General features: G+C 38.2%; 2 protein-coding genes across 2 annotated transcripts; both read right to left on the reverse strand.

The window, feature by feature from the left end:
- Positions 1-32,468: 32,468 nt before the first annotated feature.
- On the reverse strand, positions 32,469-39,413 carry LOC140862708 (uncharacterized). The gene is made up of 7 exons (XM_073265744.1): positions 38,540-39,413; positions 37,093-37,103; positions 34,599-35,801; positions 34,172-34,481; positions 33,847-34,037; positions 33,628-33,784; positions 32,469-33,124 (listed from the first exon to the last, which is right to left on the reverse strand). Exons 1-7 carry the CDS (start codon positions 39,411-39,413, stop codon positions 32,469-32,471), a joined length of 3,402 nt encoding a protein of 1,133 aa, XP_073121845.1.
- A 49-nt stretch (positions 39,414-39,462) lies between these two features.
- LOC140862709 (uncharacterized) lies at positions 39,463-60,708 on the reverse strand. The gene is made up of 6 exons (XM_073265745.1): positions 60,595-60,708; positions 44,024-44,095; positions 42,538-42,795; positions 41,594-42,448; positions 41,167-41,476; positions 39,463-40,118 (listed from the first exon to the last, which is right to left on the reverse strand). Exons 1-6 carry the CDS (start codon positions 60,706-60,708, stop codon positions 39,463-39,465), a joined length of 2,265 nt encoding a protein of 754 aa, XP_073121846.1.
- Positions 60,709-63,859: the final 3,151 nt, after the last annotated feature.

Below are 63,859 nucleotides of genomic sequence, written 5' to 3' on the forward strand. Positions count from 1 at the left end.
CCCTTCCAGGGCTGCTGCCGCCTTGCTCCGGCCATGGCCGGCCGGAGCGCCACCGGCAGGACCTTCCCAGGGTCCTGCCGGTCCTAACCCAGCAACTGGTCGGCTGGTTCATGGCCATGCATGGGCCAGCCAACCCTTCTTCCTAACAACCCTAAACTGTGCTCTCATAGGCCATCTCTTGAACCAGCTCGCCCCTAGCCAAAAATCCCATATCAAGTCACAACCCAAACCGAGCCTAGGACCCTAAGGAACCCCTTGAACCGTAGACCAGAGGCTAGTACCTTCCCATGCCATGAAAAAACGTGTGTGGCATTCAAACAAACCAAGAACATGTAATATTTAGGAATAAAATTCAAGATCTTGTATGAACTTGTAAAAATCTGTACACATCACAATGAATCTGACAAAAACTTGTATATAGCTTATATGGTGTTCAAGAAAAATAATTAAACATGTCTTTGATTTTTAAAACGAAGCTAGACCGCGTGAACGACTCCGGGACGGTGGACCTACGAAGAACTCAAATTTTTCCTTGAATAAATCGGCTATGGAGGCTTGAGTTGCTGCTGTGGGAACGTGAGGAAGGGATAGAGGAAGAGGATGGAGGCGGCTTAGAAGACAGACGTGAGTTTAGAGTTTAGGGTGTGGTTTAGGATAATTTTAGTATAATAAATATTAACTAATTAATATAGATAATATACCATAGAAAAAATATAATTAAAACTCTCTAATAATAATAATAATCTGATAAGATATCTCCAAATCTCGAAATTATTAAATAGGCTAATTTTAAAAATTAATAAAAGTCAATAAAGAAACTAATTTTGGCTAAAAATAAACCCTTAAATAAATATATAATTAAATACTAAAATTTTCTTGACAAAATACCTTAAAATATTATTTTAAGGCTCATAAAACTCATAAAATATTTTTGGCTAAATATTTTGGTATCTCGTCCGTCCACGGTCCCGTCTACGCGATCAAAACCAATAATTCCTTAAAAATCTAAAAATACCATAATTGCGGGTTAAATGCTAAAACAAATTTAAATCATGCATATAATTCACATAATAACACATAAATGTCATTTAACCCAGATATAAATTTTTTTATAATTATTTTCCTAATTATGCATGCAAATTTACGTATTAAAATTTTTCGGGTGTTACAATTCTTCCCCCCTTAAATTGAATTTCGTCCTCGAAATTAAAGTACTTACCCGAATAGCTCAGGGTAGCGAGTTCTCAAGTCGGCCTCGGTCTCCCAAGTGGCTTCCTCCTCGGAGTGATTCAACAACTGGACTCGGACCATCGGTATGACTCGTGTCCTCAATCTCCGCTCCTCTCTGGCTAAGATCCGAACAGGCCTCTCCTCAAATACTAGATCGGGTGGCAATTGCAAAGGCTCGTAATCCAACATGTGCGTCGGATTAGAGATGTATTTCCGAAGCATGGAAACATGAAAAATGTTGTGCACTGCTGCAAGCCCTGGTGGTAGTGCTAAACGGTATGCCAAAGTGCCAACTCTCTCCAAAATCTCAAATGGCCCAATATATCTCGGATTCAACTTGCCTCTGCGACCAAATCTCATCACCCCTTTCATAGGTGATACTTTCAAAAACACATGATCACCTACTACAAACCCAAGATCTCGTCGTCGAGTATCAGCATAACTCTTCTGACGACTCTGAGCTGTCCTCATACGATTCCGTATCTGTGTCACAATATCGGCAGTCTGCTGTACAATCTCTGGACCAAGTAAAATCCTCTCGCCAACCTCATCCCAATGCACTGGCGATCTACATCTCCTCCCGTAGAGAGCTGCATAAGGAGCCATATCTATAGACGACTGAAAACTGTTGTTATAGGTAAACTCCACTAATGGCAGTCTAGTCTCCCACGAGTCCTGAAAGTCGATGACACAAGCTCTCAGTAGATCCTCGAGAACCTGGATCACACTCTCAGACTGACCATCTGTCTGGGGATGGAACGCTGTACTGAACAAAAGTTTAGTCCCCAATGCTGCATGCAAACTCTTCCAAAACGCAGACGTAAATCTCGGATCCCTATCGGATACAATAGACACAGGTATGCCATGCAGTCTAACAATCTCCTTGATGTAAAGCTCTGCATACTGTGTCAAGGAGTAGGTAGTCCTCAATGGCAAGAAATGAGCTGACTTGGTGAGTCTATCCACGATCACCCAAATAGCTGTACATCCTCTAGTACTCCTCGGAAGGCCAACTACAAAGTCCATCGTGATGTTCTCCCACTTCCACTCCGGAATGGGTAGAGGCTTAAGTAACCCTGCAGGACGCTGATGCTCTGCCTTGACCTGCTGGCAAGTCAAGCACTCTGATACATATCGGCCAATATCTCTCTTCATGCCGGGCCACCAATACAATGACTGCAAATCTTTATACATCTTCGTACTTCCGGGGTGAATGGAATACGGATATGTATGAGCCTCTGTCAAGATCTCCATCCTCAACTGATCAATGTTCGGTACCCACATACGACCACGGTACTGAACGATACCATCAACAACTGAATAGAGAAGCCCGCCCTTGGCTTTATCTCTCTGTCTCAAACGTTGCAACTCCTCATCTGCAGGCTGTCCAACTCTGATACGATTTCGAAGATTCGGCTGTACCACTAACACTGCCAAACTCGGTGCCTGACCGCTCGAGTACAACTCCAGCTCGAATCTCTGAATCTCCTCCTGAAGTGGCAACTGAACTGTCACACAAGATACCACTGAAGTCTTTCGACTCAACGCATCAGCCAATACATTAGCCTTACCCGGATGGTAGCTAATGTCACAGTCATAATCCTTAACTAATTCCAACCATCGGCGCTGTCTCATGTTCAAATCCTTATGTGTGAAGAAGTACTTAAGACTCTTGTGGTCTGTGAAAATCTTGCATTTCTCACCATACAGATAGTGCCTCCAGATTTTCAAAGCAAAAACCACTGCTGCTAGCTCCAAGTCATGCGTCGGATAGTTCTGCTCGTGAATCTTCAACTGTCTAGACGCATATGCAATGAATCGGTCACTCTGCATCAATACGGCGCCCAACCCTAGCTTAGACGCGTCCGTGTAAACCACTAACTCCTCATGTGGAACAGGCATCGCCAACACTGGCGCAGAAGTGAGTGCTTCCTTAAGTCAATCAAAGCTCCTCTGACAGTCTGAACTCCATATGTACTTCGCATTCTTCTTGGTCAAAGCTGTCAAGGGTACTGCAATAGAAGAAAAACCCTTGATGAACTTTCGGTAATAGCCTGCTAAACCCAAGAAACTGCGAATCTCTGAAGCATTCTTAGGAACTCCCAAATTTTGCACTGCCTGTACCTTCGTCTGATCCACTGCTATCCCATCTTTCGAAACTATATGGCCAAGAAACGCCACCTGCTCTAGCCAAAACTCGCACTTACTGAATTTCGCAAACAGTCGATGCTCCCTCAAAGTCTGCAATGCTGTCTGCAAGTGCTGTCTGTGCTCCTCGATGCTCCTCGAGTAGATCAAGATATCATCAATAAAGACTATGATAAACTGATCTAAGTACGGCTGAAATACGCGGTTCATGAGATCCATGAAGACCGCTGGAGCATTGGTCAATCCAAACGGCATTACTAGGAACTCGTAATGCCCATAGCGTGTCCGAAAAGCAGTCTTGGACACATCTGCATCTCTGATCCTCAACTGATGATAGCCAGATCGCAGATCGATCTTAGAGAAAACCGAAGCTCCCTGCAACTGATCGAACAAATCTTCAATCCTCGGCAATGGATACTTATTCTTCACAGTGACCCTGTTGAGCTCTCGGTAATCAATACAAAGCCTCATGCTACCATCCTTTTTCTTCACAAACAACACTGGAGCTCCCCAAGGAGAAAAGCTAGGACGAATAAAGCCCTTCTCCAACAACTCTTGGATCTGCTCCCTCAAATCTTTCATCTCGGTAGGAGCAAGTCGATATGGTGCCTTAGAGATATGCATAGTGTCCGGCATCAACTCAATGCTGAACTCCACTTCCCTCGCTGGTGGAATTCCTGCAACGTCATCGGGAAAAACATCTGGAAAGTCACACACCACCTCTATCTCTGCTAGGGAACTGGTAGGTGGCACTGCTGATGTGACTACACTGGCGAGAAACCCCTGGCAACCACGTCTCAATAACTTTCTCGCACGTGTATAAGAAATCACAGGCGAGATCTCACTGCTCGGAGATGCATAGAAAACAAACTGGTCACCCTCCTCTGGTTTCACTGCCACTGTTCTCTGCCTAAAATCAATCACTGCTCCGTTGACTGACAACCAATCCATACCCAAAATAAGATCGAATCCAGTCAATGGTAAGACCACTAAATCTGCCCTGATAGTGCGCCCCTGTAAATCCATCTCCAAGCCTCTGCAGACACTAATGGTAGAAAGAACCTGTCCAGATGGCATGGTTACATCATACCCGGTAACAACAACCTCGGGCTTAATGCCTATCCGTCTGATAAACTCCGGGGAGATAAACGAATGCGTAGCCCCTGAATCTAGCAACGCATAAGTGGAGTTTCCTCTTACTTGAATTCTCCCTGCACGCAGAAAATCCCAACAATCGCATACTAACTTACTTTCTCCCAATAAAAGTTATAAAATATTTTCTCTTAATTAAACACGATTAAATAATGAACATCCTACTCTAACCCAACAAACAGATAACCCATGCAAAATAAAATCATGAAGTAAATTCCAAAAAAGAAAAATTTCTTAAAAGATGAAGTTTAGGAAATACCGGTGATTAAGGAGGTATCTGGGTCTGCCTCCTCAGCCTGCATAACAAACACCCATCCAGTGGTGTTCTTCCTCTTCGGGCAGTTATAAGAAACATGCCCTGGCTCCTTGCACACATAGCATACATTGGACCCCACTAAACACTTCCCGATATGTAGCTTCTAACACTGCGGGCACATCGGAACTCCTCCAATATTAGGGGCCCCGCCCCTCTGCTGCTACTGTGGCTGACGCCCCTGAGGCCTCTGCTGCTGTCCCTGCTGATTTGGGCCCTTAGACGGCCCAGTATATTGTTTCTTCGCAGGAGGCTGCGAAGTCGCCCTCTGATACCCTGGCTGAAACTGCCTCTTACTCTGCTGCTCTCGCTGCATCTCTCGCCTCCCTTCCTCAGAACGTAATGCTCGGCTAACTGTCGCCTCATAAGTAGCGACATCCAACATGCGAACGTCATGCTTGATATCAGCCCTCAAACCATCCACAAATTGTCTCAACTTATCCGGCGCACTGTCAGCAATAAGAGGCACGAAACGACACCCTCTCTCGAATTGGGTGATGTAATCCACCACAGACTTGTCTCCCTGTCGGAGACTCATAAACTCCCGGATCATGCGACTGCGCACATCCTCAGTGAAATACTTGGCATAGAACATGCGTCTGAACTCTATCCAAGTCAATGTAGGTAGATTCACACCTCGAACCGCACCTTCCCACCAAGAGGCTGCATCACCTCTCATCATATACACTGCACACTTCACTCTGTCAGCATCAGTGATCCCCATGTAGTCAAATATGGACTCCAATGATCGAATCCACCCCTCAGCAATGAGTGGATCAGTGGTGCCGACAAACTCCTTAGGTCCCTTCTTTTGGAACCGCTCGGCAACATCCTCATCATGTGTGAGCCTAGGACGTGCCGCCTGCTGATCCAACAGAGCGGTAATCCCAGCCATCATATTAGCATTGGCCTGCTCCAATGCTGAAAGAGGGTTCTGCGGAGGTGGAGGTGGAGGTGGAGGTCCCCCGCGTCTATTCATCTGTCTGGGAGGCCTTCTGCACCACCACATATTTCTTTACGTAAATCGCAATGCATAACTTAAAGGTTCTAAAACTTTTCTAACATGAAAATCTTAAATCATTACATATGCTCCTTATAATTCATAAGAAAACATTTAAAACTTACAGACCGGTAGTAGGATTTCTGAGCTTCACGTGGCAGTAGGACACCCTCCAAGGACCGTGCTTTGATACCAATTGAAACATCTACTACTAATAAATGCGGAATTTTTTTTTAAAAATAATACTAAGTATAAAAATAATATACATACATGCCCATACATATATGTATAACATTAAATAGATTTAAAAAGAATTAGCTTAAATAAAACTATGCAACATTTAATAAATTAAATGTTTGAGTCATGCATTAAAATAATACTGTCTAAGCAATTTAATAAAAGTTTGCATACAACGAAAATAAATATAATGTAACATGTTTAAAACTCATCATAAATAAAATAGTTGCTCAAAAATCAGATTCAAGTATTAAGCACAGAGTATATAGGAAATTGTTCATCCAATTGGTTCCATTTTTTTCAAAAAATATTTGTCAGATAGGCAAACAATCATGGATTTCAGTTATAGCACAAAAAACTTTTTTTTTTTTTTTCATCAGCAGCCATGCATCCAATTCTTTTTCGACTTCTTTTAAATTCAACTCAACTCAACAACAACAACTAAACTCAACAAAAATTTTATCTATGAAATTCAAAACTCAACTTTCAAACAAACAACCAAACAACTAAATCAAACATTGATTCACCCCCCAAACTTAATGTAATCATTGTCCCTAATGATTAAAAACAATAAAAAGAACAAGGGACTCATACCTTCGACACCGAGCATCAGGACTCGGCGTCATCATCTCCATGGAAAGAAGGTGCAGCAGCAGCAGTATCATCAGAAGACCACTGCGGAGGAGCTGGATAAGGCACAACAGTGGGCGGATAATTCTGGGCGAGAGCAGCAGTGAAGTCATGCATATATGTCATATGTGCTCGCATCATCTTCCACTGCTTCTTCATCTGAGTAAGCACGGCCGTAGAATCATCACAAGTAGAATACTCAGTGGCCGGATGCGTCGGTAGTGACATAGGTCCTTCCAAATGGGAAGGTGCTGGCTCAAAGTGTGGTAGTGTCTCAGAGGGCTGAGGTGGTTCAACTGCCTGTTCAGAAGTACTGGCTGCTTTCTTCTTCTTGTCCCGTCTCAATGCACCAGTAATTCTTATAGGACCTCGAATTGGAAGAATCTGCTCCGTATCATCCCACACAACACCAGCTAACCGGCAAAGTTAAGTAATCAAAGACGAGTGGGGTAAACTGATAGTCGAGGAACCCCTAACTGCAGCAATAATAGACTCCTGAATCACCCTCCCAGCATCAACAGATTTTCCGATGATAATGCAGTACACAAGACCAGATCTAACCTTAGTCACATCAGATGTATGCCCAGATGGCAAAATTCTGGCAGCCACAAACTCATGCCAGTTATTCGCTTCTCTTCTAAGAAAGATGGATGGAAATGTAACAGCTTCATCCTTTGCATTCCTCTTCCATTCCGCCCCATCATGACACAAAGTCTGAATGACAATATTCTCTGGATATGACTTATTCTTAAATACCTCATACTCATCATCAGAAATGTCCAAATCCGGCATTTCATAGAGACTGTTAATTGTACTCTTATCAAAAGGCACCAATTTTCCTCGAACTCGAACTTTTAGATTCACGTCTTTGACCATCAAATTTGCATAAAACTCATGAATCAAAGATATAACAGCATCTGGTGGACTCCTAACAAATGTCTCCCAACCTCTTCTCTTAGCTTCAATTAACGCTGGCGTACTATGCTCTCTCAAACTCATTCCTCTTTCTTTGTGCATCCCTCTCTCCATTACATCAAAGCAATACTCCTCTGCCGTGGCATTCCAAAATCTGTGTCTATCATATGAACCAGCAGAGGACGAAGAAATTGCACCCTTTCCTTTGGTTTTCGGTGGCATTGTAACTCAATAATTCATCTCAAATCAAATGCCTCAAACAATGCACTAAACTCCAAACAATTCCAGCAACGTTCAAATACAACCCAAGCAATTCAACAAACACTTGGTAGGCACGAAGAAAATGATATAGAAATTCACTGCATCAAACGTACTCTACACCACAGCTCAGACAACCCAATAGCCTCAAATCACAACATTTATCACGGATCAAATGTAATAGATAAAATTTCAGCTTTTGTACCGTTCAAGAAGAAAATTTTCCAAATCCTCTAAATTCCCCTTTCTCGACAAGCGTGAATGGAGCAAGACGAATTCTGAGAATCTCTGCCTTGTAATGAAGATCAAAATCCTTGAGATGATGATATTTTGTTGAGTGGAAGATTTACGATGATCGTGCCAGTATGTGAGATTTAAAGATGGACTCAAACGAGAGATAGTGATTGCTGAAGTCTGGAAGGAGCAGACTCTGGAGTGGGCTTTTAAATTTCTGAAGCATAAATTGCGCGATAGCGCCTAAGCATGCGCTATTCACTCGCGCGATAGCGCTTAGATTGGCGCTGTAAAGGAGCGCGATAGCGCTTGTGTGGCGTGGTTGAGGATGCGCGTTAGCGCTGTCTTAGGCGCAATTGAGAGAGCGCGTTAGCACTGATGGGTGCACTGTTGGGGTAGGCGATAGTGCAAGGGATGGCGCTCTTTGTTGGCGCGTTAACGCATGGATGGCACAGCTCGGAAGCGCGATAGTGCTTGGTATTGCGCACTTGACGATTGCTTTTGGCGTAGAGAGAGCACGGACGCTCGAGAGGAGTGGCGCGGGCGCGCCTCTAGTTCGCAAATCAATACCATTTTTGTCCAGGAGATGCGCGGGCGCTCAATTTAATGGGGCGGACGCGCATCTAGCTCGATTTTGAGGTTTCTCAAGCCTGCAAATTTTTGAAAATTAATAAAAATTAAGCTCAAAAATTTAAAATAAAAAAACTTAAAACAATTAAATAACAAAAATTAAATAAACTGAAAAAAAAACAAATAAAGTATAATAAAAGAAAATTCTTGGGTTGCCTCCCAAGTAGCGCTTGGTTTAAAGTCGTCAGCCCGACTTTCACGGGATTAATTCTTCCCCTTCTCTTTCACTCGCCAAATAAATTCCACGAACCGCCTTTTAAATTTTGCTTTTTTCGTGGCCTTCTTTGGTGGTTTTGGCGCTCTCTCGTTCGATGAATCAACCGCAATGTCGGCTTTTGAATGACCCTCCAACTTCATAACCGGCTCTATCAAGCATAATTTTTCAATAGGGGTGTTAGATGACTTCATGAATATATTAAAAATTACACTCTCACCATCCACACCCATCGACAATGCACCTCTCTTCACCTCCAACTTCATAACCGGCTCTATCAAGCATAATTTTTCAATAGGGGTGTTAGATGACTTCATGAATATATTAAAAATTACACTCTTACCATCCACACCCATCGACAATGCACCTCTCTTCACCTCTATCTTGCCATCGGCAGTGGCCAAGAAAGGTCTCCCCAATATCAGGGGCATGTTTGCATCCTCCTCCATATCTAACACAACAAAATCTGCTGGAAAAATAAATTTATCTACTTTTACCAAAACATCTTCAATGATTCCAAGCGGATATGTGATAGATCGATCAGCCAACTGCAACGCGATCATGGTGGGCTTCACCTCACCAAGTCCTAAGCTCCTGAAAACAGACAAAGGCATGAGATTAATGCTAGCTCCTAAATCGCAAATTGCATTATTAAAATAAGAAGAGCCAATAGTGCAAGGAATAGTAAAACTCCCTGGATCCTTAAGCTTTTGTGGCATCTTCTTTTGGAGCACTGCACTGCACTCTTCCGTTAAATTCACTACCTCGTTCTCTTGAAGTCTCCTTTTCTTGGACATCGCCTCTTTGATGAATTTTGCGTAGTTCGGCATTTGCTCCAAAGCTTCAGCAAAGGGGATGTTGATGTGAATTTTCTTGAAAATCTCCAAGAACTTGGAGAACTGCTCGTCCAATGCTTTCTTCTTGAATCTTTGCGGGTATGGAAGTGAAGGCTTGTACATCGGTTCTGGCTCAGATTCAAGCTCCTTCTCTTTCTCCTCAACTTTTTCCTCAAGTTTCTTATCCGTAACAGTAGGAATTTGGACTCCAACGTCTTTGGCACTCCGCACTTCGATGGCATTGCACTGCTCCTTGGGATTCACCTCAGTATTGCTAGGGAACTGGCCGCAATTTTTGTCCTTCAGTGCGTTCGCCAACTGCCCTATGCTGGTTTCCATGGATTGCAACACAGCACCCATGTTGGCCATGTGCGTCTCCAAGCTGTCAAGGCGAGACTCAGTTCTTGCCATCCTCTTACCTGATTCCTGCACAAAGGTACTAACCACATCCTCCAAAGACAACTTACCATCACCCTTATTAGTATTGTTAGCATGAGAAAAATCTTCATGATTTCGAAAGCTAGGATGGTAAGTATTAGGGACAGGATTACCTCTGAAAGCTCCATAACCTCTTTGATTGATGTACTGGGCTTGTTCATGATAGTGAGATTCATCCATAGCACTCCGCACACCTGCTGGTTCTGCAACACTCACTTTATTCAATGCAGCTACCTGTGTAGTCAGTGCTGATAATTGAGCAGTGATGGACGTGAGAGGATCCACTGCATACACTCCAGCTAGCTTTTTGACTCCCATACGCTCAGATGGCCATTGAAAGCTATTGACCTTCATCTGCTCTAACATATCATAATCCTAAACATGATCCTTCGCAAATATAGTACCTCCAGCAGCAGAATCGACATTCATCCTTGTAGGAGCATTCAGTCCGTTGTAAAACCACTCGATCTGTTCCCAATCTACAAAATTGTGGTTAGGACAACATATTAATAATTTTTTATACCTTTCCCATGCCTCGTATAACTGTTCAGTGTCCATCTGCCGGAAGGTGCTGATCTCGATCTTCAGTTGGGTGGTTTTGGCAGGAGGAAAATATTTTGCAAGAAATTTTTCTGCCATCCCCTCCCAAGTAGTGATGCTTTCAAGCGGCAGTGATTGCAACCAACTTCTGGCTTGATCCCTGAGAGAAAACGGAAACAAGCGTAAACAAATAATATCCTTAGGAACACCGTTAAAGTTTACCGTATCAGTAATTTCTAAAAAAGTCCTGAGATGCAAGTGAGGATCAGCTGTGGCACTCCCATTAAATTGGTTCGATTGAACCATGTTGATCAAGGCTGGCTTTAGCTCAAAATTGTTTGCATTGATAGTTCCACGAGCGATTCCAGAATAGTGAGCCTGGATCGTCGGCCGAAAGTGATCTCTAATTGGCACCAAGGGAGCTTGATTCACATTCTCTTCAGCCATGTTATTAATTTCTTCTCTTCTCTCTCTTCTCAAAGCACGTGCAGTGCGCTCGATCTCCGGATCAAACAGTAGAGAATTAGCACTTTGAGATCGTCGCATAAACTGTAATTAAAAGATAAGAAGAAATTAATTAATTAGTAACTTAAAAAAAATAAAATAAAAAACTCTAAATTAAAATCTAGACTAATTGGTAACAAGACTAAAAAATAATCAAAATTTACTCTCCGGCAACGGCGCCAAAAACTTGTTATGAAAATTCCTCGCAAGCGTATGAGTGTCAAGTTTTAATATAGTGATTAATTCAGATATCGATCCCACAGGGAGTAAAATGAAAATATTTAGTACTTGTAATTAGAATAGTCCAAACTTTATCTAGAAAATCAAACTTTGAGAATTTTGCAATAAAAATAAAATAATTAAGAGATTTAAAAGCACGCACACAACTTTCAGATTAAAAATCAATCAGAGAAATATGGTCTAGAGGTATAGATTTCACCTGGTTTCAACAACAATCAATCCTAATTAATTAATCTTCATGAATTCCAATCAATTAATAACCAAGAACACTTACGTTTATTATTTCCCTCTCCCGAGCAACAAATAATGTTTATCAACTAAAATTAAATTCCAATATCCCTATTAAGAATTTATCGCATTGATCTATCACAAACCAATGTTCTTTTTAAAAGCTCTGTTAAAATTATACACTCTCCCGAGCTGTATAAAAAATTAACAGTGTATTTTCTAATGTCCTATTCAAAATCCCCTCTCCCGAGCAATGATTTCAAATAAATATAACAAATCAATTATTGATCAGATAATTGAAAAGATAATCAATTCTAGAAAAAACAATTAATCTAGAAGAAACCCAATTCAATAAAATCAAAAATTCATGAAAGCGTCTACACCAGGTTCCATCCGACCTCTAGACTCTAAAAAATTAGTTCATAATAAAATTCTGAAAACAATAAATAATAAATCCAAACATGTTCAGAATTAAATAAAAGATAAGAAACAAATCCGTCGTCGACGCCGTGTCCGGTCGATCAAACTCCATCTTCGTTCTTCAAGTTAAACTCCAGAAAAATCCTCAGCAAATCACGATCAATTCTCTGATATCCTAATGTGTGTATGGCGGCTCTCCCTTTTCTCCTCTGATAAGAATTCCTTTTTATATTGCGTACAAAAGCCCACAAAATCAAGCCCAAGAATTAATTGCCCGAAATAATTAAAATTTCCAAATCTCGATCGGGCGGGCGCTCTATGAACGGCGCGAGCGCCCTTTAATCTCGACTCCAATTCTCCCAGAGAAATAGAAACAGCGCGATAGCTCTTGAAAAAGCGCTAACAAGGAGCGCTGATAAGAGGCCCATTAAGAAAGCCCATTAACATCTCTTTACTGTACGTTTCTTTTCTTTTCTCCTTCTTTTCTTTCTTCTTTTATTTCTTTTATCCTTTAATTCCTTTTCTCCATTTTCTCTTTAAATCATTTTTCTTCTCTTTTTCACAATAATTCAATAATTCTCTGCAAGCCCAAAAACAACACGACACAGCATAAATCTGCTCGAAACAAGCAATTAACAATTAAAATCATATATAAATTAAGTGTATAAAATACACTTATCAATAATTTAATGTCGATCAGTGATTGATTTTGGATATAATAAATCAGGATGTACTTGAGATGGAACTATAAGCTGATGCGCTTAGTATTTTATCCTTGGTAATGTTTAGTAGCAGCGATTCGAGTGCATTCAAGATTCTCTAGTCATTGGGCATCTCCAGGAATGCAGGGAACAAATTTTTTTGGGTTTTCTGCGAATCACGGGAAGTGGTGGTAGTTTGACTCTTGTGGTCATAATTAGATTGTTAGCGTTTCTGAGGTTATCAGTGACGTATTTGATCTAAGCATTGTTTTGTATTAGCAATGGGTGACCAATTGCGGAAATGGAGTTAGGTATTTATTCCATGTTGACAGTAACGCAAATTTTTGGAAACTGTTAGTTGAATGATTTGCTTAGGCGTTCCAGTAGTATTCTCAGAGGATTTTCCCTTGAGTTGTGATCCGACGAGTGTTGTCAACTTCAATGAACATTAGCAGGAGTAAGATCAGTGGTTCATGAGATGTGAAACAATATCTGAGAATTGGTTTTCATAGTGTAGCAGGATTGTTGCCACTAATCTTTCCATATGTTTTTTATGTGCTATGCCATTGAAATATTAGAATAGATCGAGGGAGATTGCCATAATCTAGTGCAAAAGTCAATGCATCTTGTCTAAAGATAGGTCACATCACTGTGGACTGATTGTCAAGTTTATTGCATTTCAGCAATGGACAATAGTCGAGTATATGATGTGCAACAAGTTACTTCAAGCATGGAGTATTCCTAAGAGTAACTTGCTGAATAATGACTTTTGGTAGTGCCAGAAGTGACGTGTTCGTCATTAATCTTAGTCTTTTCCAATTCATGTCAGGGCTGATGAATTTCAGCAGGAAAACGAGTTAGTGAAAATATTGAATCCGTTGGGATTAGTTTCCTTAAGATCAGTTGGTCAAATCTTGCAAAGATAGAACTAATGATGATGGTGTTATCGGGAACTCCGAGATGAGTTATACCAGGTGGAAATGATTGTCGAGTTTCAAGACGGGATAGGAAGCGTTTCCATATGCTAGTGTACTGTGGAATGTCCCAGTCGAGCATTTTGGTGGAAGCTTGTCTTAGTCTCGATGTGTGTACAGTAATCTCAAGTATGTATAATTATTAGGAGGATGTCCAAAGATAGCTGAATCTTGTAGAGAGATTTGACAAGCCCATCGATTGAAATTCATAGGTGAGTAACCTGTGGTCGAGACAATGTAGTCATCAGAGATGCGATTATTATCATTGCGGTGTGTGCGTAGGGCTTCACATATCAATGGTTAAAGGAGGACTTTGTGGCATGATTGTCACGTGATGAGAGTTTCATCATGACACAGTGTTGAGTTATACTAAGAAATGTGGACTGTGATTTGTATTAAGGCATGTGGTTTGAGTTCCCAGTATTGCTTGAGAAGCTTGTTTTGCTTCAGGGGAGCATAGGAAAGATAACCAGTCTGGGAATCATGTTAAGCCGGTACGTTGAAGTATAGCCTTGTGTCAACTGGATTCTCTTGAAGAGAGATTCACGAATTGCTTTTTTTTGTATAAGATTTTCCTAGGGACGGTGATCTCGATCAAGTGTGTGTTTATATCCTTCGTGATCAATGAGATCGTGGTTAGGACAAAATACGTATCGGTGTTGCGATACATTAGCGCCAAGGAATTTTAACTTATGTCAAGTACCGCAGTAGTTTTCATTTTCTGCGAGAGCCATCTGAGAAGTTTGGAGAGTGCTGAAAGTGGTTTGGCATTATTGATGCTCGCAAGAATTGTGACAAGAAGTCTGAGATTGTCAAAGGCTATTCTACCAGACATGTAAATAAGGGTCTATAGTACGTTATCGGGATTTACCCTATATTTCAAGGATGAAATATTTTAGGGGGGGGGGGGGGGGAGAATGTAGTAACCCGTATCCAGAATTAATGATTAATGGATAATTAATAAAGTGATCATGTTTTGATTAAGTAAAACATGATTAAGGGATTTATTAAAGGATATAGGGAGTTCAAAAATGGATTCAGAACACTCAAAAACAGCGGAGATTTCCTAACGGAACACATATCTAAAGGTCCGAACTGCCGATCGGATGGTCCGATCTGCAGGGACAGGTGGCTATGATGTCAGCATGTGACATCATTGGGGTGACGTCGGCAAGGACGAGATCGGACGCTCTGATCTTATATCGGATGCTCCGATCTTAGATCGGACGTTCCAATCATAGGCTGGGACAGGTGTGCGTTTTTCATGTAACTCGATTGACACGTGGCGGGACAGGTGTGATCGGACGTTCCGATCCCTGAACGGACGTTCCGATCTCCTGCTTATAAATATAGGGTCGAGGGGTGCCATTCCTTGATCATTCTGTCTTCTTTCCTTTGCCCATATGGCTCTATTTTAGGGTCTTGTTGGATACTCTTATTTTAGAGTTGGAGTAGGAAGTATATTATAGTATAGTCAGACAGTGTGTGACATAGTAGTGGAGCTGTGCTCGTAGATGCGGAGCTACAACAGGAGTGTGCCCAAGTGGTTGGGTAGTCGCCATCAGCGGGCGGAAAACGGACGCAGGTATCGCTTTGGATTCCTAAAAATATTTAAGAGTATGCAATAACTTAGTTAAGGCTTTTAGAGCTTAAATATTGATGCATGGGTATTTGCATTGTAGAGCTGATGATAGGCTTGGAACCTAGAGTGAGACTTCTAAGACTGCCTTTAGTGAGGTACGTAAGTACTTACTGAGATGTACAGGATGATATATGATATATGTGTTGCATGTGTATGTGCTATGTATTTTCCATGTTTTACTTCTTTAGCACATGCATGATCTTACATGAGACTCATCTAGTATGATGTAAGTCATGACAGTTTCCATCGGTGATGAGTTACTCCTTATGGATTCGTGTCTAGGGAGGCTCAGCCCCTGGTTTTGCTATCACTATGAGCGACCACGATGGTGGAGTAGATGCTATAGTTGATATGGGAATATACGAGCGACCCCATGGACTAGCTATCCGACACGGCGCTGTATATTCATGGCGCCCCGATCATACTGTTTTACCCATGTTTTAAAGTCATTTATGTGTTGCATATATTTTATATACCATTTTTTCCGTATTGAGCGTAGTCGTTCACGTCCAGTATTTTCTGTATTTCTGAACATCACATTCGACGGGGCAGGTGCAGGTGCAGGTAGTACGCCCAATATCTTGGAGAGACCAGCGACCAGTGAAGACAGCAGGTTTAGCTATAGTTTTTATTTGCCCTTAGGATTAATTATTCGATTGGGTTGTAAAATCGAATTTGTTTAACCGGTTGTATTCTGCCGATCAGCGTTTATTTAAGTTTTCCATAGCAAATAATTTGATTTATTTTAATTGCATTCTTAATTATGCTCTAAACTCTGATTAGTAGTGGATCCGTGTTGGGTCACTACAGCTAACACCAAGTGTAGACCCTTACAGTTTCAGACAAGGGAAAAGGTATTTCTGAAAGTTTCCCCGTTTTGTCGGGTTTTGAGATTTGGTCTCAAAGGAATGTTATCTCCTAGATTCATTGGCCCATTTGAGATTCTGGAAAGCTTTGGAGAGTTGGCTTATAGACTGGCGTTGCCTCCATATTTCTCTTGCATGCATGATGTGTTTCATGTGTTCTTGTTGAGATGGTATGTGGCTGATGAGTTTCATGTCTTGCACCAGTCTGAAGTTCTGCTCAGTTAGGATCTGACTTATGTGGAGAAACCGATCCGCATTCTAGACTGAAAATCCAAGATTTTGTGCCACAAGACAATTCCTCTTGTTCTAGTCCATTGGCAGCGCCGAGGCACCGAGAAAGCCACGTGCGAGCTAGAAAGTCGCATGGGAACTGAACACCCTGAACTATTTTGAGTTTTAAAAGCATGATAAGTATTTTCAGTTTCAGTTGTAATTTGTACTATTGCAATAAAGATGTTTCTTATTCCGTTACCCTGATTTCTAGGACGAAATCTCTTAAGGTGGGGAGAATGTAGTAACCCGATTTTGGTTTAATCTAATCAACTTAATAAACATGTTTACAAAGTTAAGACATGATTAAATAATCCTCATTTGAGTTTAAGTATTTGGAAATCGGATTCAGAACGATCAAAAATGGTTCCAAGGGTTCTTGAGCTGGGACAATTCGAAAGCTCCGAAGAGTAGTTTGGAAGCACTGAACTTGTTCGGAAGCCAGAGTTGATGATCGGACATACCGAGCAGTTCAGAAGCTCCGAACTGTAGATCGGAAGCTCCGAATCTACTTGCAGTCATGAAGGGCATGAGTTTTGATTGGTGATTAGACTTGACTAAGTTTGGAAACGCTGAACTAGGGAACATAAGATCTGAACTGTTTCGGCAATTGTCCAATCAGAGACACGTGTTTGGCAGAGGGAGTTCGGAAGGACGATTGGAAGTTCCGAAGTGGGTTTAGAAGCTCCGAACGAGAGATCGGACGTTCCGATTGTGGTCTATAAATAGGGGCTCGAGGCAGCCATTTACTCACACCTTCGTCACATTTCTCTATTGATTCTAGCATGATTCTAGCAATTTTAGGCATCGGTTCGAAGGCCAAACAATAGCAAGGTGCTACCTGGATCGTAGAAAAGTTGTGACTAGGTTTTGAGGCCATTTGCATCAAAGGTCTAACGATGGATACAAGTATAATTCTAGACTCTGATTAAATTTTTTGAGTAGTTATTAGTCTAGTTAAGGATTTTAGAATGTCATAAGTGATATAGTATATATTTGATTATAGGCTTGGATACTAGGTTTTTCACCTATACTTGACCTAGAAAGATACGTAAGTACTGACTGAGATACCCAACTGAGTATGCATTCTTATGTGTTGCATTTTATCTGCCATGATATGCATGTATTTAATGTTCATATGATGCATGATCATTTATCACGTTGAGACACATCTCCTTCGAGATAGCCATGGTTAGTTGGACCGCTCAGCCCTATTTTGTGGACGATTAGACGTCATGAGTAACATGGATGACGGGCACGGAGGGCTATGATGTTTCCAAGATATTTCCCAATCCATGTCCGGTTGTTTTGTAGTTTTCCAGAGGGTTACTTTCAAGTGTCACTAGACTCCTTGGAGCCTTCAGTCTGAGCATAAGTATCTTATTGGATCCAGTTACCCAGTCCATGTTATTTTTCATGCACTTATAGGTTTGTATACTTGTATATATTGTACTGGATTTTAGCGCTCACGTCCCTGTGTTTTCATCTTGGACACCCCATTCCGTGGGGTAGGCCTTAGGTTGGATTATGCAGGCAGGAGTGAGCTCCGAAGCAAGCAGCAGTGCCGTTGAGATTCCCCTCTATGTGGTTTAGGGGTTGTTATTTCTGGTTTGGTTTGTTGAACACTATTATTTGATTTGGTTGTAACCTAAGCAAAACTTTAGACTGTTATTTCAAATTTGGGATTGTACTCTGTTTTCCACTGATTTACCTGATTATTGTCATTTAAGATTTAATTGCATGCATAAGTATTTATTAGTAGGTGATTCTGGAGCGGGTCGCTACAGCGCTGGTCCGAACTCAGCCATAAACCCTTCCAAACATTCTGTTTCTATCCCCTTCGACTACTTTTTGAGAAATTATGCACCCACACCCTGAAAATAATGATTACACGTTGGCATAAATCTTAAATTACTTTTAGACCAAAACATCAAGAACAAATCACGCTACACGACTCTACATCATGTTCTTAAAAATTCTCATGAATCATGTGTTATACAATACATACACATCAATACACATAAATTTTCATACTAAAATACCTATATACTTTAATGGTGATTTCAAAACATTTAAAATTTACCTGATCGTTGTAGTTTGGATTTAACCTGCACTTTGGGAGTGATCTAGCCTCGAACAACAAAGAAAGGAGATCTCGATCTAGCTTTTTGTTCCCAGTTTTTACTTCGGCAATCACTATTACTGAAGTAATACATAGTTATTCACTTCGGTTATAAAATTAACGAAGTAAAATGAACTTTATACTTCATCAATTAAAAAAACAGGTTTCATTTAAATTTTAAGTAACTTTTTACTTCGTTAAATTAAATTTGATGAAGTAAAAAGATGAAAATAAAATTTTTAATTTCTATTTGGTGAAATAATAGACTCAATCTCTGTTTTATTTCACGTCTTTTACTGCCTCTTTCAATCTTTCTATTACTCTTCAGTCACTCTTCTTCTGCTAAACCAAACCCTTTTCCCAAAACCCTATCCAGCCACTTCAAGCCGCCTGTTCACCGCTGTGTCATCGGAGAACTCAAAATTGATTATAGATTCAGATGGAGCATGGATGGGTCTATCTTCTATTACTTATATTTCATGGTAAATCATGAACTCGAAGCTCACTCAATCGGTCGTTTATTCCGGCGAAGCTGCACGGCCTCTTCTCTATTTTCGTAGGTTTGATCTTTCACCTCACTTGCAAACTTTAGGGTCGTTTTTTGAAGTTAGAAACACAGTCCTTTTTGCCCTCACTCTTGTTCCAGCACAAATCTGCCAAAATGTGAACTTTAGGGCTTCCCTGCCACTTCCGCTTGGTATGTCTATATCACTCTGATGTCGATCCCCCTTTTTCTCAAACCCTAGTCGGCCGCTTTTCTCATCTTCAACGCTTTCGAAAATGACACAACACCACCCGCACGAAAGCCCGAGGTTTGAAGCTTTTATTTTGGAACCAATTCAAAGTTTAAACTCAATCTGTTGCATCCTGTCATCTCGTTTGTGCCCATCGTGCATCCATTACATCGGAAATCTTCATTCCAGGTTGTTTTATTTCGATACAAATGTGATCGTTATTCCGAGTTTTATTCTGATTTTAGTCTATTTTTTGGCACTAATTTCGAGTTTTATGGAATCATGAGTTATGTCGTGTTCTTGCAGATTCAAAGCTATTCTAATTTAATTTGGTGGAATCATATCCGATTATTTATTTAATTTGTTATTATTTTGATTGATCTGTAACTTCTCTAAGAGTAAGTACACATTGATTATCAAAGATTAAAATGTTATTCCAATTATGTTTTAATACAGTTTAATTTTATTGATACTCATAACAATCCAATAAATACAATCTAATATCTTACGTTTTTTTTTTATCCTAAAATTTGCAACCACTTTAATCCGATTGGGGAGCAGTTGAATCCGGTCCATTAACATTACATCATTTGATTGATCATGCTTTCCTTCAAATATTTAAATTCCTTCAAATTTATATTCGGTTATGAGTATTGTTGCAAACCTTCATGCCAATATTATTGTGTTATTTGCCTTGAGTAGAACTAAATATGATCAGAAGCACGACATAGTGAGCTCTAGTTTCTGAATTAAGTTCCCACAAACCATTCAATTCAATATTTTGAAAATTTTTGTTTCATGTTTAATAAAAACAGAGAAATGGCAACTATATGTGTGTGACAGTGATTTGATCCATTGAATACTCATCTCATTTATGATATCTTGGAATAAAACTCCAAATGGGCCAACATATATTTTGTTGTTAATGATGGGGCGAAAATGTGAAGAAATAAATTTGTGCATCAAGAGTTCAAATTGTTCTGTTGAAATTTGTGGTTCTGTTTCAGTTCTCTGTAACCTTGTGTCAAGTATCTTGATTTTATTTTTGCATGGAAACTCTTTTTGAGCATTAGATGGCCCTTGAGAACATAAGGATCAAAGTGGAGATCATATATATATATATATATATATATATATGAGTTCTTTTATGATGCCCAACACTATATGCCCACTTCATGCCTACCATGTGCAAGTCAACTCATCTATTGTACCGGTCAACTCATCTATTGTACATGGTGGGCATGAAGTGGGCATATAGTGTTGGGCACCATAAAAGAACTATATATATATATATATATTGGTAACGTCCAAGAATGAATTAAAATATCTTAATTGATTAAAATTCTGATGCAATATTTAATTTGTCTTCATAATTAACATAACATAATTAGTGCGAGATGATATTGACTCTAGCTAGATATATTATCTTTTACATTGGATTAATGGTACGTAGAATGATTAATTGAATATTGCCTATTTGTACAGGAATGCTATATATATATATAATCGTTTGCTTTTGTTTAGTGGAAGCGGAGACACAGTTCAGTTTTTCCAAAAGCAAATTATTAGAGCTTGCATGATGTGGCTTTATCAGAGAGCACTGAAATTTCATTTGCGTAGACTAATGGAATAAACCTAATAAAATTGCAAGTAAATATTTAATTGTCTAGGTTTTTCTAACGGAGATTGCGACGAGAAAAAGATGAAGAACATGATATTTTCACTTTGCCCCCTCTTTTTCCTTCTCCTTCCGAACTTTTTCCCTTCCCTCTGTTACGCCTTAAACGCATACAAATCTCGTGTTATGAGATTAATGTTTTTAATGCATTAACAAGTCTCATAATATTATGTTTTGATGATTACAAAACTCGGTTAATTGTTACTAACCATTTAAAGTGAGACTTTGCAGATTAGATCATATTAACAATCAAATTCTTGGAAGTTACTTTGAAGTTGTAAAAGAAATGGACAAGGACAAGCCAATATTATAAAGCAGAAACTTGCAAAATTCACCGGGAACTTTCCAGTCATCCAAATCAGATCTCCAACAGTAAAAATCAAGATCAGGATGTTCTCAAGCTTCTCTCCAAATTTCATAGCAATCCAACGGCTGGATATGGAGATATAATTTTTTTAACAAAGCTGCACAGTACTTACTTCTGCAAGGAATGAACTATGAAGACTCAACTTCAGAAAATACCTGGGAATGCTTCGGTTATTAAAATCCGATCTCCACCGATCACATGGATTTTCATGATGTTTTAAAGTCTGTATCCAAATTTCAAATCAATCCAACGGCTGGATATGGAGTTATGATTTTTGCAAATATGTTGAACAGTAGCTATTTCTGTAAGAAGCTAACTGCTGAAGTATCGGATTCAGAAGATTACTGGAATCGATGGAGGCATCCAAATCCAATCTCCACCAATCACTATCAATATCGGGATGTTACAAAGATTGTGTGTTAATTTCAGGCCAATCCAACGGATGGATTGTGAGATTCAAATTTTTGAAAAGTAATGCTCAGAACAAAAGCGAGAACGTGATTTTGCGACTTACGAGATTTACTGGACATGTTTGATTCTTTTAAATTCAATCTCCACCGTTCCTAGCCCTTAATACTAAGGCTTATCAAACTCACTTCTCATGACTTAACACCTCAAAAACTCACCCAAGCATCCTTTAAGATCCCTAAATGACCATAAAATGGTTCATGAGCTAGTCGCTTGCCCGGCGCTAGCTCGTTCAATCATTTGCTCCAAAACGCTCGCCCGATGTCCTCAAACTCCATTAACCAACATTCCAACCAAAATTCCCAATAACCAGCCCTATAATCCACCTAAACCTAACTAAAAACACATGTTTAATCCCATGAACACCCCATGGGCAGCCCCTCCACTCCTTTCATCCATTCACACAAAAACTTCCATTCAAACGCCACAAACTCGATTCGATTTACATCATTTCAAAGCATATGCATTAAATAACTTGTTCACCATCTTGTGAGACCTAAAACCAATCATACACACACAATAATGGATCGAAATCAGCAGGGTATATTCTGATTTTCCATTCACAACATGCAAAATTTCGTTTGAGTGTACGTAATTCATTCATATAAGTTCAATAATGAGTTAACAAATTTAAATGCACAAGACCACCCCTCAAGACCCTTGGCCTTTCTGAAACCGAACACTTACACACACAATATCACGTTTAAAAATGTAAGAAACTCAAGGTAAGGCCAAGAACCATAACCCATATACTCTATACTTGGATTTTTAAAAGGAGAAAAGAAGTTTTGCCTCAAACTTGCAACAAGTAAGGAAGAAGAAGGGCTGGGCACCCTAGAACTCACGGCCTACAGCTGGAAAAACCTTCCCACGAGAGCTCCAAGGCGGCAGCATGGCGGCAGGTGGCTGGAGGAGGTCGGCCGACGGTGAAGAAGAGTAAGGAAAATGGTGAAAGGCGTGAGAAAATGGGGAGGAGGGAGATGAGGCGTGAAGTGAGGGGAAAGAAAGAGGGGGAGGCGGCTAATGAGGTGTAGAAAATGCTAGGGTTTAGTTTTTGGTGTGATACAATAAGTATATGTATGTATAGGTGTGAGTGTGTGAGAGTAGGGCAAGTCCAAAAATGCTTTTTGTACTACATAAAGGTGCTAGTTTAAGTATTAAAACTTTATCTTGTAGAATTGCCACTATTTTAAATTTCTAAGTCTAGAATATTTAAATTTAGATGCCAAGAATGAAATTTCACAAGTTCGGGTCCAAAAAGGCTAATTTGGAAAATTGAAAGAATTACGCGCGAAAATGCACTTACGCGATTTTTTTTTCTTGAATGAAAAATCTAAAATAAAGATTTTATTTTATTTTCTTCACCTCTCATGAAATTTAGGCCACCTATATTTAAAATGAAAGATTTTTCCCGCCGTGTAAGCCTTTCCCGCGCGCCGAAGCCGGAAGTCCCCAATACAAGCAATTTAAGCAATTAAATTTTTAATATCATACAAATAAATTCTAAGGAGATTTAAATCATTTAAATTACCATGAATTTTAGAATTTTAAATATTGAGGCTAGTTTAGACATGAAATTTAAATTATAGAACTTTGGCATCACAAAAACAAATAAACATTTGAAGGAATTTAAACACTAACTTAGAAATTAAAATCAATACTTTAGTTATTTTGATGTCACGATATTAAATAAAATATTTAAATAATAAATAGAGCGATTAAAATAATTTAAATAAACTAAATGATTGTTTAAAAGTCATGTAAATAAAATACACAAGCGAAATAAAAATCTTTAAAACGACTTGGACGTTTAAAAGGTATTTAATAAATAAACTAGACATTTAAAATTATTTAAAATAATTAATCTCTAAACTTAAGTTATTTAAAAGAAATAAGTTGGACAATAAATATTAAATAAATAAGCTAAATAGTTAAAATCATTTAAATAACTATCCAATAAATTTAAATTATTTTAAATAAATAAGCGAGATAGTTAGGATCATTTAAACAAATAAACTAAATAAATAACATCATTTAATTAAGCAAATTTAAACATTTAAAATATTTAAAACAATTAAGTTGCATAATAAAAATTATTTTGACAAATAAATTTAAACAATTAAAAGCATTAATTAAATATTTAGTACAATAAAAATAGCTTAAATAAATAATTAATATTTTATTAACAAATAATTAAGGTAAAGAATTTTAAATCGATTAAACTTAAAAATAATCATAACATTTATTTAATTTAATGCATGTGATTTAATAGATTGGATTTTATGTGCTACAATTTCTTCCCTCCTTAAATGAAATTTCGTCCTCGAAATTCAAAACTTACTAACCAAGTTCGAATATCTTAGACCATAATAACACTAAATCTTCTTACCTCGCACCCACAAAAATTGACGCTAATTAGCTTTCGCTGCGCACTATGATATTTATTAATATCTATATATATCTATATATCACCAAGGGTTTGGCTAACTCTTAATGTCCTATAAATTCCTAATTCTTATTTGCTATCGAGAGATTTTATTCAAAATTAAATTTTATCACTGCACCAAATTACTTTGATCTAAATTGCAAACCTACGAACGCCATCCTATTGCAACTCATAAGTTCCATAACTTACAAATTCTTAGACCTTTAAGTTATTACACAACTTACATTTCTTTAATCTTATATCCTTCGTTATTGAACAATTATGCTCTCCATAAAGTCCTACAAGGTCTGTTACTTCCCTTAATTTGATAGCTTTAGATCTCTAAAAACAACTTCAAGCATTAGAGTCTGTGAAATCAATAAATAATTCATGTCGGTCTCAACCATATATTAAAAGCTTTCTCGTAAGAGAAGGTGCTTAATATCTACTTACCGATCAAACTCTATAGGACTTGAGCTCTTATGAAATTCCCAAGTTCCCAAAATATTTAACAACCAACCACTCACCTTCCTAAACAGATAGCTTCAATAAAATGGTTTTCTCAAAATTTTTCACGAAGTGCAGTTCAAAATTTTCTACATCATTAGTCGAAGTCAAACTCCGTCAAAAATCATTGAAAGATATGTTTAAAAGTTTTAAATAAATAATTTATGCACAAAAGCTATCAAAGTCCATGCTTTCAAAAATTATATTTTTGCTACCAAAACATTTTCTTAAAATCTTTCTCACAAGTCAACGCATTCTTCAAAATTAATTTTTGTATGCAAACAAATAATTTCAGATATCATTTTAGAAATAAAAATTTTAATGGAAGTTTGCTGCCCAAAAAAGTCCTAAAATCCTTAATCGCCTCGCTGGACTTGTTCAAGCTTCTAAAATCATTTAAAACTTATTCCAAAATTTCTTATGGCCGATTCTCTTATCAACACTCCTCTACGCGTTCCAAACTCTAACTCATACCCAAGAATAAAATTTCAGACCTTAAACTTGATAAGGACAGAAACTTAAATAGCTAATACCTCAACTTTTTAGACAACCTTCTCATCTAAACTAGCTGCATCCTTTAATCATGTAGTAGAAACTTAACGTAACAAAACTTAAATGTTCAGCAGCCACTAGAAAATCCACAATGACCCCAAGATTGGACAACAATAATTTCTTACTGTTAGCAGCCTAGCAGAACCAATTGATAATTTTGTATGCTGCCCATAGCAAGAACCCACTTCTCAAGTCTTACCTGTCACACAAGCATGCATCCTAAACATTAAAGTCAAGTCCTAGCTACACTACTGACTAAAAATATAATCCAAATTCAGAAGCACATAGTAATAAATGAAAGATTCCAAGAAAATGGTAATACAGCTTGCTTAGTCTAATGGCTTGCTTAACTTGACTTTTAGAATTTTTTCTACCCAAACTGATGCTTCTCCAACATTCTAAATTATCTCCCAAATCACCACTCGTAATTCTTTTCTTCTCATAATATACAATCAATCCTAACAACAACAGAATACAGTCACCAGTTACAACTAACGACCCGAATCCTTCGTCGACTCAAATTCTTGACAAAAGAACTTACTCCCAACAACCCATAACATAACTGATAAAATTCTCAACATAGCAACAACAACCATCAAAAAAAGTAAACAATTCACATCGTCGTCAAACAATGCAAAGATGGGAAAATAAATAAATAAAATAATAAATAAATGTATATATATATATATATATATATATCAAGGAGATGTTTAAACATCATTTAAAACTTGATTTTTCATACATGAAAATTATCAATAGCAAGGTTATGCCCTCCTGATATAGTACAGAAATTTGGAGGTAAGCAGTTTTAAATTGGTTTTGAAGCTATCAATTAGGATTTTAACTATATTCTATTCCTCAGATGTTCACACAAAAATAGCAATGATTCCTTAAGTTTATCCCAAGTCATCACACGAGTTTCAATTCATAAATTTAACTAACAAAACACATGCTTATCAATTTCTAGACACTATGCCCTTAGTTGTATCCGCCTAAAATCCATTCATAAAAGAATAAATTGCAACAACACAACAACTAATAATTCTTAATGCGCAAGTTTAATATTTTTCAACAAACTCCTACAATCCCATAAAAAAAATATTAAAACTTCCTAATAACTCAAACAACTTCCACGTACAGTTTAAAATTGGAAGGAATATTAGTACACCAACTCTGTTTAACTAGAAATCACATGCTATAAAATAATCATTTAAATAGCACACTTTAATCTACTAAAAGAATTTTTTAAACAAAATAAACACTGAGCTACTCATTTAAATACATTAAACACCTAATTTTATAAAAATATTTTAAAAGGAATGAAATCAAAACATTTAAAGTATTAATTCAAGTATGACTAGCATATAAAATTCTTTTAAACTTACAGACTTTGAGGCGAGATCTCCCGAGTCCTAGCGTTCGGCGATAGGCACATCCCAAGACCAATGACAGTGCTCTGATACCAATTGAGACGACCCTAACTTCTAACTTTTAAATAAATAAAGAAAATACGGATTTTTTTTTTAAAAAAAATTGGCATGACCTATTTGTTTGAATAATAAACCCCCTGTCACAAACAGCAATTTAAGATAAACCTCAACCCGAGGCAAACATCACGCAAAAACATGCATACACAGTAACTAATTCGACACCAAATGAAAAACTTTAAAATAGTGTTTACATGTCAAACATAATTGCAGGGAATAACACATCCTGCTACTAGAAAGGAATCAACATACGACAGGTGTTACTTATTACAATAACAATATGCGGAAAGAAGAGAGCGGCAACGGTCGAGGGCGTGCCACCGAACACCTACGGACCCTGGAAATCCTGCCCCGCAGCCTCGTCTGCATACTCACCTGCACCAAGTATAGTAGTGAGCTTAAAAGCCCAGCAAGATTTAAATAATACAGCAAGGTTTCAAAATAATGCATCAATACTAAAAATAATACTAAGTACACTTATGAATCTCACACGAAGAGGGAAAAAATGTCATGATATGCCCAAAGTAAGAACAATAGCAATATGCGATAAAAAAAAACACATTAATGATTCATTCATCCCTTACTTTTACTTTTGAATTCGGATCATCAATTGTGACTATGGTTCTGATCGATCAATGACTATAGTATACAATGCCGGAAAGGAAACCGAGTTCTTCTCGGCCCCACATTGCCCCTCTGATTTGGTAGGGAAGTCGAAATTTCTCCCAACCCCGATCTACACGTCTAATTTGGTAGGGAAGCCGTGATGTCTCTCGACCCCGATCTACACGTCTCATTTTGGCAAGTGACCCAGGGCATCCTCTGACCCATCATTGCACGTATAAGTCACAACCAACTCACTTCATTCTTTAACTTTTCCTTTCATTCATCATTTTCTCATTTCAACATTTATATTTACAATCATTCTTTAAATAAGACTTCGGGACTAGAATATAAATGAATTTGAAGTCACGCACGCGAATAAATGGGCGTTGAATAATTTAAATGACAAAAACTCAAAAGATAGCATGGCATGAATTTTATGGATGATTGGAGTGTAGGGGAGCACTCTCAGCTTAAAGGCTTTGCTCCTTCCACTTAAATTTACGCTCACAAGGGCCTAACTCGAGCGGCTAACCCAATAGGTCCATAACTCATCCTATTAAAATTTAAAAGGCTTTACGTTTGAACCGGAACCTCAAACACACCTTAAAATAATCCTATGACTAGTATTTACATTTTTATAGTGCTCGAACAACCCAAACGATTTAAATTCTCGAACAGCCCATAGTTGTTAGAAAACTCTGCTCGCGTTCGTCTAACTTAAAATGCACATAACCTACTCGATTCTTAGCCGAAATGAGCCCAATTCGCACCGCCACAGCCCTAACATCACATTAGAAAATCAAAGGTAGACCCTTCCCAGGTCTTGCTAAGGAATCCATCAGAACCAAAATATTAGAGGCTATACGCATAGGTGGAAAATTAAGTTTTGGCGCCCTTAATACTAAGGCTTCTCAAACTCACTCCTGATGCTTAACACCCCAAAAACTCACCCCAAGCATCCTCTAAGGGTCCCTAAATGACCAGAAATGGGTTCATGAGCTAGTCACTTGCCCGGCGCTAGCTTGTTCAATCATTTGCTCCAAAACGCTCTCCCGATGCCCTCAAACTCCACTAACAAACATTCCAACCAAAATTCCCAATAACCAGCCCTATATTCCACCCAAACCTAACTCAAAAACACATGTTTAATCCCATGAACACCCCATGGGCAGCCCCTCCACTCCTTTGATCCATTCACACAAAAACTTCCATTCAAACGCCACAAACTCGATTTGATTTACATCATTTCAAAGCATATGCATTAAATAACTTTTCCACCATCTTGTGAGACCTAAAACCAACCATACACACACAATAATGGATCGAAATCAGTAGGGTATATTCTGATTTTCCATTCACAACATGAAAAATTTTGTTTGAGTGTACGTAATTCATTCATATAAGTTCAATAACGAGTTAACAAATTTAAATTCACAAGACCACCCCTCAAGACCCTTGGTCTTGCTGAAACCGAACACTTACACACACAATATCACGTTTAAAAATGTAAGAAACTCAAGGTAAGGCCAAGAAACATAACCCATATACTCTAGTTTAGACATGAAATTTAAATTATAGAACTTTGGTGTGACACCCTCTTATTCGATATCATAATGCATATCTTAAATGCTAAAAAGAAAATTGTACTTTCATATTGAACATAGGCTTCATGAATGAAACTTAGACGTGTACATGTATCACATAACGTAATCGATCCACGTAAGTCGTTCTTCTCGTTCTTGACTTAAAACTTGAAACCTTTTGCATAGAAACTCTTGAAAATATTTTAGAAGCCTTAAAAGATCATAACCATGAATTTAGGACCCTAAAATAACATAAAAAATAAGGAAATCCAAAGGCAAGATGCGGCCGCTCCACTTCTTCGGCGCGGGCGCGCATGACCTGCACAGATGGGTCTTATTGCCCGCTCTCAAACACTATTTTAAATTCGGAATTTGGAAAAGTGGTAAACATGAAGTTGTAGCCCTTAATAATTGCTTTCAATGCCGAACACCTCCCCTCAATTGGACTTTTCAGTAAAGATTTATGCTCATTATCCCGAGATGTATCACTGTTGGAAAATCAAAACACTCGACACACTTCGGGGCGATTTTGGCCAAACTTTCAAAATGATTTTGACAAAACTCAAAACATGAAAGTTGTAGATAAATATGGTAGATTTAAAATAAAATTGGCCTCATATAATTTTGAATATAACACTAGTCTTAATCATCAATATGGTAACAAGTGCCATTAATCCGAGACAACTCAGCACATGCAAAATTTCAAGTATTAACTTCCCTACCTCAAAGCTTTAAAAATCCCAATCACAAACAAATTTATTCAAAAGATTTGTATCAAAATACACACTCAAAATCCTTAATTTTAAATTTAAAATTTATTCGACAACATTAAAATTTAATAAAGTAACCATTCATATAGACTAAAATTGCGGAAACCAAATGGTCATGGATAGGCGCTTGCTCACGACCACCATCCTCGCTAGATGGCACCTCAAACCTCATTGTCACCTGCATCATTAAAGTGTAGTGAGCCTAAAGGCTCAACAAGTACATACGGAAATAAAAAAATACATATACTTTAACTTTAAAACTTTTAATAAACGTTTCATCTTTAAAAACATCAACTTTTATTCTTACAAACATAATCACATTCACAAGCATATAACTTCAACCTTTTCTTTAAAATTTTCTTTCTCATATCATTTCAAACCTTTACAATTAACAAAATACACACACACACATAATTTAACTATTTACTCATCTAAAAGTATACATATACCTCATACCTCAACTTTATAACATTTCGACTTGTGGTTTGGTAACTCCGACCTTTTCATGGCCTTTTCATAACCTTTTCATAACATTTTCATAACATTTTCATAGATGCTTGATCAAGCTAATCCAATAACCCATGTTTGGATGGGCACCCCGATCCAAAGGCCGACATCCACACTCTCGTATAATTAGTCGTAACTTCACCACAATCCAATAAAACATTTTAACATTTTTCCTTCCCTTCAACACAACAACATTTCTGAAAATTTCTTTATTAATCATTTAAAAAATAATCTTTCAATACTCACACCTATCAAAATACATACATAAACATATACTCATAACATATTTTACACTCATATATGTAACTCTATATACACACTAGCACACACACCTTTAAAAGTTGTCACATACTCAGCATACGCACGCACACATATACAAACACATACCCATATGAAACCAATTCGTTTCACGGTCAACAATTCATCATATAAATATATAAAACTCCATGATTCATGTCTATAGCCTTTAAAACATGATAAAAATCCTTACATCAAATATCACTTCAATGATACTTCAAGAAACGGATTTTACTTGCCTTAAACTCGAAAGATGGATGATTTGGAGAGAATTCTTGGCTAGAGTATACCCGGGACAGGTAGAAATACGATAAAAAATGAAGAAAATTTGAAATTTCTCTTGCCGACACTATCTTCTCCTTCTCCTCCTCTCTTCTTTTCTCTTTCCTTCTCTTCTTTTCTTTTCTCTCGTTCTTTTCCTTTCTCAATAATGTTTTGTTCCCCCATAATAAATTAACACTACCCCACTATATAATATATAATATTCTAACATCCATACATATAATATATATACAAAAATATATATCTATAATAATATTTATACTATTGAAATAAAAATTTTAAATCTTCCAACCGTGTTCGGGTATCTCTTTTCATGAATCCGTCTCGAAATCATCAATAAAAAAACATCATATCTCAAGACAAATAAGAGTTAGAAATTTAAAAATATAAAAATCTAACATTCACATAACATTTAAATTTTTAAACCTGTAAAATCAAATAATTATAATTCATGCAACTCAACCGATCATTTAAATTTTTGGGCGTTACAATGCTACCCCCCTAAAAAATGGAATTTCGTCCTCGAAATTCAACTTACCAATAAAATCTGGATACTTTTCATGCATAACTGATTCCAATTCCCAAGTTGCTTCTTCTTCTGAATGATTCGACCATTGAACCTTAATCATAGGTATCACTTTATTTCTCAGTCTCTTTTCTTGTCTCTTGAGGATACCTATAGGTCTCTCCTCATAAGAAAAGTCCTGCGATAATTGTAGTGGTTCGAATTCTAATACATGAGCTGAATCAGATAAATACTTACGTAGCATCGATACATGAAACACATTGTGAACTGCAGAAAGATGGGGTGGTAGAGCCAACCTGTAGGCTAGGGTCCCCACTCGCTCTAGAATTTCAAACGGTCCAATGTATCTTGGGCTTAATTTTCCTTTTCTTCCAAATCTCATCACACCTTTCATTGGTGCTATCTTTAGGAAAACATGATCTCCTACCAAAAATTCCAAATCACGACGCCTCTTATCTGCATAACTCTTTTGTCGACTCTGAGCAGTTTTCATTCTATTACGAATTTGAACCACCATTTCTGTTGTTTGCCTCACAATTTTTGGACCTAAATCTGCTCGTTCTCCAACATCATCCCAATGAATGGGAGTCCTACATTTTCTTCCATATAAGGCCTCATAAGGATCCATCTTTATGGAAGCCTGATAGCTATTCTTGTAGGTGAATTCGATTAGCGAAAACTTCGAATCCCAACTCCCTTGAAAATCTATGACACATGCTCGCAGTAAATCCTCCAAAATCTGTATGACCCTCTCCGACTGTCCATCAGTCTGGGCGTGAAAAGATGTGCTAAAGGTCAACTTCGTCCCCAAAGCCTGATGTAAACTCTTCCAGAAACTTGAAGTAAATCGGGGGTCTCTATCTGACACTATAGACACTGGTATGCCATGAAGTCTAACAATCTCATTCAAGTATAATTCGGCATACTTATTCATATTTTAGGTTGTCTTCACAGGCAAGAAATGAGCAGACTTTGTGAGACGATCAACAATCACCCATATGCAGTTTAACCCCTTCAAAGTCTTTGGTAAACCAACCACAAAATCCATGCTAACATTATCCCATTTCCATTCTGGTATGGGAAGCGGCTTTAACATGCCAGCTGGTCTCTGATGCTCTGCTTTTACCTGTTGACACGTGAGGCATTCACTAACAAATTTGAAAATATCACGTTTCATATCTGGCCACCAATATAGTTTTTGCATGTCTTTGTACATCTTTGTACTCCCTGGGTGGAAGGAATACGGAGACCTATGTGCCTCGACCAACATATCATTTCTGATAGTTCTATCCTCTGGAACCCAAAGTCTACCTCGATAACGAACCAATCCGTCCTCCAAAGTATACAAATTCTTGTCTTTTTCCTCATCCCTTTGTCTCCACTTAATTAATTGTGCATCAGACAATTGACCTTCCTGTATCCTTTCTCTCAATGTAGGATGTAGTGTCAAAGCTAGCAGCTTAGCAAAAACTTCCTGAGTCAATACCTCCAATTCAAACTTTTGCATCTCGATCAACAAGGGTCGCTGAACTGTCAGTTGAGCTATACTTGCTGATTTTCTACTCAAAGCATCAACTACGACATTAGCTTTACCTGGATGATAATTAATTACACAGTCATAATCTTTCACCAACTCCAACCAGTGACGTTGTCTCATATTTAACTGCTTCTGGGTGAAGAAGTATTTGAGACTCTTGTGATCGGTAAAGATCTCGCATCTTTCACCATACAAGTAATGCCTCCATATCTTGAAGGAAAAAACTACAGCTGCTAACTCCAGATCGTGGGTAGGATAGTTTTTCTCATGAATCTTAAGTTGCCTTGAACATAGGCAATCAACTTCCCATCTTGCATCAATACAGCTCCCAAGCCCGTCTTAGAAGCATTGGTATACAAAATTTAATTCCCTTGTCCTAATGGCATAGCTAAGACCGGAGCCTCCATTAGAGTTTGCTTAAAATAATCAAAGCCCTTTTGGAAATCTGAGCTCCACACATACTTGACTCATTTCTTGGTTAAATACGTCAAGGGCAAAGACATCTTCAAAAATCCTTTGATGAAATGTCTGTAGTAGCCTGCTAATCCCAAGAAACTACGAATTTTTGTAACAGTCTTAGGCACTGGCCAATTTTTCACTGCTTCAACTTTATAAGGGTCAACCTCCACTCCTTCTTTCGAAACCACATGACCCAAGAATGTTACTCTTTCCAACCAAAATTCACATTTTCTGAACTTGGCATACAGACGCTTATCCTTCAAGATTTGCAATACTGTTCTCAAATGTCCACCATGCTCTTAAAATTCTTGGAGTAAACCAGGATATCATCAATGAACACAATGGCAAAATTATCCAAAAACGGTTGAAATATTCTGTTAATCAAATCCATAAATATTGACGGTGCATTTGTCACTCCAAATGGCATAACCAAAAACTCGTAATGCCCATAACGAGTTCCAAACACTGTCTTATGAATATCTGACTCCTTGATTTTCAACTGGTGGTACCCTGAACAAAGATCTATTTTAGAGAACACTGCAGCCCCTTGTAATTGATGAAACAAGTCATCAATTCTAGGCAAAGGGTATTTGTTCTTGATCGTCAATTTATTTAACTCCCTATAATCAATAAAAGTCTCAAACTGTCGTCTTTCTTCTTCACAAACAAGACTGGTGCACCCCATGGTGAGAAACTTGGGCGTACAAATCCTTTATCCAATAATCCTTGAATCTGGTCTTTGAGCTCCTTCATTTCAGTCGGAGCCAATTGATATGGTTTTTTGGAAACGGGATTCGCATTTGGTACCAATTCAATAGAAAATTCTAGATCCCTGTCCGGTGGAAGACCAAAAATATCATCAGGAAATACCTCTAGATATTCACAGACCACCTCCACTTTTTCCAAAGAAGGTCGTTGAAGTTCCTTGGTAACTGATAAACTGACTAGGAAACCCTGACATCCCTTTCTCAAACACTTCTATGCTTTTAAGGTTGATATCAATCGAATTTGACTTTTATTGTGAACTGCTTCAAAAGTAAATTGACCTCCTTGGGATTTTTTAATTGTGACCATTCTTTGTTGGAAATCAATTGACACCCCATTCTTGGCCAACCAATCCATTCCCAAGATGATGTCAAATTCTGGCATAGGTAGTACTATCAAATCAGCCACTACCTTGTTTCCCTGTAACTCAAGATCTATGTTAGGAAACACTAGATTTGAAAACAATTCTTCCCCTGATGGAACAGTCACATTGAATCCCGTTATCGATTTCTCAGATAATTTAGGAAATTTTCTCATGCAAGACTCGGATATAAACGAATGTGATGCTCCCAAATATAACAAGGCAGTAGTGCACAATCCAAATAGAGATATAATACCTGTGATCACAGTCGTGTCTGGGTTTGCCTCCTCTTTTGTCATCACAAAAGCTCTTCCTTGAACTGGTTGCTTACGTTGAGGGCAGTCCTTGACATAATGGCCCACCACTCCGTATTTAAAGCACACATTTTGTCCCTTCATGCACTGTCCAAAATGATTTTTCTGACAATTAGGACAAAATGGTTTTTCCGCAGTCTTAGGAGCGGTTTGACGCTGCCCTTGGAATTGATACGGTCCTACGTTTCTTTTCTTGGCCGGTCCTGGTTGATCCTGATGCTGAAATGGTTGCCTCTTTCCTTGACTTTCTTCCTCTATTTCCTTCCAGCTCAACTCTGCTTTTAATGCTTTATTGACCGCCACTTTATAATCAGTAGGTTCCGCCATAATAACATCACGTTTGATTGTAGGTTTTAATCCATCCATGAAGTGCCTCAAATTTTCGATAGCAATTGTCTCTATTAGTGGAACAAAATAACATCCTCTCTCAAATTTCTTAATATACTCGGCTACCAACATCCCACCTTGTTTCAGATTGAGGAATTCCTTGGTCAAACGAGAACGTACGTCAGTAGTGAAGTACTTCTCAAAGAACACTTGTTTAAAACCTTCCCACTTCAATGTTGTCAAGTTTACATTTAGTTTAGCACCTTCCCACCATAGCCTGGCATCACCCCTTAACATAAACACCGCACATCTCACCCTGTTCTCATCAGCAAGTTGCATATAAACAAAAATATCCTCCAAAGATTTGACCCATTCTTCAGCCTCCAATGGGTCTGTGCTGCCTGCAAATTCTTTCGGTCCATTGCTCCTGAAGCGCTCTTGAACTCCATCCGACCTTATTCCGACACCAGTCGGTTGTCCTCCAGCTTGGGACGTTTGCCCCACTAGCTGTTGCAAAAGCTAGTCCATACCAGCTAAAACTTGTTCTCCCGTATTAAGACCATCATCTCCTCCATTTTGATATGGGCGTCCTCCTCCTGCCATAATCTGCCAACATACAACCCAAATTCCCCATATATGACCAAATTGCATGACAAATAACTTTTATATTTCATCTTAAAATATCGTTTCAAACTTGAAAAAATACATCATCATATCTTTTGAACTTCATTATACATTAAAACTTTAATAATCATGCATCTTTTAGAATAAAAATCAATATACAACATAAGCCTTAAACTTATAACCTTTGAAGTGTGTCTGCACGAGATCATAGTGGTGAGAGTTTGCGCTTATCCCAAAGACCATGCTTTGATACCAACTTGTGACACCCTCTTATTCGATAACATAATGCATATCTTAAATGCTAAAAAGAAAATTTTACTTTTATATTGAACATAGGCTTCATGAATGAAACTTAGACATGTACATGCATCAGATAACATAATCGATCCACGTAAGTCGTTCTTCTCGTTCTTGACTTAAAACTTGAAATTTTTTGCATAAAAACTCTTGAAAATATTTTAGAAGCCATAAAAGTTCATAAACATGAATTTAGGACCCTAAAATAACATTAAAAAAATAAGGAAATCCAAAGGCAAGGCACGGGCGCACATGACCTACGCAGATGGGTCTTATTGCTCGCTGTCAAACACTATTTTAAAGTCGGAATATGGAAAAATGGTAAACATGAAAGTTGTAGCCCTTAATCTTGAATTTCCAATGCTGAACATCTCCCCTAAGTTGGACTTTTCAGTAAAACGTTATGCTCATTATCCCGAGATGTGTCACTACCGGAAAATCAAAACACTGGACACACTTCGGGGAGATTTTGGCCAAACTTCCAAAATGATTTTGACAAAACTCAAAACATAAAAGTTGTAGATAAATGAGGTAGATTTAAAATAAAATTAGCCGCATATAATTTGGAATAGTACACTAGTCTTAATCATCAATATGGTAACAAGTGCCACTAATCCGAGACAACCCAGCACATGCAAAATTTCAAGTATTAACTTCCCTACCTCAAAGCTTTAAAAATCCCAATCACAAAAAACTTTATTCAAAAGATTTGTATCAAAATACACACTCAAAATCCTTAACTTTAAATTTAAAATTTATTCGACAACATTAAACTGTAATAAAGTAACCATTCATATAGACTAAAATTGCGGAAACCAAATGGTCATGGATAGGCGCTTGCTCACGACCACCATCCTCGCTAGACGGCACCTCAAACCTCATTGTCATCTGCATCATTAAAGTGTAGTGAGCCTAAAGGCTCAACAAGCACATACGAAAATAACAAAATACATATACTTTAACTTTAAAACTTTTAATAAACCTTTCATCTTTAAAAACTTCAACTTCTATTCTTACAAACATAATCACATTCACAAGCATACAACTTCAACCTTTTTCTTTAAAATTTGCTTTCTCATATCATTTCAAACCTTTACATTTAACAAAATACACATGCACATAATTTAACTATTTACTCATCTAAAAGTATACATATACCTCATACCTCAACTTTATAACATTTCGACTTGTGGTTTGGTAACTCCTACCTTTTTATAGCCTTTTCATAACCTTTTCATAGATGCTTGATCAAGCTAATCCAATAACCCATGTTTGGAGGGGCACCCCGACCCAAAGGCCGACATTCACACTCTCGTATAATTAGTCGTAACTTCACCACAAGCCAATAAAACATTTAAAAATTTTTCCTTCCCTTCAACACAACAACATTTCTGAAAATTTCTTTATTCATCATTTAAAAAATAATCTTTCAATACTCACACCTATCAAAATACATACATAAACATATACTCAAAAAATATTTTACACTCATATATGTAACTCCATATACACAATAACACACAAACCTTTAAAAGTTGTCACATACTTAGCATACGCACGCATGCACACACACACACACACATACAAACACATACCCACATGGAACCAATTCATTTCACGGTCAACAATTCATCATAGAAATATATAAAACTCCTTGATTCATGTCTATAGCCTTTAAAACATGATAAAAATCTTACATCAAATATCACTTCAATGATACTTCAAGAAACGGATTTTACTTGCCTTAAACTCAAAAGATGGATGATTTGGAGAAAATTCTTGGCTAGAGTATACCCGGGACACGTAGAAATACGATCAAAAATGATTAAAAATTAAAATTTCTCTTGCCGACACTATCTTCTCCTTCTCCTCCCCTCTTCTTCTCTCTTTCCTTCTCTTCTTTTCTTTTCTCTCGTTCTTTTCCTTTCTCAATAATGTTTTGTTCCCCCATAATAAATTAACACTACCCCACTATATAATATATAATACTCTAACATTCATACATATAATATATATGCAAAAATATATATCTATAATAATCTTTATACTATTGAAATAAAAATTTTAAATCTTCCAACCGTGTTCGGGTATCTCTTTTCACGAATCCGTCTCAAAATCATCAATAAAAAAACATCATATCTCAAGACAAATAAGAGTTAGAAATTTAAAAATATAAAAATCTAACATGCACATAACATTTAAATTTTTAAACCTGTAAAATCAAATAATTATAATTCATGCAACTCAACCGGTCATTTAAATTTATGGGCGTTACAATGCTACCCCCCTAAAAAATGGAATTTCGTCCTCGAAATTCAACTTACCAATAAAATCTGGATACTTTTCATGCATAACTGATTCCAATTCCCAAGTTGCTTCTTCTTCTGAATGATTCGACCATTGAACCTTAATCATAGGTATCACTTTATTTCTCAGTCTCTTTTCTTGTCTCTTGAGGATACCTATAGGTCTCTCCTCATAAGAAAAGTCCTGCGATAATTGTAGTGGTTCGAATTCTAATACATGAGCTGAATCAGATAAATACTTACGTAGCATCGATACATGAAACACATTGTGAACTGCAGAAAGATGGGGTGGTAGAGCCAACCTGTAGGCTAGGGTCCCCACTCGCTCTAGAATTTCAAACGGTCCAATGTATCTTGGGCTTAATTTTCCTTTTCTTCCAAATCTCATCACACCTTTCATTGGTGCTATCTTTAGGAAAACATGATCTCCTACCAAAAATTCCAAATCACGACGCCTCTTATCTGCATAACTCTTTTGTCGACTCTGAGCAGTTTTCATTCTATTACGAATTTGAACCACCATTTCTGTTGTTTGCCTCACAATTTTTGGACCTAAATCTGCTCGTTCTCCAACATCATCCCAATGAATGGGAGTCCTACATTTTCTTCCATATAAGGCCTCATAAGGATCCATCTTTATGGAAGCCTGATAGCTATTCTTGTAGGTGAATTCGATTAGCGAAAACTTCGAATCCCAACTCCCTTGAAAATCTATGACACATGCTCGCAGTAAATCCTCCAAAATCTGTATGACCCTCTCCGACTGTCCATCAGTCTGGGCGTGAAAAGATGTGCTAAAGGTCAACTTCGTCCCCAAAGCCTGATGTAAACTCTTCCAGAAACTTGAAGTAAATCGGGGGTCTCTATCTGACACTATACACTGGTATGCCATGAAGTCTAACAATCTCATTCAAGTATAATTCGGCATACTTATTCATATTTTAGGTTGTCTTCACAGGCAAGAAATGAGCAGACTTTGTGAGACGATCAACAATCACCCATATGCAGTTTAACCCCTTCAAAGTCTTTGGTAAACCAACCACAAAATCCATGCTAACATTATCCCATTTCCATTCTGGTATGGGAAGCGGCTTTAACATGCCAGCTGGTCTCTGATGCTCTGCTTTTACCTGTTGACACGTGAGGCATTCACTAACAAATTTGAAAATATCACGTTTCATATCTGGCCACCAATATAGTTTTTGCATGTCTTTGTACATCTTTGTACTCCCTGGGTGGAAGGAATACGGAGACCTATGTGCCTCGACCAACATATCATTTCTGATAGTTCTATCCTCTGGAACCCAAAGTCTACCTCGATAACGAACCAATCCGTCCTCCAAAGTATACAAATTCTTGTCTTTTTCCTCATCCCTTTGTCTCCACTTAATTAATTGTGCATCAGACAATTGACCTTCCTGTATCCTTTCTCTCAATGTAGGATGTAGTGTCAAAGCTAGCAGCTTAGCAAAAACTTCCTGAGTCAATACCTCCAATTCAAACTTTTGCATCTCGATCAACAAGGGTCGCTGAACTGTCAGTTGAGCTATACTTGCTGATTTTCTACTCAAAGCATCAACTACGACATTAGCTTTACCTGGATGATAATTAATTACACAGTCATAATCTTTCACCAACTCCAACCAGTGACGTTGTCTCATATTTAACTGCTTCTGGGTGAAGAAGTATTTGAGACTCTTGTGATCGGTAAAGATCTCGCATCTTTCACCATACAAGTAATGCCTCCATATCTTGAAGGAAAAAACTACAGCTGCTAACTCCAGATCGTGGGTAGGATAGTTTTTCTCATGAATCTTAAGTTGCCTTGAACATAGGCAATCAACTTCCCATCTTGCATCAATACAGCTCCCAAGCCCGTCTTAGAAGCATTGGTATACAAAATTTAATTCCCTTGTCCTAATGGCATAGCTAAGACCGGAGCCTCCATTAGAGTTTGCTTAAAATAATCAAAGCCCTTTTGGAAATCTGAGCTCCACACATACTTGACTCATTTCTTGGTTAAATACGTCAAGGGCAAAGACATCTTCAAAAATCCTTTGATGAAATGTCTGTAGTAGCCTGCTAATCCCAAGAAACTACGAATTTTTGTAACAGTCTTAGGCACTGGCCAATTTTTCACTGCTTCAACTTTATAAGGGTCAACCTCCACTCCTTCTTTCGAAACCACATGACCCAAGAATGTTACTCTTTCCAACCAAAATTCACATTTTCTGAACTTGGCATACAGACGCTTATCCTTCAAGATTTGCAATACTGTTCTCAAATGTCCACCATGCTCTTAAAATTCTTGGAGTAAACCAGGATATCATCAATGAACACAATGGCAAAATTATCCAAAAAACGGTTGAAATATTCTGTTAATCAAATCCATAAATATTGACGGTGCATTTGTCACTCCAAATGGCATAACCAAAAACTCGTAATGCCCATAACGAGTTCCAAACACTGTCTTATGAATATCTGACTCCTTGATTTTCAACTGGTGGTACCCTGAACAAAGATCTATTTTAGAGAACACTGCAGCCCCTTGTAATTGATGAAACAAGTCATCAATTCTAGGCAAAGGGTATTTGTTCTTGATCGTCAATTTATTTAACTCCCTATAATCAATAAAAGTCTCAAACTGTCGTCTTTCTTCTTCACAAACAAGACTGGTGCACCCCATGGTGAGAAACTTGGGCGTACAAATCCTTTATCCAATAATCCTTGAATCTGGTCTTTGAGCTCCTTCATTTCAGTCGGAGCCAATTGATATGGTTTTTTGGAAACGGGATTCGCATTTGGTACCAATTCAATAGAAAATTCTAGATCCCTGTCCGGTGGAAGACCAAAAATATCATCAGGAAATACCTCTAGATATTCACAGACCACCTCCACTTTTTCCAAAGAAGGTCGTTGAAGTTCCTTGGTAACTGATAAACTGACTAGGAAACCCTGACATCCCTTTCTCAAACACTTCTATGCTTTTAAGGTTGATATCAATCGAATTTGACTTTTATTGTGAACTGCTTCAAAAGTAAATTGACCTCCTTGGGATTTTTTAATTGTGACCATTCTTTGTTGGAAATCAATTGACACCCCATTCTTGGCCAACCAATCCATTCCCAAGATGATGTCAAATTCTGGCATAGGTAGTACTATCAAATCAGCCACTACCTTGTTTCCCTGTAACTCAAGATCTATGTTAGGAAACACTAGATTTGAAAACAATTCTTCCCCTGATGGAACAGTCACATTGAATCCCGTTATCGATTTCTCAGATAATTTAGGAAATTTTCTCATGCAAGACTCGGATATAAACGAATGTGATGCTCCCAAATATAACAAGGCAGTAGTGCACAATCCAAATAGAGATATAATACCTGTGATCACAGTCGTGTCTGGGTTTGCCTCCTCTTTTGTCATCACAAAAGCTCTTCCTTGAACTGGTTGCTTACGTTGAGGGCAGTCCTTGACATAATGGCCCACCACTCCGTATTTAAAGCACACATTTTGTCCCTTCATGCACTGTCCAAAATGATTTTTCTGACAATTAGGACAAAATGGTTTTTCCGCAGTCTTAGGAGCGGTTTGACGCTGCCCTTGGAATTGATACGGTCCTACGTTTCTTTTCTTGGCCGGTCCTGGTTGATCCTGATGCTGAAATGGTTGCCTCTTTCCTTGACTTTCTTCCTCTATTTCCTTCCAGCTCAACTCTGCTTTTAATGCTTTATTGACCGCCACTTTATAATCAGTAGGTTCCGCCATAATAACATCACGTTTGATTGTAGGTTTTAATCCATCCATGAAGTGCCTCAAATTTTCGATAGCAATTGTCTCTATTAGTGGAACAAAATAACATCCTCTCTCAAATTTCTTAATATACTCGGCTACCAACATCCCACCTTGTTTCAGATTGAGGAATTCCTTGGTCAAACGAGAACGTACGTCAGTAGTGAAGTACTTCTCAAAAACACTTGTTTAAAACCTTCCCACTTCAATGTTGTCAAGTTTACATTTAGTTTAGCACCTTCCCACCATAGCCTGGCATCACCCCTTAACATAAACACCGCACATCTCACCCTGTTCTCATCAGCAAGTTGCATATAAACAAAAATATCCTCCAAAGATTTGACCCATTCTTCAGCCTCCAATGGGTCTGTGCTGCCTGCAAATTCTTTCGGTCCATTGCTCCTGAAGCGCTCTTGAACTCCATCCGACCTTATCCCGACACCAGTCGGTTGTCCTCCAGCTTGGGACGTTTGCCCCACTAGCTGTTGCAAAAGCTAGTCCATACCAGCTAAAACTTGTTCTCCCGTATTAAGACCATCATCTCCTCCATTTTGATATGGGCGTCCTCCTCCTGCCATAATCTGCCAACATACAACCCAAATTCCCCATATATGACCAAATTGCATGACAAATAACTTTTATATTTCATCTTAAAATATCGTTTCAAACTTGAAAAAATACATCATCATATCTTTTGAACTTCATTATACATTAAAACTTTAATAATCATGCATCTTTTAGAATAAAAATCAATATACAACATAAGCCTTAAACTTATAACCTTTGAAGTGTGTCTGCACGAGATCATAGTGGTGAGAGTTTGCGCTTATCCCAAAGACCATGCTTTGATACCAACTTGTGACACCCTCTTATTCGATAACATAATGCATATCTTAAATGCTAAAAAGAAAATTTTACTTTTATATTGAACATAGGCTTCATGAATGAAACTTAGACATGTACATGCATCAGATAACATAATCGATCCACGTAAGTCGTTCTTCTCGTTCTTGACTTAAAACTTGAAATTTTTTGCATAAAAACTCTTGAAAATATTTTAGAAGCCATAAAAGTTCATAAACATGAATTTAGGACCCTAAAATAACATTAAAAAAATAAGGAAATCCAAAGGCAAGGCACGGGCGCACATGACCTACGCAGATGGGTCTTATTGCTCGCTGTCAAACACTATTTTAAAGTCGGAATATGGAAAAATGGTAAACATGAAAGTTGTAGCCCTTAATCTTGAATTTCCAATGCTGAACATCTCCCCTAAGTTGGACTTTTCAGTAAAACGTTATGCTCATTATCCCGAGATGTGTCACTACCGGAAAATCAAAACACTGGACACACTTCGGGGAGATTTTGGCCAAACTTCCAAAATGATTTTGACAAAACTCAAAACATAAAAGTTGTAGATAAATGAGGTAGATTTAAAATAAAATTAGCCGCATATAATTTGGAATAGTACACTAGTCTTAATCATCAATATGGTAACAAGTGCCACTAATCCGAGACAACCCAGCACATGCAAAATTTCAAGTATTAACTTCCCTACCTCAAAGCTTTAAAAATCCCAATCACAAAAAACTTTATTCAAAAGATTTGTATCAAAATACACACTCAAAATCCTTAACTTTAAATTTAAAATTTATTCGACAACATTAAAGTAATAAAGTAACCATTCATATAGACTAAAATTGCGGAAACCAAATGGTCATGGATAGGCGCTTGCTCACGACCACCATCCTCGCTAGACGGCACCTCAAACCTCATTGTCATCTGCATCATTAAAGTGTAGTGAGCCTAAAGGCTCAACAAGCACATACGAAAATAACAAAATACATATACTTTAACTTTAAAACTTTTAATAAACCTTTCATCTTTAAAAACTTCAACTTCTATTCTTACAAACATAATCACATTCACAAGCATACAACTTCAACCTTTTTCTTTAAAATTTGCTTTCTCATATCATTTCAAACCTTTACATTTAACAAAATACACATGCACATAATTTAACTATTTACTCATCTAAAAGTATACATATACCTCATACCTCAACTTTATAACATTTCGACTTGTGGTTTGGTAACTCCTACCTTTTTATAGCCTTTTCATAACCTTTTCATAGATGCTTGATCAAGCTAATCCAATAACCCATGTTTGGAGGGGCACCCCGACCCAAAGGCCGACATTCACACTCTCGTATAATTAGTCGTAACTTCACCACAAGCCAATAAAACATTTAAAAATTTTTCCTTCCCTTCAACACAACAACATTTCTGAAAATTTCTTTATTCATCATTTAAAAAATAATCTTTCAATACTCACACCTATCAAAATACATACATAAACATATACTCAAAAAATATTTTACACTCATATATGTAACTCCATATACACAATAACACACAAACCTTTAAAAGTTGTCACATACTTAGCATACGCACGCATGCACACACACACACACACACATACAAACACATACCCACATGGAACCAATTCATTTCACGGTCAACAATTCATCATAGAAATATATAAAACTCCTTGATTCATGTCTATAGCCTTTAAAACATGATAAAAATCTTACATCAAATATCACTTCAATGATACTTCAAGAAACGGATTTTACTTGCCTTAAACTCAAAAGATGGATGATTTGGAGAAAATTCTTGGCTAGAGTATACCCGGGACACGTAGAAATACGATCAAAAATGATTAAAAATTAAAATTTCTCTTGCCGACACTATCTTCTCCTTCTCCTCCCCTCTTCTTCTCTCTTTCCTTCTCTTCTTTTCTTTTCTCTCGTTCTTTTCCTTTCTCAATAATGTTTTGTTCCCCCATAATAAATTAACACTACCCCACTATATAATATATAATACTCTAACATTCATACATATAATATATATGCAAAAATATATATCTATAATAATCTTTATACTATTGAAATAAAAATTTTAAATCTTCCAACCGTGTTCGGGTATCTCTTTTCACGAATCCGTCTCAAAATCATCAATAAAAAAACATCATATCTCAAGACAAATAAGAGTTAGAAATTTAAAAATATAAAAATCTAACATGCACATAACATTTAAATTTTTAAACCTGTAAAATCAAATAATTATAATTCATGCAACTCAACCGGTCATTTAAATTTATGGGCGTTACATTTGGCGTCACAAAAACAAATAAACATTTGAAGGAATTTAAACACTAACTTAGAAATTAAAATCTGTACATTAGTTATTTTGATGTCACGATGTTAAATAAAATATTTAAATAATAAACAGAGCGATTAAAATAATTTAAATAAACTAAATGATTGTTTAAAAGTCATATAAATAAAATACACAAGCGGAATAAAAATCTTTAAAATAACTTGGACGTTTAAAAGGTATTTAATAAATAAACTAGACATTTAAAATTATTTAAAATAACTAATCTCTAAACATAAGTTATTTAAAATAAATAAGTTGGACAATAAATATTTAAATAAATAAGCTAAACAGTTAAAATTATTTAAATAATTATCCAATAAACTTAAATCATTTTAAATAAATAAGCGAGATAGTTAGGATCATTTAAAAAAATAAACTAAATAATTAAAATCATTTAATTAAGCAAATTTGAACATTTAAAATATTTAAAAAAATTAATTTGCACAATAAAATGTTGGAAAAACTGGCGTTCAGATCAATCACGATTGATACCCGGTGCAGCGGAAGTTTAAAATTTTGTTATGGAACAATTCCATAGTGTGGGTATCAACCGTTCAACGATTAAATTATTAGTGTGTAAAATTTAAATAACAATTAAATAAATTTTACCTCAAATCTCGCAACGAGATTAATGGACACCAACAGAACAATTCTGCTCTTGTTGTCTCTCCCTGGAACCGATGAACGCCTTCAATCAGGTCCACGAACAGAGGTTAATCCCTCTGATAGATTGCACTAGAAAATCTATCAGAAGTTTTCTGCGAAGAGAATACACGAATTTGATTCGTTATTCCTTACTGCGATTCAAAATCACAGACCGGAATTTCTCGGGCAGAGCAAGGAGGGGCGGGCCGAAATATGTTTGAGAGAGAGGGTAGGGTTTCGAAAATTGCTCTCAAAAATGACCTGTTGTATGTAATTTCTGTACTGAAATAACTTATTTATAATGCAGGCCACTAACACCTTAGGGCACATTAGTCATAAGCTGGGGCCCGACAAGCAAAGCCCGCTCGTTCAGAAATTAATATAAAATTCATCGTGACTCCGATTGATGAAACGATTTCACCAATGCGCACAGAAACCATTTCTGCACGTTTTAAAGTCAAAATAAATTTTCCTGAATCCGAATTCAGTGGTTTCCAAAAATGTCCATCCATATGTCATTTTAGGAAATCCTACTCCCTTACTCTTATTTAAGAAGTCCAACTCCTTAGTTCATTAAATTTAACTCTTTAAATTTAACTATCTCAACGGGGATTAAAACTCCATTACACTGTGTGACCCTCAATGGTTCAGGGATACAGCTAGCCGTGGGCTCACAACTCCTTGTGACTCGGAACAACACTTTCCGACTTGCCCAACGAATCATGGTAAAGCGCCTAGCAACATCGCCCCATGATTCCCTAGGTATCACTGATAGTGCCTACAAGAACCAGTAGATTTTGGTTAACGTACAGTACGGTCCCTTCATCCATATATCCCGATCGAATCAACAACCATTGGTATATCGAGAGTCGCTCAAGATTCGATAACTATGCAATACATCTTGAAGATCAAATTAGTGACATCGCATGTGCTACTAAGAAACCATTTCTTAAATCACATCAAGTACTCTGGCCAGAGATTTGTCACACTAATATCTCCTCAGATCGCATAGGATATCCACACTCGCAAGTATGTGGTGAATCCTTGACAACAATGCATTGACTCCTATATGTGTCGTAACTGTACCCAATCTCGACACCTGATGACCCCCTCAGAGTCGGTAAACGAGTCAAAGCACAGTACTAGCATATAGAGTCTCCATGATGTTTCAAGTCGTAAGGACTAATGGTGTACAACCAAAACCGCGGACTTTATCCACTCGATAAGTGATAACCACTTGGAAAGTCCGGATAGGGTAGTTCGACTATTCATCCTATGAATATCCATTTGCATGCTTCGAACATCTCCATGTTCCCTACCAATGAAACGTGGTACTCCGCATCGCAAATGCTAGTCTCAAACTCGAGCGATCCTTATCCTTATTATCGGACGGCTCAATCGACTAGGAACGGTTTTAGAATATACAGTGACTATAAGATGTATTTCATGATAGACATCTCCATGTTCTACCACATCTCACATACACTATAGTATATTCAAGGTCTTTATCAAAACAACAATAGTATATCGCAATATAACAATATGAAGTAATATAAAGTCATTGCCATAAAAGTGTAAATAATATTTAAACAAAAGATTGTTTATACAAAGAGTCAACAAAGCCCATAGCCACACAGTTGGCTCACTGGGCACCCACTCTTACAATCTCCCACTTGCCCTATAGCCAACTAGTCATACTACGTAGACCCATTGCTTCGCGATGTTTGTCAAACAATGGTCCTGGCAAAGGCTTAGTAAGTGGATCAGCGATATTGTCTGCAGAGGCCACTCGTTCGACACTGATGTCTCCTCTTTCCACAATCTCCCGGATTATGTGGTATTTCCTCAGTACGTGTTTGGATCTTTGATGAGACCTTGGTTCCTTTGCTTGAGCAACGGCACCCGTGTTGTCGCAGTACACCGGGACTGGACCAACAAATTCAGGAATGACGCCCAACTCTTGGACGAAATTCCTCATCCAAACGGCCTCTTTAGCAGCAGCTGATGCTGCAATGTATTCAGCCTCAGTGGTGGAATCCGCTGTGGTGTCCTGCTTGGAACTCTTCCAAGAGACAGCACCACCATTGAGCATGAACACAAATCCAGAGGTTGACTTCGAGTCATCCACATCACTTTGGAAGCTAGAGTCGGTATAGCCTTCCAGTTTGAGTTCTCGTCCTCCATAAACCATGAACATATTCTTAGTCCTTCGCAAGTACTTAAGAATGTCCTTCACGGCTTTCCAATGCATCTGACCAGGATTAGACTGATATCTGCTCGTGACACTCAGAGCAAATGCTACATCCGGTCTGGTAGATATCATCCCATACATGATACTACCTATAGCTGACGCATATGGTACATGTGTCATATTCTCTATCTCTGCATCAGTCTTGGGACACATAGACTTGGATAGAGAAACTCCATGACACATGGGTAGATGTCCTCTCTTGGACCCATCCATTGAAAACCGTTTCAATATGGTATCGATGTAGGTTGATTGAGTGAGTCCTATCATTCTCTTAGATCTATCCCTATAGATCTGTATCCCAAGAATGTAGGATGCCTCACCCAAATCCTTCATCGAAAATCTACCTGATAACCATATCTTTGTTGACTGCAACATCCCTACATCATTCCCAATGAGTAGGATGTCATCAACATAAAGTACTAAGAATGTCACCGCATCCTTAACTACTTTCTTGTACACGCAAGGTTCCTCCGGGTTCTTGATGAAACCAAAGTCTTTAATTGTTTCATCAAATTTCTGGTTCCAACTTCTTGATGCTTGTTTTAGACCATAAATTGATCTCTGAAGCTTGCATACCTTATGCTCGCTTCCCATGGATGTGTACCCCTCAGGCTGCTTCATATAGATTTCTTCCTTAATGTCTCCATTAAGAAAAGCAGTCTTCACATCCATCTGCCATATCTCATAGTCATTACCATGCAGCTATGGCAATTAGGATTCTTATGGACTTGAACATTGCGACTGGTGAAAAGGTTTCATCATAGTCAACTCCTTGCCTTTGAGTATAACCTTTCGCCACCAATCGCGCCTTGTAGGTCAATACCTTACCATCAGGCCCAAGCTTTCTTTTGTAGATCCATTTACACCCTATTGGAACAATTCCATCGGAGGATCCACTAAAGTCCAGACTTGGTTAGTATGCATCGAATCCAATTCTGATTGCATAGCTTCAAGCCATAAATTCGAATCCGCATCAGAAATTGCTTCCTTGAAGCTTCTTGGATCACATCCAATGTCGGGTTCATCTTGACCCTCTTCAAGAAGAAGACCATATCGAACTGGAGGTCTAGAAGTCCTCTCGGATCTTCTAGGTGCAGGCGTGTCCAGCAATGGTTCCTGAGGTGTGGGATCGTTATTTTGTATTTCGGGTTCTTCTCGAACTTCTTCGAGTTCACATCATCTCGCCTTTCTTATCCAATAAGAACTCCTTCTCCAAGAAGGTGGCATTCCGTGAAACAAACACTTTTGTTTCAGCAGGATAATAGAAATAATATCCGATTGAATTCTTCGGATACCCCACAAAATAACACAAGCTGGATCGACTATCCAACTTATCTCCCACTGTCCGCTTCACGTAAGCAGGACATCCCCAAATCCTCAAGTACGAATACTTAGGAGCTTTGCCATTCCATAACTCGTATGGTGTTTTGTCCACTGCTTTAGTGTGGACGTTATTCAACAACAATACCGCCGTTTCAAGCGCATAGCCCCAAAACGAGGTGGAAGCTCAGTGAAGCTCATCATGGATCGAACCATGTCCAACAAAGTTCGATTACGACGCTCCGATACACCATTAAGCTGTGGTGTCATAGGAGGAGTCCACTGAGAGAGAATCCCATTCTCTTTTAGATAGTCCCAAAAACTCGGTACTCAAGTATTCTCCACCTCGATCCGATCGAAGTGCTTTAATACTTTTACCTAGCTTGTTTTCTACTTCAGCCTTGAATTCTTTGAACTTTTCAAATGCTTCAGACTTATATTTCATTAAATATAAATACCCATACCTAGAATAATCATCAGTAAAGGTAATGAAGTAGGTGTGGCCATGTTGAGTCCCTACTCTAAATGGACCACAAACATCTGTATGGATCAAATCCAACAGATTTTGACTACGTTCAGGCTTCCCCTTAAAAGGAGATTTAGTCATTTTCCCTTTTAGGCAGGATTCACAAGTAGGTAGAGAGTTAATATCAGACATATCAAACATGCCCTCTCCCACTAGCTTGTTCATCCTCCTTGAGGAAATATGACCTAGTCTAGCGTGCCATAGGTTTGCCGGGTTTTGACTATCGATTTTCCTTTTGTTTGTTGTCGCCGGTTTGTCAATACAATTTACTGGAACGTCTTTTAGTTTTAAATTGTATAGATCGTTTTCAAGTTGTCCATTTCCAATTAAACATTCATTCTTGTAAATATTGCAAATCCCATTCACAAAATTACAAGAATAACCATCTCTATCAAGCATAGAAATAGAAATAATGTTTTTAATTAAATCTGGCACAAATAAAACATCTCTCAACAATAATTTAAAACCATTATGCAAAATCAAACAAACATCTCCAATGGCCGTAGCTTCAACTCTGGAACCATTCCCGAGCCTCAGCTGGGTCTCACCCATTCTAAGCCTGCGACTTCTTGTCATCACCTGCAAATCATTGCAAATGTGAGATCCACATCCGGTATCCAATACCCAAGAAGTTGTATTAAGTGACATGTTTATTTCGATATAGAACATACCCTTTGCAGTTCCCAACTGCCCAAGATACTCCTTGCAGTTGCGCTTCCAATGACCCGGCTTCTTGCAGTAATGGCAAACATCCTTGGATTTTCCATCGTTTGAAGCCTTTGTCTTTTGCTTCTTCTCGGGTTCCACTTTCTTGGGTGGGGCAGAACGTTTCTTGCCCTTCATACTTGGCCCCTTCTTAGCAGAAGATGAGGAGCCCACCAAGAAAGCTGGCTTATCCTTCTTAAGTGTGGATTCATATGTAACGAGCATATTGACCATCTCTTCAAGGGTGGCCTCTATCTTGTTCATATTAAAATTTATCACGAATCCATCAAATGAAGAAGGAAGAGATAGAAGCAGCAAGTCCACATTGAGTTCATGCTCCAACACCAAATCAAGGGTCGCTAACTTCTGTATGAGCCAAATCACTCGTACCCCATGATCACGGACCGAAGTCCCTTCACGCATGCGGCACGTCATCAACTCCTTAACAGTAGAGAACCTTTCAGCCCTCGACTGAGCCCCAAAAAGTTCCTTGAGTTGCGTGTGAATGTCAGCAGCATTCACCGTGTCCTCAAATCGCCTCTGGAGTTCATCAGACATCGGAGGCTTGCATATAGCATTTGGTCTTGATGTCATGGTCACACCATGCATCAAGTTTGGCCAATTCCTCCGGACTTATGTCAGCTGGTGCTTCCTTCGGAGGTGCTTTCTCTAACACGTAGAGCATTTTCTCCGAAGTTAAGACAATCTTCAACTTCCGGAACCATTCCGTATAGTTGGCGCCAGTCAGCTTGTTTTGTTCGAGGATCGAGAATAAAGGATTTCGCGAATTCATTGTATGAAAATACTGAAAAGGAAAAACAGACATATATCAATGATTGTTTAACAATTTACTAAGACATAAAATAGGCGAATTTAATTTTATGAATCTCACTCCCACTATTTTAACGATTTCACCACCCTCTAGTGAAAACGGGAAACTTTTTCCTTAGTGAGAACATGGAGTCCAATTGACAAACTTATGGTCCCGAATAATATCAGCCAACCATAATTCTCAAAAGGTAGAGCCCAATTGCTTCCAAAGCAACCCCCATGTATTTACCTCATGTCCAATAAGGGCCCAATAATATGACGCCGTTTAAAGTGACATGTCAAGATGACCCATCAATATTAAGTTGTGATGGACGGTCGCCATGTGGATCCCCCAATAATATGAGCCGATCCCATGGGAGTTCCACCCAACTTACAACATTTGTCGATCCAATGTACAGCTTTCCGACGGACGGGCCCCCCCCAATAATATGAGCTGGACCGTATCCGCGGGTAGCATCACATACATTGACCGTTGATGGAAGGTAGGAACATTTAAACAATATTTAAATTTCCTTTATTTATCTTGATATAAATTTTAAATCATATTTAAAATGAGGGATTTTATTTATAAAAATATTTGTCTCATCATATTTAATTTATTGCATGCATTGCCGGATTCACGCAATTTATGTCTAAACATGCATACAATCATAATATCACATATTATATAGGATGATCGATTCCATTCTAATTGACCCGTGGTTGCCAATCACGGGTCTTAGTCCAATCCTAGGTAATATGCAGTATGCAAATGCAATCCTATTACATATGCTTCCAATTTACATTTCTTCAGTCTTCATTGTCTGCTGGGCCCACCATCTTCAAATCTTGATCTCCCACTAAATCTAATGTATTTACAATAAATAACAATGACAAGTAGGGGATACATTTTTAGGGGGTGGGAACGGGCTATAAACCAAGCCCACTTTTATTACATATGACATTCATATCGGGCCAATAAACCAGGCCCATTAATAAAACCAACAACAATTAAAGACAAAATGTAAATTCCTAACATACACCTACAAAATTGGTCATGGCAATCGATCATCCTTATCCAATAACATTTAATTCAAAATTAATTTATTGGATAACATGCTGTGGCAATTCAAATTTAAACAAGATAAAATCATATTTTATATATAAAATCACATTTCCACATATAAAATCATATTTTATCTCCATATCAAATAAAATCATATTTTATCTATAAAATCCAATTTTACAAATAAAATCATATTTTATCTAATATATCATAAGATCATATCTTAGCATCAATTGTACCAAAATAATTGATTTCAAAATTCAATTTACGGATAAAATATTAAAATTTTCCAAAAATTCAAATTTATCCAAAATCAATTTAAAATTTACGGACTCGAACAATTCGATCCGAAATCTCGTGAACCAATCAAAAACAATTTTTGACCGGACCAAAAATAAAATTTTAAATATTAAAATTAAAATATAATTTTTCCCGCGGGCCGCCCGGGACACTCCCGGGCCGGCCCGCACCCGGGGCGCGGGCCGGGGGCAGCCCGGCTGCCCCCTTAGGGCAGCTGCCTTGGGCGCCGCCCCTGGGCCGGCGCCGTGCGCTGCCCTGGGCGGCGCTGAAGCGGCCGCCCTGGTCGCAGCATAGCCTAGCAGCTGCGCTGGTGCGGTCGCCGAGCGCCGCCCCTGGGCAGCGCCGAGCGCTGCCCTGAGCGCAGCGCCCAGCCGCTAGCGCTGGGCATGCGCACAGCGCTGCCCTGGGCGGCGCCGTGCGCCCGCCCTGGGTGGTCGACGTGTCAGCTCGCCTTGGGCGGCGCCGTTGCGCGCCCCCGTTGTGGGCGGCCGCCGTAGCGCCTACCCGCGGGCAGCAACAATTGCTGCCTTCCATCGGGGCATGCGATCCAATCGCTGCCCGGGTTTTTGCCCCGGGGAAAAATTTTTTTTTTTTATTTAAAAATATTTATTTTTGATATTCAAAAACCGAGACCTTTCAAAACATTTTGTACTAATTTGATTAATTTAACTATCGTTTGATCTGAGCAACCTGGCTTCGTGATACCACTGTTGTTACTAAAACTGGCGAGTGTCCCAGACCAATTACGATTGAGTACCCGGTGGCAGTCGGAAGTTAAAAATTTTTCATGGAACGTTTCCAATGTGTGGGTATCAACCATACAATCGATTGTAATTACGGTGTGTGTAAATATTTATATATAACAATTAAATAAATTTTACCTCAAATCTCGCAACAGAGATTATAATGGAACACCAACAGAACAATTCTGCTCTTGTTGTCTCTCCCTGGAACCGAATGAACGCCGTTCAATCAGGTCCATGGCTAACAGAGGTTTAATCCCTCTGATAGATTGCACTAGAAAATCTATCAGAAGCGTCTTTCTGGCGAAGAGATACTATACACGAATTTTGATATCTAGTTATATGTTGGGGCTTACTGTCGATTCAAAATCACAGATCCGGAATTTCTGCTCGGCAAGCAAGGTAGGGGGGCGGCCAGAAATAGGTGTTTGAGAGAGAGGGCTTAAGGTGGTTTTCGAAACAATTGCTCTCTCTAAAATAATGACCTGTTTGTATGTAAATTATCATGTACTGAAATAACTTATTTATAATGCATGTCACTAACCGACCTTAGGGCCCATTTAGTCATAAGCTTGGGGCCCGACAAGCAAAGCCCGCTCGATTACAGAAATTAATATATAAATTCATCGTGACTCCGACTTGATAGAGAAACGCTTATCACCAATGCGCTACTAGAAACCATTTCTGGCACGGTTTCTTAAAAGTCAGAAATAAATTTTCCTCGAGAGATCCGAATTCAGTGGGTTTCCAAAAATGTCCATCCCTATGTCATTTTAGGAAATCCTACTCCCTTACTCTTATTTAATGAAGTCCAACTCCTTAGTTATCATTAAATTTAACTCTTTAAATTTAACTATCTCAACGGGGGATTTAAAACTCCAATACACTGTTGTTACGCCTCAAACTGATCAGGGAAACAGCTAGCCGAGGGGCTCACAACTCCTTGTGACTCGGAACAACAACTTTCCGACCTTTAGCGCCCAACGAATCATGGTAAAGCGCGCTAGCAACATCGCGCCCCATGATTCCCTAGGTATCGACTGATAGGAGCCTACCAGATCCAGTAGATTTTGGTTAACGTACAGTACGGATCCCTTTCATCCAATATATCCCGATCGAATCAACAACCATTGGTATATCGAGAGTCCGCTCAAGATTCGATAACTATGCAATACATCTTGCAGATACAAATTAGTGACATCGCATGTGCCTACTAAGAATCCATTTTTTAAATCACATCAAGTACTCTGGCCAGCGATTTGTCACACTAATATCTCCTCAGATCGAATAGGATATCCACACTCGAAAGTATGTGGTGAATCCTTGACAACAATGCATTGACCTCCTATATGTGTCGTAGACTTTACCCAATCTCGACACCTGAAGACCCCCTCATAGTCCGGAAACGAGTCAAAGCACAGTACTAGCATATAGAGTCTCCATGAGTTTTTTCAAGTCGTAAGGAACTAATGGTGTACAACCAAAACCCGCGGACTTAATCCACACGATAATTGATAACCACTTGGAAAGTCCGGATAGGGTATTTCGAGCTATTCAACCTAGGAATATCCATTATGCATGCTTCGAACATCTCCATGTTCCCTACCAAATGAAACGTGGTACTCAGCCGCATCGCAAATGCTAGTCTCAAACTCTGCGATCCTATAACCTTATTATCGGACGGCTCAATACGAGCTAGGAACGGTTTTAGAATATACAGTGACTAAAAGATTTATATCATGATAGACATCTCCATGTTCATACCACATCTCACATAAGCTATAGTATAGTTCAAGGTCTTTAATCAAAACAACAATAGTAAAATCGCAATATAACAATATGAAGTAATATAAAGTCATTGCCATAAAAGTGTTAAATAATAATATAAACTAAAGATTGATTATGAAACATAGTCCACGAAGCCCATAGCCACACAGTTGGCTCACAGGGCAACCCCTTCTTACTTAAAAATCATTTTTGATAAGTAAATATAAACACTTCAAAGCATTAATCAAATATTTAGTACAATAAAAAGAGCATAAATAAATAAGTAATATTTATTAACAAATAATTAAGGTAAAGAATTTTAAAATCGATTAAACTTTAAAAATAATCATAACATTTATTGAAATTAATGCATGGCGATTTAATAGATTAGATTTTAGGTGCTACATAAACAATCAACCACAAAAAAATTTTTTTAAAAAAAGTTGAACCCGAGCATGTCCTCATCACCGTCTAATCTCTCAATCTCAAGCTATTCACGGACGTCTCTGTCCAGCTTCCTGCCTCACCTATTGTAATGCACACATACAAACAAAGTATATTAGCCGGATAACTCCGGTGATAAATATAATTCCCAGTAGTAAAACAACATAGCCCAGCATATAAAATTAAATGTAACTCAACATATAATCATATCAAACAAGTCTTTAAATAATAGTAACTCTTCTATAATAAGCTTAAGCACGGCATGATTTAAAACTCAGTTATTTTTCCGTTCCTGTAACTCCCCACTGTAGTCAAGATGTGTCTATTTCAGCGTGCTTATGTCCACACTCACACGCACCCTTGAAAACGTTCTTAGGGGGTCACCCATCCTGTAATTTTTCCCAAGTCAAGCACGCTTAACTTTGGAGTTCTTATGTGATGAGCTTCCGAAAAAGAAGATGCACCTTCTTGATATGAATAGTAACATATGTTAACCTTTTTAAGCCCTCCTCAACCATGAAGTCCCCATACCTGACACAGTCTTCAGAATCCCTCTCATTCCTGCACGGGATCGGATCATTCATGTCTCCCTCCGCCTAGAAGCCTACCAGGGAGCCTCTCATTGTCCGTGCAACCTCTTGGCACCCGGCGATCACACCTTTGCCCTCTTCAGCCCCGGGCGTCCCAGTTTCAGTTCTTGGGATCCTGGGGAATAAGAACACAAAACAACTCTCCCACCTACTCTCTCATTCTAGGTTGGCGTTTGAATTCTATTCTTGGACTTTGGCCCACTATAATTGAGCTTTCAGCGATAGGAATAATTCTATCTCCCTAGGCTCCTCAATCTACGTCCCAAACGGTCTGTTATTCTTTTAGTGCGAATCTGCCATTAAAAATCTCTCAAAGGATTTTTTGGCTTAATATGAATGAAACTATAATCTAGATAGCATTAGAATAAGAACCAACATATCAATACATGCTAGGTCAACTAGCAAGAGAAATCAAACCAATCTCAAGTAGTCCAGCAAGAATATAAAATTAAGTATGTGGGTTATTTGGGGAACAACTCAAGAACTAGTCTATCTTGAGTGTTATGTCACATTTTGATTGAATGTTGTATTATACCTTTTATCTTAGAGTTAGGTGTGATCCAAATCTGATCAAGCAACACAACAAAAGAGCCATCAAAATTCTGCTCAAAACTCTTCTCAATCCACAAGGTTAGAATTCACAAAACCTTGTTCTTAAAAAATTCCTTTTCTCGGTTCGAAACTGAAACTTCCGAATTCGATGTCCTTTGATTCAATCTAGAAATATAGCATAATATCTAGGAACATCAGCAAGAAACTCAAACATATCACAGATCTCAATCATCATAAGATTCAAAATCTAACAATTTTTGCACCGACGGCGTAACGGTTTAAAAACGCGGAAATCGTAACTCATTTTCTATCAAATTCTAATCATTCAAATAAACTTCTATCTCATCTCACATCAGGCATAACATCAGCAAAACCATTACCATATCATACTTGGACCTTTTTGAAAATCACATTCCCAAAAATCATAACAATTTCATACGGCATCCGTTCTGTTGATCCGGACTTCGAATATATAGTCCTTTACTAACTCAAGAACATATATCCATGATCAAAACTCAGAGTTCAAGAACTTCTCAATTAAATCACGGTTAAACTGTTAATAAAACTTATGTCACTTTGAAGCTCTTCTTGAGAGGATAACGGAACTATATACGGATATTAATTTCGGATAGCACGGAGCTTCTTGAATCAAGCTTGGAAGATTGAAAATGGGAGTTGGGAATAATCTGAGTTCTCGATTTCTTGCTGCAGGTCAAATCTTGATCTAAAAACATACATATTACGACATTTATATCTAATAAATTCCAAGTGTCCCACTATACTTTTGCATTTTATGCACTTTAGCCCCTGAAATTTATCACTATTTGCAAATCAGTCCTACAGTCAATCTCTTTGAATTCAATTTTAATCTTAAATTAATTTAATAATATTAGAAATTTAAATCTAAACTCCAAAAATTCTTAAAATTAAATATTTTCGGATTAAAATTAAAGTAAATCTCGGGCCATAAAGGTTTTTCAAACCAAAAGGAATCCACTAGGAACTCATAGTGACCATACCTAGTACCGTGAAACGCAGTTTTTAAGAAATGTTCTTCCTCTCGGGACTCGCAACTGATGAGTAACCTGAACCTCAAGTTCAATCTTGGGAATACACTGAAGTACCAATGGGAGCTAATCAAACAGATCATTCAATGCACGACAAAGGATACTTATTCTTGATCTTCACCTTGGTTCCAAATGTCTGTAATCAATACAGAGATGCATGGAACCGTTTCTTTTTTACGAAATAATACTTTGCTCTCAGCAAAGGAAGAAAACACTTTGGGAGTTCGAATGTATCCCTTGTCTAACTAAGTTCCCAAACTGCTGTTGCAACATCCTCAATCTCTGACGTTGCCAAACAGATAAAGTGCAACGAGAAAATCGAAGTTGTCCCCTAGCATAATCTCAATTTGCGAACTCAACCTCTCCTATTTGAGGAAAACCTGGATCTCATCGGGGGAAACGATCTGGTTTATGTTACAAACAACTAGTAACTCCTCAAGAGCCCTACTCCTTGTTGGGCATGTCAATCGATATAGATAAGGTAGCCTTCCCTGCTAGCCTCCAAAGCTCGACAAGCTCTCAGTGCTAATACCAAAGGCATAGGAGGGGTTCGCGATCGGTTACATTTTGTTCCCACATTTAATAATAAAAACTAACAAAAGTGAGTTATAAACCCATGAGAAAAACACAAACCCAATAGGCAAGAATTTTGGGATAGACACCTCATGGGTTTATAACCGTAACACTGGTGCTCTCGTTCAGAGTCAACGTAGCGAAAGGGGCGACCTAGGAAAGGGCGGGTAAACCAGAAATAAAGGTTGAGTGAAAGCCATCCATCTAGAGTGGGCCCATCACGCACGGCCGTTTTTTCAAGAGGTCGATAATCTAGTTACAATTATCCCTCATTGAATAATAAAACTAACAAAGCGTGAGTTATAAGAACCCGAGGCAACCCCACCCAATAGGCAAGGCCTTTTCGGATGGGGCACATCATGGGTTTATAAACTAACACGCTCCCTAGCATATAAAAAACCAACTATTTTCCCTAAACCGGGATGAAACTGAACAATCTTCTAGAAACTAGTCCACAGTAGGCTCGATTACGAAGTCAAAAATGTCAATACCCAAGATACAATCAAAATCCTCCATCCCACTAGATCATCAGGTTCGCTGCGTTGCCAACCTCAAAACCCTCGAATCCTAAAAAGCAACCACAGTCACTTGAAACTTGTCTAAAAGGAGGTGAATGGCCGATTGGGGTAGATACATAAATTACTATGGTCTAGAGACACCTACGGCAATCTATGACGCTTAAAAAATCGGAGAAGAAATAAAAGTATGCGATTGCACCTGTATTACTAACGAGTATTAATGCAGGAACACCACATAAAATAAATGTAGTCTGCAATGACCCTCTCGTTCTCCTCCTGAGCCTGATCCTGACACAGTGGCAAAAACACCTGTCCTAGAACAGAAGGTCTCTACTTTGCTTCCCATCGACTGTTCATTGTGGCCTCTATGGTACATGAAGCCTGAGAACCAAGAACCAGAATCGGATACTGATCCCCCAACTAACTGCGGACAATCCTCCTCATGTGGTTCAATCTCTCCACAACGGAAGCAAAGTTCCTAGCCACCATTAGCTAACGGCACTTTTCAGACGGATGTCGACCTACACAATGCTCGCACAATCCGTATCTTCTTCCCAAAATGGAAGACACCACCAGAACCAATGAAAGAATAATATTCCAAATACTAACTTGAAAGATAGTTTCTTCGGTCCCCTAAGGTGCTTGCTGAACGATAAGAATGAATGGACAATGTTGCGCTGGAGAAAATTCTCCCGCCTATCGAAATCGATTCCACCAACATCCACAAACGATGTTGGGATCATTACAGACAGATACTACGATTCGAAAATCTTTAGAGTGAGGCCCTGTAGGAAGTGATCATGAATTGGGCCTCAGAACTGGTAGAGATAACACGGGAAAAACAACTCGAAGAACTTCTACGGATACTCATTCAACAAACAAAAAGCCCTACTATCAAGATTCAGGAGCTCAATGGTCTTGGCCTGGCGGAGTGCAGGAGTAAAACACAGCTTCATAAATGGCAGCACGGAACTTTTACCAAGTAGCAGAACTAGGACGCTGACTTCCACCATTTGCGAACTGTGTACCTACAACAAATTTTTGACATCTTCCGTGCGCTGCTGCTCCTCAGTACATTGGAAAATAAGCACAAAAACATCATCTCCATCCGCTCCAACCATTTTTACACGATCCTCTGGAGTCACACTTCAACCAATAGGCTAAGGCCCCATTCTGAACAAACTTGTGCATATCGAAGCGGCGGTGTCCAAAATGGTGGTGGTGATGGCTTGCGATCGTCGTCGTCACCCCAGTGTCCACAAACGCTTCCGTGACTCTCATCGCCAAGATTTACCATCTCTGTAATAGGTAGCAAATATGTAACCCCAAGACTGTTTTCCTAAATCCCAAAAATCTCATTCATGGTCTTATACCATAAATTTTAGTGAACCGCGTTACGGAATCACCTACTAAACATTCTTAAGCTTGCAGATAAATCTTAAAGCACAATTATCAATAAAACACCAGAATAAAAGTCTTACAAAAAAACCAACGAAAGAATACAACTGGCCCTAAATTCATCGGTGAAACATATTTTATACAAACCTATCAAAGTAATACTGAAATATCCTCACAAGAAACCTGATAATGGAAACAAACTCCAAACACGAAACTGCTGCAACCTTAGAGACCGCTATCTCCTAGTTCGTCCAACCTAAGTCCTGCCCCGTGGAATGAGGTACCCAAGACAAAACCGAGGACGTGGACGATAACAACATCCAATATGGAAGTATGAGTATACACTTGCTATGAATGCAAATGAAAATCTGTGGGTATCGGAAACCTATCAAGGTAAAACTCTTGCTCAATCAAGTGGCGTCATGGTATGTTGTACACTGGGCCGTTGAATCAGGAGGTGGCTCAAACACAAGAAAATAATATGTGGATATCGTTGAACTGATCCCACACAAATGGGTCTAACCATCCATTCAAGAACTCAGGGTTGAGCGACCTTACTATGGGTTATATCAAGGTACAAGCTCAACATGATAATGTATGCAACATAGTAATCGTGACATAATATATTCGCATAAAACATTCCATATAAACATTAAAACATAGAATATGCATACTCGAAAAATATTTTGTACCTCTACTCAAGCAACCTAGCAACTCGAGGACTCAGTCCAAGCATGTAATAAATTAATCATCATATCACTCTTTACGTACTAATTGTTAGATAAGGTGTCTGTCGAGCCAAGTGTTGGCCAAGGGTCCTTGAAATAACTCTTGTAAGACAATTTTTATTTAAATAATATTTGAATTATTTAATTTAGCACATATTTATCTGTATACTAATGCTGGTTTCATAGATAAAACCCTTGAATATACAAATAGTAAAAAGAATATGAGATGGTCATATGATGACTATCATGTTGGAGAACGCGGCGATCAGATCAATTAGGATTGATACCCGGTGCAGCGGAAGTTTAAAATTTTTGTATGGAACGATTCCATAATAGGTATCAACCTTACGATTAAATTGTGTATGTAAAAATTAAATAACAATTATAAAATTTTTACCTTTAATCTCGAATCGAGATTTTGGACACCAACAGATTTTCTGCTCTTGTTGTATATCCCTGGAACTGATGGACGAACTGTTCTTTAATCAGGTCCACGAACGGATATTCAATCCCTCTGATAGATTGCACTAGAAAATCTATCAGAAGTTTCTACGAAGAGATTAACGAATTTGATCCGTTAAACCAGACTGTAATTCAAAATCACAGGCTGGATTTTTCTCAAGCAGAGGGAGAGGGGGCGGTGGCCACAATAAAATAAAATTAGGTTTTTCGAAAATTATTTTATGACCTGTTGTATGTAATTTCTGTACTGCAATAACTTATTTATAATGTAGGCCACTAACAGCTTAGGGCCCATTAGTCATAAGTTCAAGCCCGACAAGCAAAGCCCGCATGTTCAGAAATTAATATAAAATTCATCGTGACTCCGATTGATAAACCGATTTCACCAATGTGCACAGAAACCATTTCCGCACCTTTTAAAGTCAAGATAAATTTTTCTGAATCCGAATTCAGTGGTTTCCAAAAATGTCCATCCCTATATCATTTTAGGAAATCTTACTCCTCTACTCATAATTAAGAAGTCCAACTTCTTTGTTCATTAAATTTAACTCTTTAAATTTAACTATCTCAACGGGGATTAAAAATCCATTACTCTGTGTGACCCTCAATGGTCAGGGATACAGCTAGCCGTGGGCTCACAACTCCTTATGACTCGGAACAACAATTTCCGACTTGCCCATCGAATCATGGTAAGAGCGTCTAGCAACATCGCCCCATGATTCCCTAGGTATCACTGATAGTGCCTACAAGAACCAATAGATTTTGGTTAGCGTACAGTACGGTCCCTTCATCCATATATCCCGATCGAATCAACAACCATTGGTATATCGAGAGTCGCTCGAGATTCGATAACTATGAAATACATCTTGAAGATCAAATAGTGACATCGCATGTGCTACTAAGAAACCATTTCTTAAATCACATCATGTACTCTGGCCAGAGATTCGTCACACTAATATATCCTCAGATCGCATAGGATATCCACACTCGCAAGCATGTGGTGAATCCTTGACAACAAAGCATCGACTCCTATATGTGTTGTAACTGTACCCAATCCCGACACCTGATGACCCCAATAGAGTCGGTAAACGAGTCAAAGCACAGTACTAGCATTAGAGTCTCAATGATGTTTCAAGTAGTAAGGACTAATGGTGTACAACCAAAACCGCGGACTATATCCACTCGATAAGTGATAACCACTTGGAAAGTCCGGATAGGGTAGTTCGATCATTCATCATATGAATATCCATTTGCATGCTTCGAACATCTCTATGTTCCTTACCAATGAAACGTGGTACTCTGCATCGCAAATGCTAGTCTCAAACTCGAGCGATCCTTATCCTTATTATCGGACGGCTCAATTGACTAGGAACAGTTTAGAATATACAGTGACTATAAGATGTGTTTCATGATAGACACCCCATGTTCTACCACATCTTACATACACTATAGTATATTCAAGGTCATTATCAAAACAACAATAGTATATCACAATATAACAATATGAAGAAAGATAAAGTCATTGCCATTAATAAAAGTGTAAATTATATTAAACAAAAGATTGTTTATACAAAGAGTCATCAAAGCCCTTAGCCACAAGTTGGCTCATCAGGCACCCACTCTTTCAATCTCCCACTTGCCCTATAGCCAACTAGTCATACTACGTAGACCCATTGCTTCGCGATGTTTGTCAAATAATGGTCCTGGCAAGGGCTTAGTAAGTGGATCAGCAATATTGTCTGCAGAGGCCACTCTTTCGACAGTGATGTCTCCTCTTTCCACAATCTCCCGGATGATGTGGTATTTCCTCAGTACGTGTTTGGATCTTTGATGAGACCTTGGTTCCTTTGCCTGAGCAAC

Source organism: Henckelia pumila, chromosome 4, assembly GCF_033568475.1.
Source record: "Henckelia pumila isolate YLH828 chromosome 4, ASM3356847v2, whole genome shotgun sequence".
NCBI classification, from domain to species: domain Eukaryota; kingdom Viridiplantae; phylum Streptophyta; class Magnoliopsida; order Lamiales; family Gesneriaceae; genus Henckelia; species Henckelia pumila.

Coding starts and splice junctions, on each gene's coding strand:
- LOC140862708 (XM_073265744.1), bottom strand. CDS start 39,413: ATGGCATACCAGTGTATAGTGTCAGATAGAGACCCCCGATTTACTTCA. Junction 34,482..34,598: donor TTGATTTCCAACAAAGAATG/GTCACAATTAAA, acceptor AAGGGATGTCAG/GGTTTCCTAGTCAGTTTATC. Junction 34,038..34,171: donor TGTGAAGAAGAAAGACGACA/GTTTGAGACTTT, acceptor ATCTTTGTTCAG/GGTACCACCAGTTGAAAATC.
- LOC140862709 (XM_073265745.1), bottom strand. CDS start 60,708: ATGGTAAATCTTGGCGATGAGAGTCACGGAAGCGTTTGTGGACACTGG. Junction 44,096..60,594: donor CGCCGCTTCGATATGCACAA/GTTTGTTCAGAA, acceptor TTAATGATGCAG/ATGACAATGAGGTTTGAGGT. Junction 42,449..42,537: donor GGGAAGGTGCTAAACTAAAT/GTAAACTTGACA, acceptor CGTTTGACCAAG/GAATTCCTCAATCTGAAACA.